Source organism: Girardinichthys multiradiatus, chromosome 9 (assembly GCF_021462225.1).
Source record: "Girardinichthys multiradiatus isolate DD_20200921_A chromosome 9, DD_fGirMul_XY1, whole genome shotgun sequence".
NCBI lineage: Eukaryota > Metazoa > Chordata > Actinopteri > Cyprinodontiformes > Goodeidae > Girardinichthys > Girardinichthys multiradiatus.
This window is the reverse complement of record NC_061802.1, coordinates 9,366,525-9,427,561: the sequence shown is the minus strand read 5'-3', so window position 1 is coordinate 9,427,561 and position 61,037 is coordinate 9,366,525. Positions and strand designations below refer to the sequence as shown.

The 61,037-nt window shown below is 40.0% G+C and overlaps 3 protein-coding genes and 3 long non-coding RNA genes across 7 annotated transcripts; 3 read left to right on the top strand and 3 right to left on the bottom strand.

Moving 5' to 3' along the window:
* Positions 1 to 4,899: 4,899 nt before the first annotated feature.
* On the bottom strand, positions 4,900 to 10,963 carry LOC124873221 (placenta-specific gene 8 protein-like). Its single transcript, XM_047373709.1, has 4 exons — positions 10,915 to 10,963; positions 5,585 to 5,688; positions 5,332 to 5,498; positions 4,900 to 5,254 (listed from the first exon to the last, which is right to left on the bottom strand). Exons 2-4 carry the CDS (start codon positions 5,649 to 5,651, stop codon positions 5,042 to 5,044), a joined length of 447 nt encoding a protein of 148 aa, XP_047229665.1. The 5' UTR covers positions 5,652 to 5,688; positions 10,915 to 10,963; the 3' UTR covers positions 4,900 to 5,041.
* A 16,009-nt stretch (positions 10,964 to 26,972) lies between these two features.
* On the top strand, positions 26,973 to 30,895 carry LOC124873415. Its single transcript, XR_007039517.1, has 2 exons — positions 26,973 to 29,854; positions 30,822 to 30,895. It is a non-coding gene; the product is annotated as an uncharacterized LOC124873415 (long non-coding RNA).
* LOC124873412 (placenta-specific gene 8 protein-like) lies at positions 30,003 to 40,360 on the bottom strand. The gene is made up of 4 exons (XM_047374050.1): positions 40,290 to 40,360; positions 31,418 to 31,520; positions 31,170 to 31,333; positions 30,003 to 31,090 (listed from the first exon to the last, which is right to left on the bottom strand). The coding sequence occupies exons 2-4, from the start codon at positions 31,482 to 31,484 to the stop codon at positions 30,872 to 30,874; spliced, it is 450 nt and encodes a 149-aa protein (XP_047230006.1). The 5' UTR covers positions 31,485 to 31,520; positions 40,290 to 40,360; the 3' UTR covers positions 30,003 to 30,871.
* Positions 36,319 to 37,151, top strand: LOC124873413. The gene is made up of 2 exons (XR_007039515.1): positions 36,319 to 36,639; positions 36,703 to 37,151. It is a non-coding gene; the product is annotated as an uncharacterized LOC124873413 (long non-coding RNA).
* A 372-nt stretch (positions 40,361 to 40,732) lies between the features above and the next one.
* Positions 40,733 to 45,623, top strand: LOC124873414. The gene is made up of 3 exons (XR_007039516.1): positions 40,733 to 41,809; positions 43,647 to 44,474; positions 44,578 to 45,623. It is a non-coding gene; the product is annotated as an uncharacterized LOC124873414 (long non-coding RNA).
* Positions 45,624 to 47,519: 1,896 nt separating this feature from the next.
* On the bottom strand, positions 47,520 to 60,576 carry LOC124874315 (placenta-specific gene 8 protein-like). 2 transcript variants are annotated; one of them, XM_047375638.1, is made up of 4 exons: positions 60,526 to 60,576; positions 48,513 to 48,625; positions 48,263 to 48,426; positions 47,520 to 48,187 (listed from the first exon to the last, which is right to left on the bottom strand). In XM_047375638.1, exons 2-4 carry the CDS (start codon positions 48,577 to 48,579, stop codon positions 47,972 to 47,974), a joined length of 447 nt encoding a protein of 148 aa, XP_047231594.1. In that variant the 5' UTR covers positions 48,580 to 48,625; positions 60,526 to 60,576; the 3' UTR covers positions 47,520 to 47,971. The 2 variants fall into 2 exon arrangements, with proteins under 2 accessions (XP_047231594.1, XP_047231595.1); XM_047375639.1 differs by lacking the exon at positions 60,526 to 60,576 and having other exon boundaries at positions 48,513 to 50,231.
* Positions 60,577 to 61,037: the final 461 nt, after the last annotated feature.

Below are 61,037 nucleotides of genomic sequence, written 5' to 3'. Positions count from 1 at the left end.
GCACCAGCATCTCTTTGTAAGTGGAAAAAGACACTGACACTGAGGTTTGCAGCCAAACTTTAGTGAAACACAACATGGGCACTTGAAAATCATTACAGTACCTTTTGTATGCTATTAAAGGATTCCCTTTATTTAAAGAGCGTAGATTTGTGAGGATAATCAGTGGCAGAGCGGGTCGATCATACCTCCTCTGCAGCCAATTTAGAATACCTTCTCTCTATTCCCCTTTTTTCTTTTGCCATTCCTTGTGATACCTGCGCAGGCCGGAAAGTTCCTTTCAGCACCAAAGCCATTTATTTATTTATTTTTTTTTACATTTTAAGTTAAAGTGTTTATTATTACAACATAACTTTATGTTTTCTGTATGCGGCCTATTTCTGTAGGAACCATCTCCAAAGCTGACTGTAGGAAATCTGCAACAATGAGGTATATGCTTGTTTGGGAATCACCTTCTATTATAAATATAAAGGAGGAGTTTGTTTTAGCCTATGGGAGTTTTTGGAACTGTGTGTTTTGTACAGATAAGCCTGAGACTGAACTTTTCAGCAACATACTCTGCAGGTGTCTCTGGCATGAAACATCGGATGAATATGTGGAAAAGCACCTCATGTCCATTGTTAAGTATGGTAGGGGATGTTTCCTTGTTTGAGTGCATGATATTATTAATATGGTGACATCTACCAGTAAACGGAAAATGGGTTGCCACCGGGTCACAGTTGAATAATTTAAAGGATATGATAACTTACGGTGCTCAGCAAGTCAACTACATCTCAGCGCACATGTATTTTCTGTTATGTCCTCAACACATTTTTCTGTCGTAGGCTTGCTTGTAAGACGAAAATAAAGATGACAAGTGTCCTGCAGTATTTAGCACAATTTCTGTGGGTTATGGTACTCTGAAATTCATGTTTGTGCACACAACCAGTAACTTACCCCAGTAAATGTAGCATCAGTAGTTTTGTTTAAAAATCTATTTGTAAACATGGGAACATTTTCAGTTACTCTATTGCAATAAAAAATGTGAACATTTTAAATCTTTTTACCCATCTTTTCTTGGGGTGCCTGTATGTGTATAAGACCCTGGGAGTGCACAATACAAAAGCGAACTAATGTTGGCCTTGACAAGTGTGAAAATAGGATCATGGTTTAGCAGCAAATGAGTCCACCTTGCTAAAAGCTTATTTTAGAATACCCCTCTGAAAGAGCCAGTCTGTGAAAAACTTAGAAATATCAAATATTCATCTGTTTTTCACCCTCTGGTAAAGTTAATATGTTTATTTGAAATCTGGACAGTAGATTCGTTTGACATAACCTTGCATGGATGTTTTCCTTTTCTATCAAGAACTTTATAATTTTAGATCTTATCTTAGTAAGTCCCCATATACTGCCTATTTATACTATTCCTGCTTTTATAGGGACATGTTTGGATATTATGAACATGCAACTTTCCACATTCCCAATATTTATCTGGGTGGAGTGTTATTGTTTCTTGTTGATCAGATTTTATATATATTTTTTAACATGCAAAACTGTTTATTTCTTTTAAACAGGTAACCTCCCTGAATGAATCGATGCATTTTTAAATGGAGGAAGTGGAAATCTGTGCAGTAAAGTTAATTTCAATTAAAACTTATTTATAAGATAATATTACTAAAGCTTTTAAAACTCTGAGTCAATCATATTTATAAGAACATTTCTTACTATACAAATTATACAAATCCTTCAGTAAACCATACTGCAAGACCTTGATTTATCCTAACTTTCCTGACCCCTGGAATGACTTACCTGATTAGCTGAGAAGACCTGAGATTGTAGGAAATAAGCTTCAAAACATCTTTTTAATTTAGCATTTAAATGGCTTTTTATTTGTCTAACAATCTTAATTCTTCACTCAGCTTCGATTGGCCTTTGCATCTCTAGTTTAATTTAATTTTTAAATTCCTGAGTAAATTTTTCACCTGAGTAACAAAATGCTATCCTTTACTTTTTTAAATTTATTTAGCTACTTAGTTTAAAAGATCAGACAAAGAGCCTATAGATTTATTTTCTTATATATTTTGCTCTCAACATTTGGTGTTTTTTAATCTGTGTAAAGGAAATCTGTTTGTCAAATGCCCCTTTCCCATCTGTTTCACATGTACATTTTTCATAGCCTTGAAAAATGATACCCCTTTAAAAATTTTCACATTTTATCACATAACATAATGCCTGCAGTACATTTTATTTTGATTGTTTGAGATAGACCCGTGTCTCCTTCAGCTTTGAGCACCAAGATAAATATTTGCTCATTGTTTCTATAGCTGCACGGTGGTGCAGTTGGTAGCACTGTTGCCTTGCAGCAAGAAGGTCCTGGGTTCGATTCCCAACCGGGGGTCTTTCTGCATGGAGTTTGCATGTTCTCCCCGTGCATGCGTGGGTTCTCACCGGGTACTCTGGCTTCCTCCCACAGTCCAAATACATGCCTATTAGGTTAATTGGTAGCTCTAAATTGCCCTTAGGTGTATGAATGAATGAGTGTGTGCATGATTGTTTGTGTGTTGCCCTGCGATGGACTGGTGACCTGTCCAGGGTGTACCCTGCCTCTCGCCCATAGACTGCTGGAGATAGGCACCAGCTACCCTGTGACCCACTATGGAATAAGTGGTAGAAAATGACTGACTGACTGTTTCTATAGCTCAAATATAGACATAGGGGATGAAGAACATCAATTTCCAAATGTAGCTAAAAATTCCCAGTTATATTTTTAAGTCTAGGTCATCCTAATTACTGTTGAGGTAAAATAATGCCATCACTGATATCCCTGCGGCCTCAACGTCACGCCAAAACAAATTCCTTGTATGTCCAAAAACGTATTTGGCAATAAAGCTTTTCTGATTCTGATTCAGTCCGGATGTCGTGAGAAAGAACAAAGAAGAGCAGGAAATTAAGATTAACACAGGATTAATTGGGTAGATAATAAGTCCAATGATGTCCAATGCAAAAAAGAATACAAACAGAATTAAGCAAAGAAAGAAAATTACCTAAGGCCTTAGGGAGAGAGCTCGGGTTTCAGCAAAGCATGGCTGTCTTTACCGAGACTTCTGCCTCATCACAGATGCCAGAACATCTCATACCATCTACTTCAAAGCTTACTGACTGAGCCTCCCCATTATGCAGTCTGGCACTGTAAATCAGCCAAGCCCCACTGGTGGGTAGTTTATCATCTATACCATGCCCAAAAGTCGACATGTATTGCTTTATTGCCTATACAGCCAGCATTTGCTGCTTACAGCTGCTGAGAACCTCCTAACCTCTGTTTCACCCTTGTTCCAACCTGACTCCTGCTGTGACCCTGTGACTTCTCTCCTCAAGGCTCACACATGTTAAATCTTAGTTTTATGTTCCCACATGCAAACTAAACACATATATGAAACTAAATGATTTTAATTCTCAACATTACGCTTTGATCTAACTATAATATTGTAGCTCTGACTATAGGCTTAAGGTTGTTGTCTTGCTGGAGGGTGAACATCAACCCCAGTCTCAGTCTCCAATGATTGCCCTCTGCTTTAAACGTCTTCGTAACTTTATTCCTGTTCTATCTGCGGTGTTTTCTTGGTCTTTATCCTGCTGGTTGTTCACTTTTCATTTTTCCTTACAAATTTCTGAGGCCTTCACAGAAAGGGAATATTTATACTAAGATTAAATTGGAAACATATGCTTCTACAACTTTAGGAGGCAATTGGTTTAATCTGATTTTATTGAAGACTAAAAGAAAAAAAGGGACCGAATTCATATGCACATCCACTTTTTGGATTTTCATTTGTTGGAAAGTATGATACCATGCATAATTTTCCTTTCCCTTCACATCTTCACATTTCACTTCACACCTATGGCTGAGTGGCTGGGTTTACCCTGGACAGGTTGCATGTCCATCCAATGGGAAACACAAAGACGCACAGGACAAACAACCAGACACGCACACACTCTTACCTAAGGGAAATTTAGAGTAACCACTTAAACTAACAATCATGTTTTTTGGACTGTGGGAGGAAGCTGGAGTACCCAGAAAGAACCTATGGATGTGTAGGAAGAACATGTAAACTCCATGTAGAAAGACCCAGAAAGGCCAGACCCAGAATATCAAGAAATCATTTGTTTGAGTGAGTAAGTTTATATAGCTTTTGAGGTAGGAAAATTTTACTGGCCGTCAGTTAACTCTTACATTACTCCTCATCTCTCCCCGACTCTTTTATTTGGCACCCAAAGGACAATCCTCAGTCAGAGATCAGTTGTACGCTTCCACAAGTTTATAAAAAACCAATCTGAATTCAGAGAGGGGACACACACTCACACTGGTACCTGGAAACGTCTGTGTGTTGTCCGTTTTGGAGGGGCCACAAATACCTTTATATACCCCTCGCTGCTATGCAGTACACATACACAATCATTCTATCTGTGGATATCTCCCCAGCAACCATATAACCTCATATCCAAATAAGGAGTACTTCTGGTTCTTCTCTTATAACAAACTTATCGTGTCTGGCCCAATTTATGACCTTGCCCTCTCTGTGCGCTGTTCTCCCCTGTCTTCTTCTCCCCCATCAGTGATTCCTTGTCCTTCACTAATTTATGACTTTGGACTCTCTACTTCCCTCCCCAAGGACCTTGCACTTTCTATGCTTCACTCCCTAAGCTTGACCCCCCCTATGCTCTTTGTACACATGCCAGTTACACACAGAGATAGTTAATATTACACACATAAATAGTTTATATTCTACAAGCTACACGTGTCAAATGTTAATTTAAATTCTGTCATCTCAAATTTACATTTGGCTATAACAAATCATAATTTTGTCATTATTGCCTTAAATGAAATAATACAATAAACCAGACGTTTAAGACGTTTATTCATTCACACTAATTTAAATGTTTTTATCTCTTTCTTTCTCTACAAAACTGTAAACAGTTTATCACAAATTGACATTTTGGAATCATGATTTAAAAAGATCACTGTCTTGTGTTACATAGGTTAGATCAGATTAAAAAGCAAGCCCTTATATTAGTGTGAAGCCTGGATGACTACTGGGTGGCTTGCATAACCGCCTAGAGAAGGCATCATCATCACTGGAGCAGGCTGCATGTTGATGACAGTTGGAGACTGTGCACTGATGACGACGGGGTTTTTCTTGCGATGTTTCAACTCACGATACATCTGACACCAGGACAAGGTTGTACAGCACCAGGAAATAAAAATGTCTTTACAGAGGGAGCCCTAGGAATGCACACATTAAAATGGTCTTTGTTAGTGTGATTTGTATTACATTGTAAAAACATCTAATCTTGTCGTACCTTGATTCCATATTTGTGTCGCATGGCAGCTCTCAAGGACAAGGCTCCAGGAGGAATGGACCCATAATATGAAGCACATAGATCACATAAGGGGAGACAATTGTTCTCTCCAAATTGTCTGGAAACTGTGCCAGCAAGGCAAATGCTGCACCAGAAACCATAGCAGCCTAAAAAACATAAATGCACAGAAACTAAGTGATCAAGGGATGTTTACCTTTTTATTTTTAGCAGATTTACAAAGTTTGACTCTTACATGTACTGGCATCCTCAAAGCAGTCGCAGAGACCACTGTTCCAGTCTGTCAGGGGTTTCTCTTCCATCAGATGTTAAAATTCAGACACGAACTGTGACCTCACCCTGTTAAATCAATGTATTCCAAGATTCACAGTAAAGAATCAATACTCAGTGTTGAAAATCCTACTCTATATCCTTTATTTTGCAGTCAGTCATTTGCTCTACTACTTGTTTATTTTCACCTATTCAAAATCTGCACTTTCGGAAAACCCTTTTACAAGAAATGGTCAACAAACTCCATTTGTATGTACTTTTAAATGTTTACGATCTTTAATCGATGATCAATTAACTTATAAAATATTCTTAAAAGTTTAGTATATTTTAACAAGCAAACTTTTATTTGGATTTTATTACAAAAACAAGTCTTGCTTTCTAATTTATGTAAAACAGAAAATAGTGCAAACAACTTTTTAACCTGTAAATGACTACGGTGATGTGCTCTATCTGAACATTTCAGTTCGCTGTCTCCAGATGCTCGATAGTAATTACCATGGGTCACTGAGATTCATTACTACCCCTGGGATCATAAGGTTTGTTATGATGAGAGTCAGTGATATTAAGGGATGTTTTGATCTGTTTTTGCCATTGTCACAAAAAAGTCAGTGTTCCTTTGACCAACATTGACAGAAAAAAAGTCCACAGCAAAATGTGGAATGACATTGATGAGGAACAACTGGATGGTAATGTTCTCCTTGCTTGAGTGGAGATCCAACAGTGAGGCCACTGATGGTGTGTGGGATGCAACAACGGAAAAAAACAAACAAAATGATGGAATGTGATACCAATGTCCACGCTTCATAAAGACACAGCTGTCATCAGGAAGTGACAAAAAGCCCATAATCATCCTGGACTATAGCAAAAACAAGTGGACAACTTGGACAAGCTGACTGCCAACGACTGACTGCAATGCTTGCCAGCAAATGACCAGGAGATTGCCAATGGTTGTTTTACAACATCCTTGATGTGTCTGCATACAATGCAGAGAATATTTTTTAAATCTGAGCTAGGACATTTCCTTGTCAAGGTGCACACTGTGCAAAGGGCCCTGAGACCTCCTCCCCAGGGAGATACATTTGATTTTATGGTGAAAAAATATGAACCAAAATGCACTGAATGCATCAAAGAATGGGTTAGATTTAAATTGTCCTGCTGATTTAACAAAAAAGTTGAGGTCAGTAGTCAGTCTGTAGTAGTTTTCTTTAATTTTCCTTACTTTCCTTTATCATGCCACTGCAATGTATTTTTTAAATGTTGTTGTCATTATGTAAAGTACTTTGAATAACCTTGTTGCTGAAATGTACTAAACAAATTGCCTTGCCTTGCGTACAAATGTTTAATGCCTCTACTGCAACAAAGGAACACAGTACTGTCACTTTTTGCATCTAAAAGTATACAAATACACCTGCATGTTCTTGGGCACAGCTTTTATGTTTTATATCTATTTTGAAAAAAAACAAACATTGTTTTTGCCTTTTTGCTTTTCTTGACTTAAATGTATATCTATATATGGGTCAATATTGACCAGTAACTAATATATGTTACTATAGTTAATAATATTAAAATGAAAAAAAATATTTTTGATCATTTAAAATATTTATATTATTCTCTTCGGAGTCCATTTGTCAATGTATTATAATCAAAATAAGGGGTGTATTGTCTATAAAAAGGCCCAGGGGGCCACAATAAAACAAATCTTTCATGGACAGGGAAGCTAAACAATGTAACCAAGAGTTAAGAAGTAAAATGTTTTTAGGGTATGTCATAGCTGATTTTAATGGGACATATCATGCTTTTAAATCCTTTCTTTTCACACTGAAATCATACAGTTGTGGTCTATATAAAACTGAACTACAATGCTTTGGTCTGAATTCCATGTTATTGTAGCTCCACAGGCTCCTTTGTGTCTGATAGTTTTGGTGCCCTCTCTTTAAATGCTTTTGAGGCACTTGTCACCCCAACTTCCTCCAGGTCAAAGAGCCCTGCACGTTACCCTGTTCGTCCTTTTTTGTAGTTTGATAACAGAGATATTACTAGCGGCACAGAAACAAGACATAAACAGAAAAAACAATGCAAAACTGTTTATGTAATAATACTATTCAAAACACAGTGTGGTTCTTTCTTAAGGTTTGTTGTCATTAAGCGTTATTTGCAGCTTACAGCTTTGCTGTATCCGTCGTTTACACAGAGAGAAGGAACTGACTCCTTAATCAGATGAAGTCTTTGGCGGAGTTTGCTGAAGCATTTGTGCTTGAAGTGCTTAGTCCAAACAAGGAGGAATTTCCCAACTGATATGGGTACATTTCCATGAAAATTTTAACCAGGCACTTAGAAGAGATTCTGACGCTGGGGGACGGTGTAATAAATTGTGTAGGATAATACACCCAACAGCTGAATATTTAGACTTATCTACTTGCAGTGTTGGCATACTTGAGCTTGAACTTCAAAATTGCAGCGTTGGGGTCATCCGTTTTGGTCGAACGGACCAAATAGGCTGCGCAGTTCAACACGTGCAGCTCAACAGACATCGCAGCTCTGACGTCACCCAGGATTACAAAATCTGCGGAAAATAAACTTTCTTTGCCATTTCCAGCGTGTCTGACGGGACGACGCATCGGAGGCGCATATCTGGAGAGACAAAAGCTCGCAGGCGAACTTTTCTTCCACACGGCCATTCCTGGAAGAGCTTGACAGCTGGAAATCTGTCTGATACAAGAAGGTCATAAGATTCATATACTGATCGAAGACCCCGCCGACATTCGGCGCAGGTGAAAACCCACAGAGGTTTTATTGACAAGGAGAGCAGTTTCCCCTTGTGATTCAGTCAACTAAACGGTTCTTCATATTTCCCCCTTTTGGACGGATGAGAAGTTTACCGTTTTTCTTTTGAGTTGGTCATGGATGCGTGATCCCTCCCCCACTCGTTTTTCTTCTGACCTGACCCATCCTTAACCGGTGGAGAGAAGAAATCAATGTCAAAGTAATTTTGTTCTTTTTCGCTATTAAATCGGATAGATTTAGAAGTCTGGGCATGGTCAGGCAAAGTTAAGGTGATTTAGAATCACCAGTAGTTAATCCAAGGTATCAAATTATTGCATGCAATACTGATTGAAGTCTGTTATGCTGAGCCGTTTTGATTTGCTGTGCAAGTGTGATGAATCACGTAGCACGGATGTGATCAGCAAGGTGCTTGTTCATGTTTTTGTCCGGCTGATCATCATCATCCGGCTGATGAACAGCCAGGAGTTAGAAGTTGGACTTTTAAACTTTTTCCATTCAAAGCAACTGTGCTCTGGGCCTCACCTGACCACTCCTGTGTTTCAGTTTTATTACTGGAGTTTTCCACTGAGTTCCCGCCTCAGAGTTTTATGACTCTTTGTTCGAGATTTGGGGCAATCAGCTGCTAGTGGCTAAGAGCACAGCCCACCGTCTACCAGCTGATCGCCGCAATCGAGACATCAGCACACCAGGAGGGCTTCTCTTTCCATGTAAACCAAATTGCACATTTTGTCCATGAAACTGCTGGTTTGAACTTTGTAGACACTCAAAGCGCATATATTTTATTTTATTATTATTGTTAGGTAGTCATTTTTATTGTGTAGAATAGTGCTTGTTAGTTAGGTGAAGGTTTTTGGACCAGAATAATGGTATATCAGAATTATTTGGCTTCAATAAATCTTCACATATATAATTAAGAGAAGTGTTTGTGTTTATTTCGTGCAGGAGTGATTTATCTGTCAAAATAAGGTCGAAGATCCCCACCTTTGGTGAAGCGGTGGACATGGTTTTTGATTAATAATTATCAATTATTAATGAGAATTTACTAATTGAAAATATTAAGGACTTTGAGCCGATAATCACAACACCAGAGGACATATTCCATTTGTAAGAAATAATTTTTCTGAATTATGATTTTCAATTATAATTTTTGATAAATATTAACTAATCAATAATCATAATCCTCACAGCAGCGAGAAATAAAAATGGTGGAGATGCAAAATCGATTAGCTGGAAGTCCATGACCTTGTGTAGCTGGTCCACAGCAAATACTATGAAGTAATAGTTCAAAAAACGTAACAGAGAATAGAGAAAACTGAACAGACGGAAAAAGATGACCCAAGCAGAATATAAAGATATGCATGCAGCCCCTGGAGAGACTAAATTCAATTTGTCTGCTCTCCTGCAGTCTCCAAGTACACAACTAAATGTATTTAACAGCTAAAAAAGTGGATTTTGCATGATATGTTACCTTTAAGACAAAACCCACATAAGAGATAGTAACAGAAAGCTAACACAAGAAGAAGATTAAGACTCTGTTCTGGATATGCATCACTGGAAATGGTCCTTGTTTTGTTCCCAGAGAGATCTGTTGTCAGTTGTGAGATCCTCAACAATGTCTTATTTCAGGCTTGCCTTTCCTAACTTATTTTCAAGTATGCATGGGCCAGTGGTTCCAGCAAAACCTCAAAAAATCATCTGCCATATTCCTACAGTTTAAATTGCTTTAATGCAATTCCTCAGACAGTGCCAGAGGTTTTTTTTTTCAGGTGTGTTGCTCATTGAGTAGCAGAGCTTACCCTGCCAGACCTTTTGCTATGTGCTGCTGGTCAGCTGGCTGAATTTAATTGGATATATTTCAGGTCACAACAAAACACTTTGTAAGGATCCCCAATCTAACTCTTATAAATCGTATGTTTTAGTAATGTAGTTGCGATCTAAGAGTGAAATCTTGTTAAGCAGCTGACTGTGGACTGGCTACCTGAGCTGTCAGACTGACTAGTTAACCAGCTAATATTAGCTTGTTATATTTTATGTTACTTTATAATGAGCAGAAAAGCAGAATCGGAATATTCTGAAAAATAAGCACGTAAAACCACTACTAAATTCATCAGCTTTATTTTGGAGGTTGCCCTACAGGTAAGGTCTACCTACCAAAATTACAATAACTAAATTTATTATGTCACAGTATTATCACTGTTACATTATTTTAGCAGCACTATGAATAATTGTTGCTGATGTTAAGAAACATCAGTTTGGTCATATTATACAATTTGTTTTGCAAATGCCTTGAAAACTTTATTCATTACGTGATAGTTCTATACTTGACATTGTTACTGTCATTGTAATGGATGGCATTCGAAAATCTCTTTATTACTAATGAGACGAGGTAATGCTGTTTCGCATCAGTCATTTCTGTTTATGGGAATAGCATTGGGTCTTGTAAAAAAAAAAAGGTTTTTTAAATGTTTCAAAACTAAATCAAACTTTCTAATAAACAAAAAAAAATCTTACCTGACAAATCAACAAACTTTGGTCCAGATCAAGTCTTGCTATCTCTTGGTGGTGTGTTGAAAGAGCACTGGTTGTTTAGGGTGTGGTCCCTGAGTTATTCAGATCCCAGGGGAAAAGATGCAAACTAACTCTACCTTTTTTTCTTTCTTTTTTTTTTTGGTGTAGACATGCTAACTTCTGTCCCATACAATTGAAGGGCTGTGCTCCATTTGCATACATGCTCATGTAGCTGCCATTCATTTGCCTTTTCACTTCTGGGATTTGTATTCCACAGTTTCACTTTAAATTTCCAAAGCACAGATTGCACATATGCCACTTAATTTATGAAATAATACACTCTCAATATTTGCGAACTTCAGATCCAGACATGGATCTGACAGCACATGAAAATGTAACAGGCATTATACATGTTGTCATAATTATTGTTTTTTACTCCACCTGTGAGCTTGCTTGTGTATATAAGGTTTCTCCATAAGAATATTCAATGGCAGGGGTGTGGGGGCCACAGAACCTGCCCCCCTGAACCCGAGACATCTGAGCAGACACCCAAAGCATGGGAATCCCGGGGGACCACAGGCAGGGCTACCTGCTCTTTGTCTGACACGTCACCCAGAGCCTGATTGCCATAAGCCATAGCCTCTAGGATCTTTCGAGTACCGTACTCAAATCCCTCCACCACGTTAAGGTGGCCGTTTAAGGAGGGATCATTAAGCATCTGATAATTGGATATTTTTCATGCTTTTGGACTCAGCCTTTTTCCAGCACATTTGTTTTCCTGTTTTAATCATCTCTACAAGTAACAATGCATAAAATAGGGTATGTCAGTTTTGGGGGTTCTGCAGCTGCTCATTGCTGCATGAAACTGCTAAACTTTCCATGTGCCATCCAGTGGTGTGATGAGGGGCTTAAGGCAACCATGAGCAACTCAGAGAGCAACTGCACATAAGTAGTTTTTTGAGAGCATTTGTTTGTGTTGGTTTTCATGAAGTGTGCAACAAATTAAACATTGTGTTTGTTTTATTTCTGGTGTCTCAGAGAGCAGCAGAGACAGATGCCAGGAAAGCCAAGGCCAAAGATAAGAAGCTGCATGGTGAGAAAGAGGCCCTTCTGGGGGCTCTAAAGATATTATTTAAACTTTGAATAGCTTAAGCTCAAAACAGAAACATTAACTCAATTCAGTTTATTTATAGTGCCAATTCACAACAAATATCAACTCAAGGCATTTTACAAAATAGAAAAAACTATTTATTACACAAAAACAATTTGTCAGTTCATTCCAATCATACAGACAGAATTAAACTCAATTATAAACATTCCAATATGATCCTAGTTATCAAACAATGCAGTCAAGTTTGGATTGTTATTCAAATTGACAAAAAGGTCATCTACCTAAGGCCAGGAGTACCTCCAGGGAAGAAAAAAAAATCGAAGGTAATATAAACTTGATAACAGCAGTAATTGCAGTTTATGCGTGACTGGAGAGTAGTAGAAGAATGTAGCAGAGTGAGGAAAGATGGTCATTATGTCCTCCATTATCCTAAGCCTGTAGCAGCATAACAAGAGATAGCTCAGGACACCTTGAGACGACATTGTTGTAAATAAGCGCTATATAAATAAATAAACTGAAACTATCTCTGTAGTTATGCTGCTATAGGCTTAGGCTGCTGGAGGACATAATGACCACTTTCACCCTCTTCGCTACATTCTCACACTACTCTCCAATTTTGCATTATTTGCTGTTATTTCAGTTTTTAACTTTATGTTCTCTCTCTTTTCTCTTCCTAGAAGCTACACCTGGCCTGACTCTGTGTCTACCTGTGACACCTTTCTGGAGAGGGTCATCGTCCAAGCTTCTGCTGGCAACAATTTAATGCTCACCTTCTACAGATGATCCACTTGGCCCTGTCTTTCAGTGTTTAACCCTTTCTCTCTCCTAGATATAGCAACTAACTGAGCTTTTACTGTACCTAATTATATGTGCTCTCTTTCAGACTCTATCCTTGAAAACTGGCTCAAAGTTTATCTGTTCTTTCTTTCCAGATGAAACAACTAAAGGAGCTACATCCACTAACGTTTACTTTTCCTTCCCATAGAAAGGACTCCTGGATCAGTGCTTCTTTGTTCTCTTTGTCTCTCTGATCTGTTCTTTCAAACCCCCAGTCGGTCATGGCAAATGGCCGCTCACACTGAACCTGGTTCTGCTGGAAGTTTCTTCCTGTTAAAAGGGAGTTTTTCCTCTCCACTGTCGCTACATGCATGCTCAGTATGAGGGATTGCTGCAAAGTCAACGCCAGTGACTGTCCACTGTTGCTACATGCTCATCCATGTTGGGATTATGATTATTGATTAATTAATATTTATCAATAATTATAATTAAAAATCATAATTTGAGAAAATTAATTTCTTAACCAAAAATCCTCAGTTATGAATCGAAACCAGAGATGTCTTCTGGTGTTGTAATTGTGGCTCAACGCCTTTGATAATTACAACCATTAAATACTCAGTAATAATTTATAACTATTACCAGGGATGTCACTGTTTAATCAACCGTTTCTGCTGAAACATGGGGAACTTTAACCTTATTTTGACTGACAAATCACTCTTGCACAAAATAAACACAAACGCCTTCTCTTTATCTACGTGACATTTATTAAATCAACAGCCCGATACAATCCGCTATCCGATTCAGTAATCTTCACCTAATCAAACATGCAAAGTTCTACACAAAAGGATAAAATATCTAACTAAAGAAAATAAAACAAAACAGCAGTGGTTGTGTATGGAATCAACCAGCAGTTATGGCAAAAGTGATAATCTGACAAAAGAATGTGGTGTTGAACGGAGTTTTGGGAGCATAGCCCAAACTGTAACTCAGTTATACTAAGTCATAAAGCATCCCCCTACTCTGGGCGGGGGTCCGCGCACACAAAGAGTTGTAAAACCTTTGGCGCCAAGCTAGTAAAACATGAAGCTGAAGACAGAAAATGGTAGAATTTCACCATAAGGTTATTATAGCAGTTCCCTTTTACCGCGCATCTGCGCTCAGGTGTTCGCATGGTAAAGACACAACTTGTGAGACTCGGCGGCCTCAGACAGCAACGGCAAGTTTCAAAACGATGGCATGCACATACAATTCAGAACACATTAGACTCTAAATGGCGACTCTAAACCCTACTCTACCCTGCCCACGCTATTCCTAATAAAAAGTAAAATAAAGGATGGGTTTTACTTGTGATCTGACCGTCAGCAGTCGACTGGAACAAAACAAGGTGGCAATCCGTCTCCTTGAAACCTTAGTGAGGCTTTTTTCTTTTGTTACGTGTTAAACTCACGTCTTCGATCGGCAAAGTGAAATGTCTGGCCTTCTTATTCCAGAAACCTCTTTCGTGAATTTTTTGTTGGCCAACGAAGGGGAATGAATGAAATCCACTTGGGACTTTTCTCCAGAATTGATGCGCTTCAGTTGCTGGTCCGGTTTCCAGCGTGAAAATGGTGGGCCGTCTCATACTTTGTTATATGGTTGACGGTGGCCTCAGGGCTGCGACGCCCCCATCTTATCAGCCGCGGTGCCCGCTGGAATTTGTAGGAACAGGCTATCCTGCGGTACAAAATGGCCGATGACGTTGGAAAGGCACAGTGGCGTCCAGCAACGTGCAAATGGCCCAATATTCAGCAAATAAGTGGTCCAACATCCAGGAGGAGTGAATGCTACAAATCTCTGAGTCGATGCAATCTGCTGGGTTTCCTTAGATAGAAAAACGTTGCATCCAATTTGAATAAATAACTGAATCTGACTGCACTGTTCAATGGTTAGGATTAATTGGAATGTACACTGCTCAAAAAAAATAAAGGAACACTTAAACAACACAATATAACTCCAAGTAAATCAAACGTCTGTGAAATCAAATTGTCCACTTAGGAAGCAACACTGATTGACAATCAATTTCACAGCTGTTGTGCAAATGGAATAGACAACAGGGGAAAATCTTTGGTGATTAGCAAGACACACTCAATAAAGGAGTGGTTCAGCAGGTGGGGACCACAGACCACTTCTCAGTACCTATGCTTTCTGGCTGATGTTTTGGTCACTTTTGAATGTTGGTGGTGCTTTCACACTCGTGGCAGCATGAGACGGACTCTACAACCCGAACAAGTGGCTCAGGTAGTGCAGCTCATCCAGGATGGCACATCAATGCGAGCTGTGGCAAGAAGGTTTGCTGTGTCTGTCAGCGTAGTGTCCAGAACCTGGAGGCGCTACCAGGAGACAGGCCAGTACACCTGGAGATGTGGAGGAGGCCATAGGAGGGCAACAACCCAGCAGCAGGATCCCTACCTTGGCCTTTGTGGAAGGAGGAACAGGAGGAGCACTGCCAGAGCCCTGCAAGATGACCTCCAGCAGGCCACAAATGTGCATGTGTCTGCACAAACGGTTAGAAACCGACTCCATGAGGATGGTATGAGGGCCTGACATCCACAAATGGGGGTTGTGCTCACAGCCCAACACCGTGCAGGACGCTTGGGATTTGCCAGAGAACACCAGGATTGGCAAATTCGCCACTAGCGCCCTGTGCTCTTCACAGATGAAAGCAGGTTCACACTGAGCACATGTGACAGACGTGACAGAGTCTGGAGATACCGTGGAGATTGATCTGCTGCCTGCAACATCCTTCAGCACCGGTTTGGCAGTGGGTCAGTAATGGTGTGGGGTGGCATTTCTTTGGAGGGCCGCATGGCTCTCCATGTGCTTGCCAGAGGTAGCCTGAGATGAGATCCTCAGACCCCTTGTGAGACCATATGCTGGTGCGGTTGGCCCTGGGTTTCTCCTAATGCAGGACAATGCTAGACCTCATGTGGCTGGAGTGTGTCAGCAGTTCCTGCAAGATGAAGACATTGAAGCTATGGACTGGCCCGCCCGTTCCCCAGACCTGAATCCGATTGAGCACATCTGGGACATCATGTCTCGCTCCATGCACCACAGACTGTCCAGGAGTTGGTGGATGCTTTAGTCCAGGTTTGGGAGGAGATCCCTCAGGAGACCATCTGCCGTCTCATCAGGAGCAGGCCCAGGCGTTGTAGGGAGGTCATTCAGGCACGTGGAGGCCACACACAATACTGAGCCTCATTTTGACTTGTTTTAAGGACATTACATCAAAGTTGGATCAGCCTGTAGTGTGTTTTTCCACTTTGATTTTGTGTGTAACTCCAAATCCAGGCCTCCATTGGTTAATAAATTTGATTTCCATTGAGGATTTTTGTGTGATTTTGTTGTCAGCACATTCAACTTTGTACAGAACAAAGTATTCAATGAGAATATTTCATTCATTCAGATACAGGATGTGTTATTTGAGTGTTCCCTTCATTTTTTTGAGCAGTGTATGTACTTGACTTTACTGAAGTGCCTTGAGAGAAAATGTGTTTTGAATTAACGCTTTGTAAATAAACTGAATTGAATTGACTATCTGAGCCACTCCTAGGCGCTTTATCAGAAAGGAAAGTTTTAAGTCTAGTCCTAAAAGTAGACAGGGTTTCTGCCTCAGAGACATGTCATAATGCTGAACAGCTGTTTGACCCACATGCAAAACCACACCCAGGAAACACAGAGCAGTTTAACCAGTTTATTCTCTGCAGCTTAGTTCTAATACTGAGCAGAGTCCTGCATATAATATATTCTAACTTTAAATCCAGCAGTTCAATGGAGGAATCAGAGGTTTGTTAGAGAATATTGATGGACAAACAGCACCATAAAGAACACAACAGAGGTAGACTGAAATTTGCCCACATGGACAATACAAAAGCTTTCTGGAAGAAGGTTTTGTGGTAAGATGACAAAGATTGAGCTGTTTGGCATCAATGACAAAAATTGTGTTTGGAGTAATCAAGTGAGGCTGTCAAATCTAAAAACACTCTACTAATTGTCAAACATGCATCATGCTGTGGTACTGTTTTCTTGCTAGTGGTGCATTGCACAACATGAAAGGAATACTGAAGATAAACCATTTCCATATTCTTCAAATACACATTAAATCAACAGCCAGTAGGTTAGCATTACGATTATGGAATGTCCTTGATCTCAACCTTGTTAAAAAGCAGGGTCTGTGCCAGAACACCACTCAGTTTAAATGATCTCTACCATTTCTGCCATAAGTGGTAACATGTCTAGCTGGAATTAAACCAGATACTTGTTAAGGGCTACAAAAAGCATGTAGTTGACCTGCGGTTTGCTAAGGAACATTCATCCAAGTATTAGTCAGGGTATCTGTGTTGGGACCCAGCCATGGATTTCAACATTAAACTCTGGTACAAACTCTTCTGGAACTTTTCAAAAGAAAGTGCATTAACCTTCTTCCGACACAGCCAGGAAACGGGATAACTGCGGACTTCCTGTGACGCCACTACCCAAATAAAAGCACAGCTGTTGCTACCTCCGCCCTCTTTCCACACGGCCTCTAGTGGGACCGGTCAGGAGAGGCCCAGCGTGCTGATGTCTCTTTGGTGGCAAAAAGACATAAACTCTTCAAACTGGATCCAAGGAAGCCATACGATCATCGATTATATGCACAAGTTAAGTATGAGTGAAGCACTGTTTGTGTACCCGGTGATTTCATTCATAAAAAGGGGAAATTAACGTATAAGCATTGCTGACTTTCTCTCCCACCACTGCAGAAACAAACGGTGTTCGAGAGAAGCCCCTGCAAAGACGCGGTCTCCCAGTCTGGGAGCAGCACTAGCGCTAAGATGACGGACCAAGAAACTACGGTACAAAGCTAGGTAATGTCTTAATGTCGTTAATATATGCTCTTGGTCCGTTCTTTTGGCGCTAGTGCTGCTGCTTCTTCTTCTTCTCTTCTTCTGCTGGCGGTTCGCAACAAATTCAGAGGTGCATACCGCCACCTACTGTACATCATTGTATAACTCCACCCACTATATTCTGAGCCTGAGGTCACGTGACACCAAGTCACTGATGTAAATTCGTATTCTCAAAGAAAAGAAATCATATTCACAAACTGCTATAGAATATTGTATTCATAAAGAATAAACCACAACTGTAAACTTGAACTTTGTGTTTGGAATTTCTTGAAACTGTAACATTTTATTTTGTATTCTTACAGAGAAAATATACAATACCTCTTTTGGATTTTACTTATGCACAACTATTGACTAATATGCACACATTTCCGTCTTTACATACACATTGTTTTTGACAGCGTTCTTACCCCATAGGAAGACACCAGAGACCGCATCACCGTGTTAACCCGTGTGGTCAGCGGACAGGACGGACCGCCCAGCTACAGCTCCGGAGCTAACCCTTTTGTTCACAGAGCGAACGCATCTTCAACCTCCCGCGAAGCTACCGAGCTAACCGCTTGTTGACTGTGGACGTTTCTTCAAACTTCACCCCTTGAACAACATTTCCTCACCATGGACAGAGGTTAGGTTTGGGCAGATTAGTAGTTAGGATAAAATGATCTGAACGTTTCATTCTATGAAGTTTGGTTTTGTTTGTGTGAAACTCTGCTATCTTAGTGCTAGCAGGCTATCTGCAGCACACGTGCCATGCTTGTGTTCTGTGTTTGTGTGTTTTTAATTTAAGTCAAACTTTACTTAAAGGGTTATTTTAAACACAGAAGATTACTCATAACGCACCGTCTGCGCTTGTGCATTTTAACACTTAACGGTATATTTAAAGGTGTGTGTTCTGGTGCTAAATAATACTTACCCAGAAAGGTTTAGTCTTCAATCCAGTAAATAATAGTCCCTAAACATCATTTACTAGATTTGATAACTAAGTAAACACCATTAAGCCCCATTTCTCCAGAAAGATTTGGCTCGTTTCCAAAATACTCTCTTAATAATATTTCTTTAAATATTATTTTAATAAACAAAGGCAGCTAATGAGACACCATTGAGAATTAGTCATCCAGAAGGTTGGTTTTATTCAGCAGATCATTCTTTAAAACATTATTTTAATAAAATAAAATTTTAGCTGATCTTGCGTTGTGAATGGTTGACTAAATGTTGCTGATTATTGCCTAAGTTAGTTCTAAGACTAACTTAACTTTACTTCCAGATTCTTCAAAATAATCCTTGGTTCTCAAACATAAACATTGCATGGTAATGTTGCATCACTCTTTTGGTCATGGTTTTCAATCATCCTTAATCATGTTTATATTGTACATAACTCATTAGTCTTCCTTATTCTTTAATTCTGCTTGGCAGTTTAGTTGGATTGTTTTAGCATAGTAAAGAGTTTGTTGATTGAAATATGTTTGACTTTGAGTTGACTTATTTTTGTTAATAAATTCTTGTATTTTAAGAAATTGTGTGAATTCATTCCATGTGTGCAGAGTTTATGCTGTTCAATAATGTCAGAGCTCGTCTCACACCTTTCTATTTTGTCCTAATACCATCACCTTACTGGGCTGGTATTCACAGGACAACCCTTAACAGACCGAAATATTATTTGATAAAATATTAATATTAAATAATATTCTCAAATTAATAATCACAACATCTGTATATGTGAGATCCAGAGCCAGTCCGCCAGACAGATACTTGTAACCAGATGTTAGCTGTTGATTTGTTGGTCCTTGGGGATTTTGTCTGGAGCTGGTCCCGGGTCCGCCCACACCTCACAGAATCTGAAGCAGAAGGCACAATGTGAATACTTCGAAGTACAGAGCAAAGCCAAAGCACACGACGGTTTGATGTTACCACAGTGGCAAAACACTCAGCCAAAGAGATTGGCAGCTTGGCTCCTATATACTCCTTCCCGGTGAGCCCTAACGAGCTCTGGATGAGGAACACCTGTCACTGCCCAACTCCTCATGCTCACCGACGGCCTCTGGTGGTCACAGGAGGAAACAGCAACACTAGAGCTGGGAGCTGGTTCTGCAGGAGAGACTGATAAGTAAAAGATCTGCCTCCCACTCTTCTTTTAGAAACCCTAGAAACACATGGGAAAAAAACCAAAATAAAATAGACACTCAGTTTACTGTTGACCACATCACTTCTGTAGTTTCGTCTTATTTAAATTGAAATCCTAACTATTTCTGAAAGTATTAGATCAATTTATTTGCTTTCTGTGCAGGAACAAGGCATCAAGGTTTTCCAGCCCATACGTTTGCTCCCTGAGGGTTCAGGGTAACGGTAATGAACACCCGTCAGCAGCAACAGCACAGCTGAACCTAAACAGCCTGAGCTCTCTGGAAATCACCGGGACCCTGGTGTTCCTGGATGAGCAAGACACTTTGCACTGGCCGGTTCTGTTTCTCTACACCGATCATCAACAGACTGATTTCATCTCAGCCTTTTGTGAGAGCAACAAGTACACCACTACTTTCTCTGCTCAAGCTCTTGTTGGGAAAACACTTCCCTGATATATATATTTTTGAGTAGAGAAACAACAGACACTGAAACTCTCAGAAAAACACAACCAAACTTTACTTGCAAGGAGATCAAAAAATACAACCTATACAGTGCCTCAGTTTACCCCAAGGTGAACTACCTAACACAGGGAATGTGTCTCCATTGATCTACAGCTCCCTGCCTCCACGTACTTCAGTTTACACACACTATCCTCTTTGCATGGTTAGCAATCACAGGGCTCTCCCTGTTTCTCGAGACTCGGGTGAGACATCTAGCAGATACTATTTAGTGGAGTTTCGGCTTCAGTCTTTGAAGGTCAATGTATGCTATGGAATTACATGGTATAAAGGATCTTAACCTTACAAACAATAAAAAAATTTCTAATACCTTTTTAAAATAGGGAATGGCTGATCTGTGAGGTGTTCAAAACTTAGGATTTAGTTATATAACCTAACCCTGCTTTATACAGCTCCATAACTTTCTCCCTGACCTGTTTGTTGTGATGCTTGATCTTCATGATCTTGTTCGTTCACAGATGTTCTTAAACAAAACTCTGAGGCCTTCACAGAACAGCTGTGTTCATCCTAAGAATAAATTACACACAGGCAGGCGATATTTAATAATTAGGACTTCTTAACACAATTGGTTGCAATAGATTTTGTTTTAAGGTATCAAAATAAAGACTTTCAGACTTTTGTTCCAAAAATGTTTTGAAAATCATGGATCATTTTCTTTTTACTTCACAATTATACACCATTTTATGTTGGTCTATCCTATGCAGTCAGAGTAAAATACTTGGAAAATATGAACACTGCAACAAGAAACAATGTACAAGGGGTTGTGAAAACTTTTGCAAGGTAGTCTACATCTAAAAATAAATGGGAAGGGAAATTATTAATTCTAACATTTTTGGGCCGATGTTTTAGTCATTTCTTGTAAAAACACTGAGAGCTCTTCAATTTTCTGTGTTTTAGAAGTTAACATATGAGATGCTAGCAGAAGTTGAATGGACTAATAACACTTTTGACACTTTCAACCACCACATGGGGTGGTTGAAACGTTTGCGAACGTTTCCATTAACCATCTTAATGCAAATATATTTATTTTTTGTGACAACCATTACCAAATAGTTTTTTATTTTGGGCCAGTTTAACACATTAGAATCCTGTCTTGCAGATAATTTTGTAAGCTTTTTTTTTGTATTTTCTGGATTGGTTTTAGAGATCACCTGTTTGTCATGTTTGGGGAGGAACTTCCATCTTGGAACACAGACAGAAAATATCACCCACAAAATCTGCAGGTTTGTACTTCTGTGCTGTTCAAGTAAAGCAAAGATTTAGGTTAAATCAGACCACTGTAGCAATGATCGTTGTGTTATCTGGAAGGTTAGAAGTGGGACATTTTATTTCCTCATACAGATCTGTTTGAGTACACTGTGAACTATGTTAGCACAGTAATGTCTAAAATATCTTATTTTTAAGGGCTTTAATTTTGAAATTTCACATCAGATGTGGGTGAAATTTGATGAGAGACATCTGGTTGTGTTCTGTCAATGTGAAGTGAGACTGGTCACTGGAAACAATGTTGTTTTAATAAGCGTGGAAGCTTAGGGAATATAAATGGACATTCACAACAAATGAACACACAAATTATCACATAAAACAGTGATAAAAGCTAAAATGTTATATCTACATATTTGCAGGTGGACTTTTAAATATCTATTATAAATAACAACGAGATCAATCACCACGAGTCAGTTCATTCAAAAAATATTGCTTTTACTAAGATCTCAGCATGCACTGCTGCCGTATTTCATGATGTTTTCGCATACAACAAAACTGCGTGAGGGTTGACTGTCATTTTCGAAGTGGAGGCAGCTGGCTTGACCGCAGTAAAACAGAGGGAGCCGCCATGGCAGCATCCTGGAGGCTTTTACAGCTGGTCTGGCAGCCTCTGGCATCCTTGTGACAACCTGTGGCACCCTTGTGGCCAGGGACTATATAGCCAGCAAGTTTTTAAATAATTCATTTTATATTTTGTGAGGCCAATTCACAGTTATATAGCAATATAATACAATTCACAGTTATATTATAGATTCATGATCTATAATAAACCGACTGTTTGTAGAATGTCTCTTCGTCATCCTTTCAGCATGTTATTTATGACAGTTTCCAGCTCAAGTAAATACAGTCACCTTATATTATGGGTCTAACACTGTTTATTAAATAATAAATAATAATGACATCATCATTTGAAAGTAATTACTGAATAACAGTCAATAGCTAATAAATATAATGACAACCCATGGTTGAGTGGCAGCGTCTTAGAGGCTATTACTGCTGGTCTGGCACCTTGTAGCACCCTCTGGTGGCAGAAGGTCCATTTCTAGTTGCTACTGCCACGAATTGAGCTGCTGTCTCTCAGACTCTAAGGAACGACCACACGCACACAAAAAACAAAACCGAGTTAATCTACTCATATGTGTGCCACAAAACGGGCAAAATGACATTTTCATTGCTGTCCATCTTGGGTCACCATGAGCGCTTCCGTTCTCACTTCCCGATCAGCGTAGGAGTTGGTACATTCCCTTTTTCCCTTTTCGTAAGATTTTGAAGTGTTTTGTGTTTTTGTTTCTGAAATGTAAATTGTTTTCTGAAAAGTAAATTTGTTTCCTAAAAATGTAAAAAATGTTTTCTCAAATGTAAATTTGTCTCAGGCTTTGTAAAAGTGTTTCAGATTTTGTAATGTTGGTTTGCACCTCCTGGCCACCGTAGTTTAGTAAGTTGTGTTGTTTCAATTTCTCCCAACATGGCTCTTTGCATCATGGCCAAAACGTCTCTACTTTGATCTCATGTGTACAAAGAGCATCATTTCTGAAATCGTGGTTCATTTAGATGCAAATTTGCGTATAATGAGTGCTGCTTCTAAATAATTCTAGAACAAAATACTGCCTGTCATTCCAGAAAGGTCATCAAGCTGGTGAATTGTTATGGATCCATTGTTGGATCTGATGTCTCTCACTTTCTGCTTGGTTAATACGCCATAGATTTTCTATAAGGTTTAGGTTAGGCCAGTTTGCTGGCCACTCAAACACAGTGATACCATGATCATCATGGTGATATGGACAGGGAACAAGATGTGCTGAAAAATAAAAAAATAAATAAAATCAGCATTTTCTTATAGTTGTAAGCAAAGGGAGGCATGAGGTGCTTCCTGGTAGAATTCACTGCAATGAATTTGGTTCTTCATAAAAACATAAAACGACCAAAACCAGCAGATGATAAAGAGCCCGCGATCATCACTGTCTGTAGATGAAGCAGCTTGAGTTCAGTGCCTCTCTAATCTTCCTAATTTCCAAATTGAATACAAAATTTACTTTTGTCTGATAAGATGACTTTGGACTTTGGACTAGGGAGCAGCGCTCCAGTTCTTTTTCTCCTTAGCCCAGGTAAGATTATTCTGACATTCTCTGTTTCAGGAGTGACTTAACACAAGTAGTTTTGCTTAATACTCTTCTGAAAGCTGTGGGTATTCTTGTTGCTTGTGCACATTTGTTTTACCATAGGTTTTCCTTCCACTCAACTTTCTGAATTGAATTACGTTAATAGAATGGCCGTTTGACAGTATTATAATAAATGAGATGTACCTATACTTTCTTAAATGGCATTTGGCATAAGTGATAAAAAAATGGATTAGTCTGGTAAATTTTAGTGAGGTGTTCAAGAAAGCATTACAGAGTCAGATAGAGACAACCAAACAACGTCCAGTAAGTTATTTATTTTCTTGTTATATTTTTAAATAATAAATCCTACTTTTAATATTTTTTTTATCTTAATCTGTTTGATTTAAAATTAATGAGGTAATCATACAATGATTATAGTAAACTAAATATATCTGTGAAGTCAAATTCAAAACTGTCTGTACAGTTTTAACCCTTAAAACCTATAGGAGCTGGAGCAGAGTTTTGATTGACCATCATGACGGGATTAGCCTGCACATTGACCACAGTTGTGGGCTGATTGATGATTAACAGTGGTATCTGTTTGTTTCTTTAGCTGACGATGCGTCTGACACCAGGTGCACCAGACAGCGAGATAAAATGTCTTTTCAAAAGGAAAGACAAACATTAAAACTGTTTTTTTTTGGCAATTTTACATGAGATTCCAGTAGGCTGAGTGTAAAATACGCCATACCTTTATTCCATATCTGTTCCGAATAGAAGCCCTCAAAGACAATGCTGCAGGGGGAACACACAGAGGAATCCCACAGGCTACTAATACAGCAGGACTCAGAATGTCACATAAAGGCAGACAGTAGTGCTCTTTAAACCTTCCTGAAACAGTGCAGGCAAGGCAAGGGCAGCACCACAATCCATAGCAGCCTGAGGAACAGAAGACATGTAGATAAAGAGTGGTAAAGTGGTCTAAGGTGATTGTAAGGCTTAATTATTTATTTTATAGAAGAAGAAACCACTTGACTCTTACAAGTATTGACATCATCAAAGCAGTCACAGAGATGACTGTCCCAGTCTTTCAGCTGAGTGTTTGCCATCTGATCCTGAAGTTCAGCCACATACGATGAATTTTTATCCTGTGTGATAAGAAAAACTCAATCAGCCTTTTCTGCAAAACAACTCATTGTAACACAATATGTAAAAGTATGCAGTTTCTTTTCTGAAACAGGTGACAGTTTGTTGCAGGAATTCAAGTTGACTTATGGGAACATGATACCAGTTCCCTGTCATGTCCCAACTCAAGTTTCTGTCATGCTGCTATGGAAAAATGTCTTGTCTATAACTGTGGTGCACCGTGTGACCTGTCTGGTTTCAGCTGATTATTCTTTCACTGTCTGACAAACTGCAGGTGAAGACGTTATGATCAAATTTGTGCCTCTCCTAAACCATAGATCAATCTAAATGGTAGGCCATCTAGACTGATCTATGGTTGGAATAAACTGCTGCAATTTGGCTAGACTTCTCTGTTGAACCTCTTGTAAATACATCTCTTTATGTGTTCTTCAGGTATAACTCACCGGTCTAGACTTTGTAAACTTTGTTTTACTTTCTAAAGATTTTCATGGAATATTTACAACAGTCTAGCTCAGCTGGTTTGCTGAACATACAGCAATTGTGAAGCTCATCAACAGCCAGGAATGAAAAAAAGTACAGAGCAATGTTTAAACAGATGAGCTGACCCCTCAATGTGTGCAAACCTAAATAGCTGATTGCAGATTTTAGAAAACTCAGATGTTGCTATATGGACTTCTCACACAACTCCTATGGGCTATTTAAGATACCACTGCATCAACTCAAAAGCATCTAGTTTGCATAATTGAAATTTATAATTGTAATGCTTTATTTGCACTGTACTTTTCTGTCTCTCTCCTGCTGTTTTGTCAGTATGTTGCATGTAATATGGTGTGCCTGGTCACCTTGCAGTGTCAGGGTATATTTGCTTTTCAAATCGGGGAACAGCAACAATCACAACCTCAAAATAAAAGTTTTGTTTTGGTTTTAATCTTTCAGTGTCCAGACTCACAACATTCTACCTTTCATCCCAAAGGTGCTCCATTGGATTGAAATCTGGTACCTGTGGAGTCCACTGGAACTTATTGTCATTTTCAAGAAACCGGTTTTAAACGATTTGAACTTTGTGACATGGAACAATATCCTGTTCGAATTAGCAACCAGAAGATGAGTACACATTGGTCATGAAGGCTTGGGCCGGTTCGACCTCAATACTTAGACATGCTGTGGTGTTAAATTGATTCTCAGTTGGCACGTAGGGGCAAGAAGTGTGCCGTGAAAACATACCCACTCCAGTACACCATCACCAACCTCATCAATTGATAGAAGGGAGGATGGATCCATGCTTCTTGTTATTTACACCAAATTCTGGCACTACCACGTGAATGTCACAGCTAAAATTCAGCAATCATCAGACAGGGTAGGTATGAACCTACATAAAAATTTAAGTTGATATTAATGTTGCTGTAATGGACAATAACAGACATTTATCAATATTATAGATATATTTCCCTACCCTTCTGTTTCTGTGTAAAAATGACCACACCGCTGACATTACTTCTCTGCTTCAAACATGCCACAATCCTGCACTGCATCATTATCATTGTCACATGTCCAAAAGAATACCTCTTGGCAAAGCCCCTCCCCCTCCCGAAACACATACACAAACAGCAACAGGATGTAACTAAACAGCAGTTGTTAAAGCTGCAGTAGTGAGTTCTGAGAAAACCGTGGACCTAGCGTGAAAATTTGAAGAAACACACCTTTACAGGTCCCTCCCCCTTGCTCTCTGCTGTGACACAGCCCTTTCTCCACAGCAGAGCCTGTTGTGAGTGCTCCAATGTTTACCTTCGGTTTATTTCGGGCTCAAATTCTTTCAGCTGCAGCACACTGGCACTCTTGAGTTTGAACAGTATTCACTGTGCAGGGGAGGGGTGTGAGCAGCGAGTACATGAACATGATTGACCCTGTCAAGACATTCATCCTGGCTGTGATTGACTGATTCTGACCAGGAGCGGTGTATTTCTGCAAATGCAGTAGGCCCACTGGGAGAAATTATTGCAAGACAGATGAGCAGGAAGTTGAGCAGCAACTATTTTTCCAAGAATTTTGGAGATGAATGGAAGATTTGAAATAGGGCGAAAATCACTGGTTATTGGGATCTAAACCAGGTTTCTTGAGTATTGGGGATACAGCAGCAGGAGAGGAACAACACCAGTGGTGAGGGAAGAATGTATAATGTCTGTGATGAGAGGGGACGGAGAAGGAAGAGTAGCTTTAACAAAAACAGTTGGAAGAGGATCTAATTGGCAGGTTGAAGATTTTGATTTTTGAATTAATTTGGAGACGTCATTGACTCAGGGTGAAGGCTGAAAGTAAATTTGTTGGGGCAACCAGATCTGGAACCGATGATATTAAAGCAGCAGTGGGTAGAAGTTGCTTGTGGAAAATGTGGAGGTGGCAGATCCTCCCCCGAGTCCGACTCCAAATGCTGCTGTGTGTCCACATGCAGGTGCCTCCGTTTTGTGCGTTGCTTCTGTGGAAGCGGGATGGCAGGAGTGGTCAGATCCCCAGGAGGAGGGTTAGGGTAATTTGATTTGCTTTCTTTATGTTGACTCATTTACATTATTACTGACCTTTGACCTCTTGACTCTAGTGCGCGGGGGATCTAACGAGGGACAGAGTAGGGCCCATGCACTGGTTTCCACCCCTACGGTGGAGATCATTATTTTGTTATTTGTCTCTGACTATGGCTCGTGCCTGCTTCTGTTGATCACCCGGTTCCCTGGGTTCTGGGGTCTCGAGGGCTCAGCGGATTTTCTCCTGGGATGGGTTACTCTGGTAGGGGTTTTGGGTTTATGCCCTTTCCGGTGACTTTCCCCTAAACCTAAAACTTTGGGTTTTATTGCCTAAACCTAAATTGGGGTTTATATTCTTCTGCCTACCTGCATCCTGTTTAGTTTACTCACCTGGGTCTGGATTTTAACTTGTATACTTCCCTGCTTTATGGGGAATTACTTCTATTTACCTGTCTGGTTTCCTCACCTGGGTCATGAGTTTAACCTGTACTTACCTGTATCCTGGGGAATGACTACTGTTTACCTTTTGGTTTACTCACCTGGGCCCTGAGTTAAACCTGTATACTTATCTGCATCCTAGGGACGTAACTACTGTTTACCTGTACTCACCTGGGTCCTGAGTTTAACCTATATATTTACCTGCATCCTGGGACATACCTACTGTTTATTTATTTGGTTTACTCACCTGGGTCATGAGTTTAACCTGTATACTTACCTGCATCCTGGGAAATAACTACTGTTTCCCTGTATGATTTACTCACCTGGGTCCTGAGTTTAACCTATATATTTACCTGCATCCTGGGAAATAACTACTGTTTACCTGTATGATTTACTCACCTGGGTCCTGAGTTTAACCTATATATTTACCTGCATCCTGGGACATACCTACTGTTTATTTATTTGGTTTACTCACCTGGGTCCTGAGTTTAACCTGTATACTTACCTGCATCCTGGGAAATAACTACTGTTTCCCTGTATGATTTACTCACCTGGGTCCTGAGTTTAACCTATATATTTACCTGCATACTGGGACATACCTACTGTTTATTTATTTGGTTTACTCACCTGGGTCCTGAGTTTAACCTGTATACTTACCTGCATCCTGGAAAATAACTACTGTTTCCCTGTGTGGTTTACTCACCAGGGCTCTGAGTTTAACCTGTATACTTACCTGCATCCTGGGAAATAACTACTGTTTCCCTGTATGATTTACTCACCTGGGTCCTGAGTTTAACCTATATATTTACCTGCATCCTGGGAAATAACTACTGTTTACCTGTGTGGTTTACTCACCGGGGCTCTGAGTTTAATCTGCCGTAATTAACTGCTTCCTGGTATAATTACTGTTTCCTTTTGGCTGACTCACCTGGGCCCTGAGTTTGACCTATTGCTCTGAATTATTTACCTGCACTCTGTACGGTATAAATACATTACCTGTTTTGATTTTTTCATATGGGTTCTGAGTCTTAACCTGTATTACTTACCTGTATCTTGTAAAACATGTTTACATTGTTTACCTGTATTATGGTTCTTATCTGTGAATTTACCATTTATGCTGTACCTGTACATCTGTCTGTACCTGTGTTTTAATCATTGCCTGTATTGGAATACTGGCCTGTAATTACTGCGACAGCTGATTGGTTCGGGAGAGATGCTGTGGAAATCTCGCGGCAGTTGGACGAGATCTGGGAGGAGGGGAACGGTATCTGATGGACCTCTAATCTCCATCAGATACCGTTCCCCCTGTGTTAAAAAGGGGGAACGGTATCTGATGGACCTCTAATCTCCATCAGATACCGTTCCCCCTGTGTTAAAAAGGGGGAACGCTATCTGATGGATCTCCACACCCTGTCAGATACCGTTCCCCCTTTTTAACACAGGGGGAACGGTATCTGATGGAGTTTATAGGACCGTCAGATACCGTTTCCCCTGTTTTATGCATGGGGAATCTGACGGGGTTTATAGTACATTTATAGGACCATATAGGATCACAACAGTATAGATATCTGTAGTCTCTCTCTCTCTCTATACGTCTGTGTGTATATATAAATATGTGTCGTTATATTTACATCTATCTATAAAGTGATGATATATTAGTTTATCTAATAACAATACACTAGCTGAACAAATGTAGATCGACTTCTCCGAAACACGACATTTGAGCTTTCAGGGTTACCGTAGTTCCCCTGTGGTGCGAGCACAGCGCGACGGTTCCGAGCCTGCAACAAGCACGCGCCTTTTTTGCCGTGTGAGCGGCAAAGAGACGCTGGGGAAACCGTATCTGATGGGGAAACGCGAATCGACGTAACACTGGCTCACTTTGACCCCTGTGTATGACTCACAAGGCTTCGAACGTCACCACATATGTCATCAACACAAGCCTCGATTCGCACTTCTCAAAACTTCCTGGATTACTCAACAGGCTGTGTCGAGTGAGACGAAGTCTGTTTAACAGCTCCTCCCACTTGAGGTGTGGATTGGTGCAACTCCTCCAAAGTTATCTTGGGCTTCTTGGTTACTTGTCAGGCTTGTCAGTTTAGATAGATGGCCCTGCTTTGAACCTCTCCACAACTTTATCTCTGACCTATCTGTTGTGTTCCTTGGTCATTGTCCTGCTGTTTGTTAACATTATCCAACCAATTTCTGAGGCCTTCACAGAACATTGTATTTATACAGATTCAATTGGACACAGATGCTTCTACAAAGTGGCTTTAGGATGCAGTTGGTGGCACTTGATTTTATTGAAGAGTAAAAGAGAGAAAGGAGCAGAATGCATATGAACATATCACACATTTCTGATTTTCATCTGCTTAAATATGTGATCCCATGCAATGTTTTCCTTTCCCTTTACAGGTTGTGTTGTGTGTCTTTATTTTTGCAAGGCACCGTATTGTTCTGTTAAAAGTGTTCTTTTTTGTGAGAGTCATTTAGGTAAGTGGTCTGTTTTAATTCTGTAAAGTGTTTTGTGTTGCTTCATAGTATGAAAGTACTGCAAAATGAAACCGATTGATTGGAAAAGAAAATACTAAAATAAAACATGAGTCCCACTGTCTTTAATGTATTGTTGTTTGTTGACTGACCTTAATCTGTTTAATTTTCTGAACAATTTATCAAAAATCTATCTTCACTAAAGGTTTTCACGACTAAAGACCTGTAAAGAAATCCTCACTTTTGTTTCAGTGAGTTGGTTTAAACAGCATAGCCGAATGTTAATTTAAATTACATCATCTTAAATTTGCATTTACATATTAAGAAAATCTTCAAATCATCATATTGTAATTATTGCCATAAATTAAATAATACAATAAACCAGAGGTTTAAGAGTATATGAAAGACTTAATTAATTTACACCTATTTAATTGTTTTTATCTGTTTCTTTCCCTACAAAACTAAATGGTTTACCACACATTGACATTTTGGAATCATGATTCAAAAAGATCAAGTTGTTGTGCTTCATAGGTTGGATTATATTAAAGCAACCCTTATATTAGCCTGAATCCTGGACGACTACTGGCTGGCAGATATAATTGACAGGAGGAGGCATCATCATCATCATCACTGGAGCTGGCTGCATGTTGACGGTAGTTGGAGACTGTGCACTGATGACCACGGGGTCCTTCTTGCGATGTTTTAACTCACGATGCATCTGACACCAGGACAAGCTCGTACAGCACCAGGAAATAAAAATGTCTTTACAGAGGGAGCCCTAGGAATGGACATGTTAAAATTGTATTACTGTTAGTTTGGTTTGTATTACATTGTATAAACATCTAATCTTGTTATACCTTGATTCCATATTTGTATCGCATGGCAACCCTCATGGACAAGGCTCCAGGACAAGAACACCCAAAATAACCACTATTATCAAAACAGAAGAGAAAAGGGTTCTCTCCAAATCGTCTGGAAACTCTGCTGGCGAGGCACGGGCTGCACCAGTAACCAAAGCAGCCTAAAAAACATAAACACAGAAATTGAGTGATCAAGGGATGTTCACCATTTTATTTATAGCAGATTTAAAAAGTTTGATTCTTACATGAACTTGCGTCATCACAGCAGTCGCAGAGACCACTGTTCCAGTCTGCCAGGGGTTTCTCTTCCATCAGATGTTAAAATTCAGACAAAACTGTGACCTCACCCTGTAAAATCAATGTATTCCAAGATTCAGATTAAATAATCAGTACTCAGTGTTGAAAATCCTACTCTATATCCTTTATTTTGAGGTCAGTAATCTAATCTACTAGTGGTATGTTTTTACAACTTCAAGGTCTGCAGGATCAGGACTTTAACAAGAAGTGGTAATCAAACTGAGTTTGTATCTACTTTTAAATATCTAGGATTTTCAATTGATGGTCACTTGACTTCAGTTTAATTTATCAAAACTGAAACTTTAGTTGGGATATTACTACATAAACGAGTCTTGCTTTTGTAAGGAAGATGAATATTCAAAGGTTTTAGATACACTTTCTCACTCAGGCAACAAAACTACAGGGGTTGAACAATGAAACTGAAACACCTGTCATTTTAGTGTGGGAGGTTTCATGGCTAAATTGGACCAGCCTGGTAGCCAGTCTTCATTGATTGCACATTGCACCAGTAAGAGCAGAGTGTGAAGGTTCAATTTGCAGGGTAAGAGCACAATTTTGCTAAAGGCAGAGATAACATAATCTGAAAATGTTACTCGTGGCCAGACAAACTGAAGTTTAGAGAGATAAGCTTTGATTGTTGTACCCTGTTCATAGTGCTTTCTAGTTTATGTTCTGTAAGATTTTTCCCTCAGTGTGTGTCCTGTGTCTTAGAATTTCTTGAATTCTAAGATTTTTCTTAGAATTTTTCCTCGGTAAGATAAAAGTTATTAACAAAGCACCTTAAGCCTTAAAAGAGCTCCTAAGGTGAACAAATGTTAACAGTAGAAAGAAGATCTTTTAGTGAGCCTTAGAGTGTCTAAAGCAGAGAAGATGACGGAAAGACAGATGAGAGATATTCTACATACAATAAAGAACAGTGAATTATTTAGACGCTACTGGCTAAACGACTAAACGGTTGAATAAAAAAGCAAAAACTTCTGTAACAATCATACAATTATTAATAGCTGTAGTGCAAAAATATTCCTAAACCTGTTACAAAGAAACAGTTGATGTCTTTTCTGGGCATGACTTCATATTGCAGGAATTTTATTCCTAACCACTCCTGTATGGAAGCCCCCATTACAAGCTTGGCTTCAATCTCATGACAACATTGTTTGGACACCTGAAGCTGAAGCAGCCTTCATACAACTAAAACTGGCTTTGCGGAAAGACATAACTTTAGGAATACCAAATACTAGCAAACCTTTTGTTCAGGCTGTTGACGAAAAGCATGGGTGCATAACATCAGTTTTCCTCCAGAATAATGGAGGTAAACAGCAACAAATTGCTTATTTTTCAGCTAAATTAGATCCTGTTGCTGTAGGACGTCCTGGCTATCTACATGCTGTGGCTGCTGCAGAAAAAGCTCTGTTAGCTTCTCAAGACATTGTCGGGTACACAAACCTCACAGTTTTGGTTCCACACTCTGTTGCTCTTATTCTCCTTGAACAAAAGACACCACACCTTTTGACTGCTCGCTGGCTAAGATACACATCCATTCTGGACATGCCAAGTATAACAGTTAAAAGATATACTGTCCTCAATCCTTCTCCCCCCTACAGACAATGGGCAGCCTCATAATTATGTATCAGTGCTAGACCAAACTTGACCTTTCTGAAGTGCCTGTGGAGAATCCAGAAATGCTTTTATTTGTTGATGGTTCAGCTGTTTGAAAACATGACATTGTTAGAAATTAGCTGGGTTTTGCAGTGTGTTCTTTGCATGAAACTCCTGTTTCTGACTCACCACCCAAACACTTCTCTGCCCAAACTCCTAAACCTGTGGCCCTGACTGAAGCTTGTAAGTTAGGTGAGGGTAAAACTGTTAATTTGTTCACTGACTCAAAATATGCTTTCGGCATAGTTTATGACGGTGGAGCGTTGTGGAAACACAGACAGTTTCTTAAATGTGATGGTAAGCCCATTTTGAACTCTATTCAGGTTTCTAGCCAGCTTGAAGTGATTCCTCTACTGAAAGCTGTCTGTGTGTGCACAGTTTCAAAATGCACAGCCCATACATCTTCAACAGACATTGCTTCGCCAGGAAACAACAAAGCTGATTTGGCTGCAAAATTAGCAGCTTTCTCTGCTCCTCTCGTCACTGCTTCACACACACACACGAGGACACCCCCCTCCCCTGCTGCATGATTTGAAAGCCCTGCAGAGCTTTGCCTCTGCGGGGGAGAGGCGTGTGTGAGCTTCTCCAGAAGCAAATTTCACTTATGGTGTTCGGATCTGCCCTACCAATAAACCGTGTCTTCACAGACACTTCTTTTCACATTTTGCAAAGCTCACACATGATCATTGTTCAAAGGGTGGAATGATAGCTGTGTTAACATCTGAGTGATTCACAAAGGGGTTCAGTTCCTATGTTCATAAGTGTTGCCAATCCTGCATGATCTGTGCAACACACAATGCAGGCAAAACACCACAGAAGACTTGAGCTGCAAATGCACAACCTGACAGACCTTTTCAACATCTCATGATAAAGTTTATTGCACTAACTCCATCTGAAGGGAAAAGGTAAGTGATGGTTTTTGTCGATATGTTTAGTCAATGGATTAAAACTTTCTCCACCGAAACTGCTAACAGTCATACCAACACAAAAGCCCTTTTAACAGAAATAATTCCCTAATGGGGTATTCCTTTATAGCTTTCCAGCAATAATGGTACAATTAGCAGTGTTATAAAGAAACTGGTTACCTTAGACAAAGGTCCTGCCTATTGTTCTCACTAATATTAGAATGAGACAAAGAGCCTGAGTAAACCTCAGTCCTTTTGAGGTGTTGTTTGGCAGGCCTCTTAATTTGGGTATGGGAATATTGCTAAGACCATTGCCCTCCACATCTTTGTGTGAACATAGGATGTTGTTTTACTGTCAAAATCTCTCCTGTGTGCTTTCTCAAGTTTCACAGATAATGAAGGCTGCATTACCTGATACAGCCATATTCTCCGTCCACTGCTTCGTTATGTCTCATTTGCAAGGTTAAACATAATAATAATACTAACTTCGCAGGGTGTACTGTGAGGAGTGTGGACTCTGCGCGCACTGTCCGCAGACGTTTGAGGAATCATAGTTGATCGTACCAATTTAAACGTACCTACAGCGTATATTTCTGCTGACAAATTCATGCATTTAGCAAAGCTAATTTGCCATGTAGCTTTGGATAAACAAAAATAAAAGAAAGCGGTGTTAAAGACAATTAAACCACAGAAGAGACGAAGGGGAATACATCTGCCAGTGCGATGCAGAGAAAGGCAGTGATGCAGCGCTACTTGCAACCAGCTGCTCGAGGCAGGCTGTCACATATTAAACAGTTCAATGTGGAGACCTTTTCCCGCCGAGCAGTTTATTGTAATTTTTATGCAATTATACAAATTAAGCTTTGTGCATACATGTCCGGCAAATGTCCACTTTGAGTCCCTGCGCACATCCGCGGAGTCAAGCACATATGACTATGTTTTGCTCTTTAGGTTATCCTGATCTATCTCTGTAGTTACGCTGCTTTAGACTTAGGCTTCTGGAGTACATATTGTCCACCTTTCCCTCTTTCTGCTACAGTCCTACTACTCTCCAATTCCAAATTTGTTGCTGGTATTTCAACTTTAAACTTTTTGGTATAATGGTGGAGCATTTAAAGTAGGAGGGAACCTCACCCAGCTCCAGACACTTGTTAAATATATATGAGTGAAGATGGGCGTTAGTTGGTCAGCACAGGTTTTCACAGAAAGGGGAGACACCATCAGGATTCATTTTTTACTATTCAGACACTGGAAGACTCTATTAATATATTCCTCTTTGATCTTTAGTGCAAGTAGATCCTTTATGTGGGAGTGAAGTGTTAAAGGCTGGTAATCAAACCTATGGAAAAAACGATTCAGATCCTCAGCCAGACGGGGTTTCATCACAGCGTGGGGGTAAGGCTCCTATAGTTGCTACTAGTTTTCAAGCTTCTCCACACTGAAGAAGTGTTGTTAGCTGAGAAGCTGTCTGAGTTCTGTGCGCAGAGAAGGAGCAGGTGGCTGTTTTGTTTACCAGGGTGCGGACGTTTGCCAGCTGATTGGGTGGGAGAGGTCCCCCCTGCCAGAGCTTGACAAGCTTTCCTGCCCCTTTACCTCGGCTGCGTTTTCAGTAGATTCTAGAGAACTGCTGCACTTCCAACCAGGATCTCAAAAAAACTCTGATTCAATGAAGACCTGAAGGAAACGTCTCATAGAGGAGCCTGACATGAGTAGCAAAATCTTAGAACACTAGTGTCATTGTCCACAGTGAGGTTAACTTTACACCTCATGGATTGAGAGGATGCAAAACAGGAGAGAAGCTCTGGCTCCAAATTCAACACCTTCAGCTCCTCTTAAATGTTCAGCTGCCCATCTGGAAAGGAAAAATGCCTTCTGGGGAAAGGTTTTACTATTAGATGAGGAAAAGATTGAACTATTTGGCCACGATGACAAGTCAATATGAGGCTTTCTACTAAAGAAGACTCTACCAACTGTCAAGCATGGTGGTGACAGCATCATGCTGTGGCTGTGTTGCTAATAGTAGTATTCATGCAATATACAAAGAAGATAAAAAAAAATGAAGGGAAGGAACTATCTCTACATTCTTAAACTTTACCATAAATTAACAGCTAGATGTGTTGTGACTTGGGAGTATTGCTTTGTTTCGTCACTAGAGGTCATCCTGGAGCCAGTGCTGGTTCTCACCACAGGTGTTCCAGATCTACGGCTGATGCTGTGTTCCAGCTGAGGAGTATTTAGGAGCCTGCCACCAGTCCTTCGTCGCTGAGTGTTTTGCCCATGTGATAATCTCTAGCCTGAGTAATCTTGCATGTGTCATTTGTGTTCTTTGCTCATTTCTTGTGTTTGTTTTGCTTCCTGACAGTATCTGTGAGGTGTGGGTGGATTCTAACACTTGGAACCTGGACAAAAACAATTTTTTTCAACTTGACCGTAAGAGCTTTTGGATCTCACTTCTATTGACTGTGGCTGGGCTCCTGGATTTCCCAGCATTTGTTTTGTTGAAGACTGTGACCAACTGTAAACCGCTTCTAGTTGGATTACTTCCTTGGACTATTGACTCCCTTTCTCACTGGTAAACCCCTCCGGTGCATTTACAACTCACAACTTGGGTAAGCAAATTGTTTGGATCTACTGGGACATTATTCTATAATAAACTGAGCCTTTCTCTCCAGAGAACCTGTGAAACGTGTTCCTCATCCACTGGATCTTCAATGCAAAATTTTTCCAACGTGTCAAATTAACCCTTTAACTTCATCTGGTTTCCTGAGTGTGTTTGCATGTGGGTCAAGCACATTACTGTAAATCTAAAACACTAAATTGGAGAACTATAATATTTAAATACCCAGCAAGTATTTTATCTTCATTGTCTAGTAAAGATGGCAACCTTGCTGCTAACTATGCATATTGTTAAATTTTTGCTGTTTTGTGGGAGACCTTCCTGGCACCTCTGTAGATGTCAGTGATTAAGTGGTGTAAAGCTTTGTTTTGTTCCACACAGAATGCTGCAAAACTTGTAACCCATCAATCATGGCATCCATATTTGGATAGAAGCCAACAGCAGCTGTTTCCTCACTTCCAGTCTGATCTAATGTTACAAAATAAACACTGTGAAGTACTTTCATTTTTGAAATTTAATCTGACAATGAAATTACAATTTCAATGTAACAGAAACCACTTGGAAAGGGAAAACTGAAATTTTACTCACTTTTAGACCTTGTTGTGTCAGTGAAGATATAGTGTAGGGGTTGGCCTTATACCACTAATTAATTTTATTTATTTAGAGTAACATCTCTTAACTTGTTAATTGTTGGGAAAGGAAAGCCACAAAAATGGACAAGTTTTTTTTTATTTTATTTTATTTTTTTTTTATTGATCTACACTCCACACAACTATAAATACTGAAACCATTCAAATTAAGATATACTGGTCCTTCTCAAAATATTAGCAGTGATAAAGTTCATTATTTTCCATAATGTCATGATGAATATTTAACATTCATATATTTTAGATTCATTGCACACTAACTGAAATATTTCAGGTCTTTTATTGTCTTAATACAGATGATTTTGGCATACAGCTCATGAAAACCCAAAATTCCTATCTCACAAAATTAGCATATATTAAAAGGGTCTCTAAACGAGCTATGAACCTAATCATCTGAATCAACGAGTTAACTCTAAACACCTGCAAAAGATTCCTGGGGCCTTTAAAACTCCCAGCCTGGTTCATTACTCAAAACCCCAATCATGGGTAAGACTGCCGACCTGACTGCTGTCCAGAAGGCCACTATTGACACCCTCAAGCAAGAGGGTAAGACACAGAAAGACATTTCTGAATGAATAGGCTGTTCCCAGAGTGCTGTATCAAGTACCCTCTGTGGGAAGTCTGTGGAAGAAAAGTGTGGCAGAAAACGCTGCACAACGAGAAGAGGTGACCGGACCCTGAGGAAGATTGTGGAGAAGGGCCGATTCCAGACCTTGGGGGACCTGCGGAAGCAGTGGACTGAGTGTGGAGTAGAAACATCCAGAGCCACCGTGCACAGGCGTGTGCAGGAAATGGGCTACAGGTGCCGCATTCCCCAGACCTGGGCTACAGAGAAGCAGCACTGGAATGTTGCTCAGTGGTCCAAAGTACTTTTTTCGGATGAAAGCAAATTCTGCATGTCATTCGGAAATCAAGGTGCCAGAGTCTGGAGGAAGACTGGGGAGAAGGAAATGCCAAAATGCCAGAAGTCCAGTGTCAAGTACCCACAGTCAGTGATGGTCTGGGGTGCCGTGTCAGCTGCTGGTGTTGGTCCACTGTGTTTTATCAAGGGCAGGGTCAATGCAGCTAGCTATCAGGAGATTTTGGAGCACTTCATGCTTCCATCTGCTGAAAAGCTTTATGGAGATGAAGATTTCATTTTTCAGCACGACCTGGCCCCTGCTCACAGTGCCAAAACCACTGGTAAATGGTTTACTGACCATGGTATCACTGTGCTCAATTGACCTGCCAACTCTCCTGACCTGAACCCTATAGAGAATCTGTGGGATATTGTGAAGAGAACGTTGAGAGACTCAAGACCCAACACTCTGGATGAGCTAAAGGCCGCTATTGAAGCATCCTGGGCCTCCATAAGACCTCAGCAGTGCCACAGGCTGATTGCCTCCATGCCACGCCGCATTGAAGCAGTCATTTCTGCCAAAGGATTCCCGACCAAGTATTGAGTGCATAACTGTACATGATTATTTGAAGGTTGATGTTTTTTGTATTAAAAACACTTTTCTTTTAGCTCGTTTAGAGACCCTTTTAATGATATGCTAATTTTGAGAGATAGGAATTTTGGGTTTTCATGAGCTGTCTGCCAAAATCATCCGTATTAAGACAATAAAAGACCTGAAATATTTCAGTTAGTGTGCAATGAATCTAAAATATATGAATGTTAAATTTTCATCATGACATTATGGAAAATAATGAACTTTATCACAATATGCTAATATTTTGAGAAGGACCTGTACACATTTATTCACAGATTTGAAACCACAGTTGTAACTCTTCCTTCTTTCTTCTCCTGATCTGCTTCAGCCAGGAGTAAATCATGGGGGCTGTTGGCCTTTAGCCACCCTTTCTTTGATGACTCCTTGCTCCAACCAAGCTGGGTTTTCTTTATTACCACCTAATGTGTAAACACACAGACTGATTTAGAGGAAGAGGTTAACCTAGAAACTGCATGCATTGTTCTCCTGTCCCAATTTGGTGAGCCAGTGCAGTTGTAGCCTCTATGTCCTGCTCTTAGCTTACAGGAGTGGTACCTGGCATCTGCTGTAGCCCATCTGCTTCAAGCTTTGACATGTTATGCATTAAGTAGTGAGAGTTATAGGCCACATGGGCAGGTAATTTTACCAACATGTTTCTCCTGACTTGCAAAAAATGTTAAGTAATAATGATTATAATTTTTTATATTTCTGGGTTGGGAGAGCAAAAGATTAGGGTGATGGCAAGAACGCTTTCTAACCTCAAAAGCGTGGAGCTCATCACCAAGCATAACTTGTCAACATTAAAAATATGCAAAAAGCTGGTCAGCAATTATAAGACCTCCGATTGCTGCTAATTAATATTTTCCTATTGATTTTTGAGAAGGGAAGAAATAACTTGGTCATTTGTAATTTATAAAAATCCAATCTTTAATGTCTCATTTCCTATCAGAGACAAACCTCTTGGTTGAATGATCTAAATCTAAAATCTAATGAATTTAAAATCTGTGTGTAAAGCAAGGTAATTAAACAAAGCTACAGAAAGTGAAAGTTAAAGCAGGCCAACATGATGGATTGGAAATATCACTCTAGAAACCAGGAAAATGAAAACTCTTAAACATTTCAACCACAATCTCATTAGATTCTAGAGCTGCTGTGCTGCAGGGCATTGTCCGTCTAATTTTGCTGTTTTTTTGTTTTCTTTTAAAACGTAAATATCTCTCACTTTTTCCTGAAGAAGTCAAAGTGATGTTACAAATTAAAAGGGCTCCAGCAACCTAAGCAGAAGATGTTTAATCAGGCTAAAGAAATTTCCTCTAAGTTACTGTGAAATGCACTATTAACAATCTGAGATTCAAAGTTGCAATATAAATCTATAACATTCAAAAAAACTATAACAAATAATTAAACACCCAGCATACTTTATCTTCATTGTCTAGTAAAGGTAACAATATTTTACATGTATACATTTAGAAGTATATGCAAGAAAGTTTTGCTAACTATGCAAATTGTTTAAAAATTTTTACCGTCTTTCGGGAGACCTTCCTGGCACCTCTGTAAATGTTAGCGATTGAACAGTTTAAAGTAAAGCTTTCCTTTCTGGTTGCACATAAAATGCTGCAAAACCTGTAACTCATCAATCATGGCATCTACATTTGGATACAAGCCAAGCAGATGTTTCCTCCCTTTTTTCAGGCTCAGTTTGATGCTGCTGATATCTGTGGTTGGTGTTGCTCTTTGCTGTCTGTGTCTCTCGAAACGTAACTTTATTTATATAGAACCTTTCAGGATAAATATCACAAAGTGCTTCAACAAAGAAGAAATACACAAGATACAATTAAAGAAAAGTTTTTAGCTGGCCTTTAAAGGAAACCACTGAGTCTGCTGATCTCAGAGTCAGAGAAAAGGAGTTCTGTACAAACTGCAACCGGTCTATGGATGTCTTTGTAAGACATGCATTGAGTGAATTGCAATAATCCAAACAAGATGAAAGGAAAGCATGAATTAAGATTTCCATCTAAGGACGAGAAATAATAAGGCTAAGTTTGGCAATATTTTGCAAATGGTAGAAACAGGATCGAACCAGAGATTTGACATGATTTTCATGTGTAAAGCCTGAGTCAAAGGTTATCCCAAGGTTTTTAACAGAAGATTTAGCCAAAATCCAAGAGGCTCAAGTATCTACTTTATCTTTCCAGTGTATTTATCTGGTGCAATAATGATTGTTTTGGTTTTTTCTTTATTTAATTTCCCCATCCAGCGCTTAATTGACTCCAGTCATTTTAATAAAATGTGCAGTTTCGACACTTGTTTTGGAAGAAAAGAAATATATAACTGGATATCATCTGCATTGCAGCGATAGGAAATATCCTTAAAAAATGACAGAATAGGACCAAGACTAAGCAGATAAAGCAAAAATAACAATGGCCCCAAAACAGAGCCCTGTGGAGCACCGAATTGAACAGGACAGTAATGGGACCTGTAATTAGATGCAGCCAAAAAAGTTGATCTATCAGTGAAGTACAAAAACAACCATCTTAAAGCAGAACATGAAATACCATCTTAACACCTCAACCTATTTAACAGGGTTGGGTGGTCAAGAGTATCAAAAGCTGAAGTCACGTCTAACATAACCAGCACAGAACATTTACATGTATCACTCTGCATGAAAATATCATTTGAGACTCTAAGAAGAGCCGATTCAGTTGAGTGGGATTTACAAAAACCTGACTGAAAATGGTCCATAAAGCTATATTGGACAAGTAGTTAGCTGCCTGACCACAACCATCTCTAAAATCCAGGAAAGGGAGCTTTGTGATGGGTCTGCAACTGCTAAAGAGAGAAGGATCCAAATTTACCTTTTTTAAAAGTGGGTGGATGACAATACTCTTCAGACAAACAGGTACCTGACCAGAAGCCTAAGAAGTATTTACTATAAGTACAGTAGGACCAATGCACTAAAAAACACTCTTAACCAAGATGGCTGGCAGAATGTCAGGAGAGCAGGAAGATGCCTTCATGGTGCTAACAAGCTTAACCAACCCAGGTAAGGTTACTAGCTGAAAATGTTCTGAAATAGCAAATCATTCTACCTTTTTGATTGTTTTCTGAGACCTTGGACACACTGCAAGTGGAGCCCTGCCTCTTTGTTAGCTAAAACATGTGGTAATCAGCAGTCTGAAACAAGCTGTTTATCTATAGCCTCCATTGTCCAATCTCCCAAAACTCTTAAGATTAGAACACAATAAAATATTGACTTTTGAGAGGTTTCACAAAATCAGAGGATATCAAGCTACTATTTGAAATGGCATAGCAAAACATTTTCATTATGTTTTGATGTTATTAATACGGTTTTGACATGAAGCTGAGAATAAAAGTAACTGGCTCAGTTCAGAAATGACTTGGAAGGGAAAGCTGACTTTTAAACCTAGTTGTATGTATCATTAAAGAAACTTACAACTAAATTTTCAACTTAAATTTTCTCTCTATGAACTAGTTATGTTTGTCTCAGTTTATTTTCAGTATTTTTCTATTTGTTTTTTAAAAGTGACTTTCCTTCTATTTGTCACTAGTTTTATGTCTTTATGTGTGATTAGTGATGCTGAGCTGAAGCTTTCCATTCAATTGGCCCACTCATGAACCGAAACTTTATGATGCCTCATTTGCTCTACTGTTCTATCAAATGGACAATAAATGTAAAAACCAGCTTATCTACAGTGTTACAGGGCAAAGTGGAAGTAGCAGAGTAAATTTGGTTAAAGGTTGCAGCAGTACCTTTCTTAAAGATGTGTTTTCTTATAATGTCTGTGGTTAACTGAATGATTTGATTATGCTTTCAAAAATAACAGAAAAGTGGTCAGATAGGGCAACATCAGTTACAGTCACCTTGGAAATATTTAGACCCTTAGTGATGATCATGTCCGAAATAGATCCCTGTTGGCTGTTAACCAAAATTTGTAAGAGTGTCACATAGGTCTATTACACTTTTGTCTTCGGGATTGTGAATGTTGAAGTCTCCCACAATAATTAAACAGTCAATAATTAAACAGTCAATAATCAATACATATCACAGCTGAAAGCTCATTAAAATCACTGAAAAAGTTTGTTTTGGACTTAGAAGGCCTGTAAATATTCAAGAACATGGTTTGGACCGGGCTGTTTACCTTGAGAGCTATGTATTCAAAAGAGTCAAATTTGCCCAGAAATACCTTTTTACATTTTAGTGAATCTTTCAACAAAGTGGCCACCCCTTCACCTTTTATTTGCTGTCTGCTCTCACAAAGAAAATTGTACTTCAGAGGTCTTGACTCTATCAGAATGGGAGCTTCATTAAATTCATGTAACCATGTTTCTGTTACAAATATGAGATCAAGATTATGGTCAGTAATGAAGTCATTGATTAAAAATGATTTTGACAGACATCTAATGTTCAATAAAGCCAGTTTATATAACTTAGTGGCTGATATTAACTCTGTGTCTGGTTGTACCTGAAAGTTTATGGTTTTTAAGTTTGTTTATTATTGTCTTTTATCCTTGTAGCTTTGTTCTTTCTGTCACGTATAAGCACACAATTTTACAACTATCTCCCATCAGGGGCCCAAGTTTTTCCTGGAAATGATAACTTTACCACTGGGGCCCAGACTGTATCACAGAGAATTTATTTGAAGGTCCTGATTTGAAGGAGATAGATTAGGAGGTGGTGGGGCTTTGCAGCTTTTGGAAGATGTTGGTTTAGTAGCAGGGCCTAGTAAGGTAATATTAGGAATGATAAATAAATTATAATGAATAACCATGAATACAAAGTAAACAAAATTACATAAAATATAGTAGCGAATTATTTAAATATATACTAACTGCAAAATGCTTTCAAATAAAAATCTCAGGTTTGCAAGCCCAATGGATAGACAGAGTGCGGTGGTCAGGGGACAGAAACTGGGTCAGAGCCGGGTAAGCAGAGACAGACAACAGGATCTGAGGAGGAGGCTTGAATCGTTGGTCAGGGCACAGAAACAAGGTCATGAACGAGGATTCAGACAAGCGGATCCGAGGGTTTGGCAGAGAGCAGTAGTCAGGAGGCAGAAGCAAGGTCGATGTCCAGAATTCAGAAGCCAGTGAGATATCCCATGTGGGCAAGGCAGAGCAGAGGAGAGAAATTCAAGCGGCAAAAACAAGATTGGGATCAGGCAGGCAGACAAGGAAGGAACGCTGGACATTTACTCACACGATGGCTTTCCATAATCTGGCACTGTTTGTCTGTCAGTGTGCTGCTTATAAAGCCAGGTGCAGGTGTAATGTGACGTAGGGCTTGACCTGGAAAACATGGAACGTAGGGTGGATTTCCATGGAGTGGGGTAGTTGGAGGCAGACTGCCATCAGGTTTACTACTTTGGAAAGGTCCCACAAAACAAGGCGCCAACTTCTTGCACTCCACACGCAGGGGAAGATCTTTGGTGGAGAGCCAAACCTTCTGACCAACTCGATAGGCTGGGGCAGGAGTGCGCCTGTTATGGTGTGGTGTGATTGACTGGTTCTGTGTGTGTGTTTGTGTTTGTGTGCATGCTTGTGTACATTTGTGAGTCTTCCTGCTGTTCAGCAGAACCTCGGTGATGGGTGTGGCACCAGCTGAACAGCGCACCTGTGGACAATCTCTACTGCTGTGCTTAAAAGGAGCGGCTGGACAAACATTCCCTGCCTGTTGGTCCACGCTGTTGGTAACCTCAAGCCACTCTGTTCTCAGTTAAACTCCAGAAACTCGGTCTGACCAAGCTTCTAGCAGTTTCCTGTTCTAAACCCGTTTTGTTGCCTCACTCCTAGGTTTGGCCGACGACCTCCTTTCCGGGTTCTCGGCGTTCATGTGGAGGATAGCTCTTCCTTTGAAAGATCCGTCCTCCAGAGGTTAGCTAACTAACCGATCCGCTCTGAGCACCTGCCTGCCCACTCACTCACCGAACCAGCCGACCCTCCGAACCGAAAACAAAGCACATGGATCACCTCAAGAAAACGCCCCACCATAAGCCTGCCTCAAAGATACTCCAGAAACTTAAGCCTTCCTCGTTTTCTGTCAATATCCAACTCACTCCCTTCGGAATAGTTCTAACCCATCTCTCCTCCACAGAATGATCCAGATCCTGTTTACAGATTCTCCCTTCTAGATACTCAGCAAAATAAACTTGTTGAAAAAATGTCTTGTCCCTGTGTCTGAGTGTTTCCACATGTGGGTCAGGAAAATACCCAGCCATATGACAGCGCCGGTGATTAGCAGCCCTGGACTGCACTTCAAACATTGCGGTCATGGTTCTTCTAGTTTTTTTCCATATACGTTGGCACCTCAAGGCAGCAGCATGAGCAGACAGAACCTTGGCCTCCCTTTCTTGGAGGGTGAACACCGGTGGCTGGAATCCATGGACGATGTAGAAAGGGGATAGACCAGTGGTGCTTGATGGGAGAGAATTGATGGCGTGCTCCACATACGGTAAGTTGTGCGACCACTTAATAGGACCGGCGTCACAGAGGATGTGGATCTTGGTCTCCACCTCTTAGTTTGCCCTTTCACATTGTCTATCAGATTGAGGATGAAAACCAGAAGACAAACTGATGGAGACTCCCAACATTGAGCAGAACTTTTTCCAGAAACATGAGATGCATTGAGGACCTCTGTCTGAAACGATGTTTGTGGGGAGACCATGGAGACAGAAAAACCTCACGGGCCAGAAACTCCCCCATCCCTCATCTGAAGGGAACTTTTGAAGAGAAACTAGGTGTACCATCTTGGAGAACCTGTCAACGACAGTGAGGATGACAGTGTGACCATTAGATGAGGGCAAACCTGTGACAAAGCCCATCGCCAGGTGAGGCCAAGGGTGTGACAGAATGGAAAGTTGTTCGCAGCAACCCCGAGGGTGGGCGTCTTGAAGACTTGGCTTGATTGCACTGATGACAGGCTGCAATGAATTCTTTGACGTCTTTGGTCAAGGTAGGCCACCAAAACTGGGACTGGACCACCTGTCACTTTTTTTTTATTTCAGGGTGACAAACAACCAGACTTATGGCAAAACATAATTACCTTTTGGATCAGGTGGTCCGGTACAAACTGGCAATCTCCTGGGCATAAATCCGGGGAAGGATGGCTCTGGGTGGCGTCTTTGACCGCTTTCTCCAGATCCAGCATAGTGATAGAGAGCCTTATACAACCTGGGAGAATAAAACCTTCCACACCACAGGTCACATAATCAGATTTTTCATGAATTCTGGAATGCGCATCAGGTTTAACATTCTTGGTTCTGGGTCTGTAAGACAGAGAGAAGTTAAAAAGTCCAAAAAATGAGGCCCACCCGGCTTGCCTGGGGTTGAGTCTCTTGGCCGACTTAAGGTACTCCACATTTTTGTGATCTGTCCAAACAATGAATGGTTATTTTGCTCCTTACCGCCAGTACCTCTAACTCCTCCAGGGCGAGCTTGACAGCAAGCAGTTCTCGGTCCCCCAGATCATAATTACACTCTGCCATGGATAGTGTCCTTGAAAAGAATGCAGATGGGTGAACACAACCATCAGTGGATCTTAGGCCGAGAATAGCACCTACTCCTATTACAAGCATCGACCTTCACAATAAATTATCTCTCAGGGTCAGAGGTGAGCAAAACTGTGCTGTGGTAAACCGAGACTTTGATCTGGTGAATGCTTTCTCAGCCTGATTGTGAAGACCGGCATGGTCAAAACAATGAAGAGTATGTAAACAAGCTATGTTTAAACATTCTGATGCTGTGTGACAATTTATTTAATCATGCTATGTTTACTCATCTCTGAATCCAAACTAAATTCTATCACCGGTTTATTTCTCTCTATTGAGTACTAGGAGCATTTGCTTTTTCATTTTTTTGGTGTTTTGCAGCTCTAAGAAGACAGCGTCACACCTAGCAACAGGGTCACCCACACCTCCTTACTAAGATAGGATTTCTGTTGTCTCCTTCTGTTTGGATCTGGTTCAAAAAAGTTCTGCTTTGGTCTCATCTGACCAGATCACCTTCTTTCACATGTTTGCTGCGTCCCCTGAATGGCTTGTGGCAAACTGGAGAGAAAAGTTCTTTAGATTTTCTTTCATAATTCAGCAATCTTGCAACTTTTCCTTAAAGGCCAGATTTGTGGCGTTGCAAAACTGTCAGCTTAACAGATCCTCCCACGTATCCAAAGTTATCATGGGTTTCTTGGCTACTTCTAGGGGTAAACCAGTACTTGTCTGGCTTGTCAGTTTAAAAAGATAGCCCTGCTTTGAACCTCTCTACAACTTTATCTCTGACCTATCTGTTGTCTTCCTTGGCGTTTGTCCTGCTGTTTAACTAATGTTCTCCAACACATGTCTGAGGCCTTCACAGAATATTTGTATTTATCCTGAGATTAAATTGGACACAGATGCTTCTACAAGATGGCTTTCGGAGGAAACTGGTGGCTCTTGATTTTATTAATGATAAAAAGCGAAAAATGGCTGAATGCATATGAATATATCACACATTTCTGATTTTCATTTATTTAAAAATTTGATGTCATGCAATGTTTTCCTTTCCCTTCACAATATTTTATAGTGTGTCTTTATTTTTGCAAGGCACTGTATTGTTCTTTTTTGTGTTAGTCATTCGGGTGACGTTTTAATTCTATAAAGTGTATTGTGTTGTTTTGTTGTATGAAAAGTGCTGCAAATGAAACTTTGATTGATTGGAAAAGAAAACACTGAAAAAGATGGATTCAAAAATGAGTCCCACAGTAATATATGTATTGTTGTTTATTGACTTAAATATTTGTTTAATTTTCTGAACAAATTTATCAACAATCAATCTCTTACCACAGAACGTTTTCATGGTTAAGGGACCGTAAAGAAATCTTCACTTCTGTTTCAGTGAGCAGGTTATCCAAAAGTATAGCCAAATGTTATTTTAAATTACATCATCTTAAATTTACATTTACTTATTAAGAAAACTTTCTATAACAAATCATCATATTGTAATTATTACCATAACCTAAATAATACAATAAACCAGAAGTTTAAGGGTATTTCAAAGAGTTATTAATTGACACTTATTTAAATGTTTTTATCTGTTTCTTTTCCTACACAACTGTAAATTGTTTAAAACACATTGACATTTTGGAATCATGATTCAAAAAGATCAAGGCCTTGTGTTTCATAGGTTGGATTAGATTAAAGAGCAAGCCCTTATATTAGCCTGAATCCTGGATGACTACTGGCTGGCAGATATTATTGACAGGAGGAGGCATCATCATCATCACTGGAGCAGGCTGCATGTTGACGGCAGTTGGAGACTGTGCACTGATGACCACGGGGTTCTTCTTGCGATGTTTTAACTCACGATACATCTGACACCAGGACAAGCTCGTACAGCACCAGGAAATAAAAATGTCTTTACAGAGGGAGCCCTAGGAATGCACAAGTTAAAATGGTCTTACTGTTAGTATGATTTTACATTGTATAAACATCTAATCTTGCCTTACCTGGATTCCATATTTGTATCGCATGGCAACCCTCAAGGACAAGGCAGCAGGAGGTACACACCCAAAATAACCACATTTATCCAAACAGTGGAGACAGCGGTGCTCTCCAAAGTTTGTGGAAATCTTCTTGGCGAGGCAAGAGCTGCACCAGTAACCACAGCAGACTAAAAAACATAAATACACTAAAACTGAGTGATCAATGGATGCCCACCTTTTTATTTATAGCAGATTTACAAAGTTTGACTCTTACGTGTACTGGCATCATCAAAGCAGTCGAGGAGACCACTGTTCCAGTCTGTCAGGGGTTTCTCTTCCATCTGATGTTAGAATTCAGACACAAACTCTGAACTCACCCAGTAAAATCTGTGTATTCCAAGATTCAGAGTAAGGAATCAATACTCAGTGTTGAAAATCCTACCCTATATCCTTTATTTTGTAGTTAGTAATCTCGTCTACTACTTGTATGTTTTCACCTCTTCAAGATCTGCAGGATCACCACAACGTTTAACAAAAAATGGTCAACAAATTGATTTTGTATGTACTATTTGATGGTCAGTTGACCTTTAAAGAATATATTCAGTATATTTTAACAAACCTGAACATTTAGTTGGGATATTACTACAGAAACAAGTCTTGCTTTTTAATTTCTCTAAAACAGAATATGCAGGAAACAACTTTTTAACCTGAAAATGACTATGGTGATGTGCTCTATTTGAACGCTTCTGTTCGCTGTCTCCAGATGTTCGATAGTAATTACCATGGATCTCTGAGATTCATTACTAACTCTGACACATCACAAACACATCTGAACATTCTGATGAGGAGGTCATCGGTGCTGAAGCTACTCCCTCTCCTGCTGAGACATTAATATCCATAAGTGGCAACATCTATTGGAGCTAAGTATCTCCTGACGTACATGGCAGGGCAGCTGCTGCAATAGCATCAAAATGACCCCTGGTATCAAATGCCAGGGCCTCAATGAAAAAAAAAAAAATTATGCAACTTCACACCAATGTCCACTCTTCACAAAGATGCAGCTGTGTCATCCTGGAATATAACAAAGTGAACAAACTAGACAAGCTGACTGCCTCCTCTGCTTGCCAGCAAATGACCAAGAGATTGCCACTGGTTGTCTTTTACAACATCCTCGATGTGGCTGCATAAAATGCATTTGTGTTGTGGACCCACATTCACCAAGGGTGGAACTCCACCAAAAAAATAAGTGTAGAATGTTTCTCCAGCTAGGAGCTAGAAGGTTCCCTTGTCAAGGTGCACATTGAGCAGTAGGAATAGGTGCCCCTAGACCCAGCCGCTGCATCTACAGAGCTTACCAGGCATCAGTTCATGCCCACAGCCCTGCCTCAACATCAACCAGAAGACCCACAACCCCAGTAAGACCACATCATTCTGAAAGTAAGAGATGTCATGTCTGCCCTTGCAATAGGGACAGAAAGAAACAAAATGTGCCTCACTTGCAAAAAAAGCTCTGCAAAGAATACTAAAAACGTCACTTTTTGCCACAAGCGAGACTTTTTATGGACCTAGTACAAACATGTTGTGTTTCTACTGCAAAACATAGCTCTGCAAAGAACACACTGTCACTTTTTGCATCTGAAAACACAAATACACCTGTATGTTCTTAGACACAAATTTTCATGTTCACGGTGAACAGTGTAACCAAGTGTAAAAAAAAAATTGGATAGTAAATAATTGTTTTTAGGGTATTTTATGGCTGATTTAAGACAAAATCGATACATTAACATAAGAGATATTTACAGAAAGCTAACACAATAAGGTTGAGATGCTGTTTTGGATATGTGCCACTGGAAATTGTCCAGTTGTTTTTCTCAGAGAGATCTATCGTCAGCTCTAAGATCCTCTAATAATGGGGCATTGGTGTTATTTCATTGCCACACCCACTTCTCCCCCATCCTGTCAAATACAAGATAAAAGGGAACAACTCGGTAAGAATTACAACAGATCTCACCTCTGCCTCTCCCGAGGAGTCCAGGCTAAATGGGGGATTTACCACGATAAGGGAGGCTTTTCCAATTGGCTGGTCAGATAACAACAGAATAAAGCTGATTGAGTGATGATTATTGATCTCTTTCTTTGTTAAATACAGTTTTTTATTACAACAATTTGGCATTGCTGCCAGGATTTCTTGACAGAATTCTACTGAGCAATTGTTCACCGTGCATGCATGGGTTCTCCAGCTTCCTCCCACAGTCCAAAAACATGACTGTTAGGTTAATTAGCCTCTCTAAATTGCCCTTAGGTGTGAATGAGTGTGTGCATGGTTGTTTGTCTCTGTGTTGCCCTGCGATAGATTAGCGACCTGTCCAGGGTGTACCCTGCCTCTCGCCCATAGACTGCTGGAGATAGGCACCAGCTCCCCCGTGACCCACTATGGAATAATTCAATTCAATTCAGTTTCATTTATATAGCGCCAATTCACAACACATGTTGTCTCAAGGCACTTCACAACAGTCAGGTACATACATTCCAATTAATCCTAACCATTGAACAGTGCAGTCAGGTTCAGTTATTTATTCAAATTGGATAAAAAGTTTTTCTGTCTAAGGAAACCCAGCAGATTGCATCCAGTCAGTGACTTGCAGCATTCACTTCTCCCGGATGAGCATGTAGAGACAGTGGACAGTCACTGGCGTTGACTTTGCAGCAATCCCTCATACTGAGCATGCATGTAGCGACAGCGGAGAGGAAAAACTCCCTTTTAACAGGAAGAAACTTCCAGCAGAACCAGGCTCAGTGTGAGCGGCCATCTGCCACAACCGACTCGGGGTTTGAGAGAACAGAGCAGAGACACAAAGAGAACAAAAAAGCACTGATCCAGGAGTACTTTCTATGGGAAGGAAAAGTAAATGTTAATGGATGTAGCTCCTTTAGTCGTTTCACCTAGAAAGAAAGAACAGATGAACTCTGAGCCAGTTTTCAAGGTAAGAGTTTGAAAAGAGAGCACATAGTTAGTTACAGTTAAGCTCATTCAGTAGCTATGTCTAGGAGAGAGAAAGGGTTAAACACTAAAAGACAGGGCTATGTGGATCATCGGTAGAGGGTGAGTATTAAGTTGTTGCCAGCTGAAGCTTGGACGATGCCCCTCTCCAGAAAGGTGTCACAGGTAGACACAGAGCCAGGCCAGGTGTAGCTTCTAGGAAGAGAAAAGAGAGAACAAGGTTAAAAGTTGAAATAACAGCAAATAATGCAAAATTGGAGAGTAGTGTGAGAATGTACCGTAGAGGGTGAAAGTGGTCATTATGTCCGCCAGCAGCCTAAGCCTATAGCAGCATAACTACACAGATAGTTTCAGTTCAGATTATTTAGTTAAACGGCGCTTATTTACAACAATGTCGTCTTAAGGCACCCCACAAAGGGTCCCACTGATGGTCATTGTTATACTAAAAACCACAAGGATTGGGATACCTCCCTCTGTCAGACTGATTATAACCATTGGAAAAGAGAAGGGGTCATACAGGTAGCAGAAATGGAGGATGTGTTTGCACCTCAAACATAACTGAGCCGGTTAAGGCTAAACCTGACTCCCCCTTACTCCAACCAACAGGGAGGGAGGAAGGCTCCCTCCCTGATAAACTAAGCCACTCTAACTATAAGCTTTATCAAAAAGGAAAGTTTAAGCCTAGCCTTAAAAGTAGACAGGGTGTCTGCCTCACGGACCAAAACAGGGAGCTGGTTCCACAGGAGAGGAGCCTGATAACTAAAGGATCTGCCTCCCATTCTACTTCTAGAGACTCTAGGAACCACCAGTAAACCTGCAGTCTGAGAACGAAGTGCCCTGTTAGGAACATATGGAACAATCAGATCTCTGATGTATGATGGAGCTAGATCATTAAGGGCTTTATATGTGAGGAGGAGAATTTTAAATTCTATTCTGGATTTAACAGGGAGCCAATGAAGGGAAGTTAAAATAGGAGAAATATGATCTCTCTTTTTAATTTTCATCAGAACTCTTGCTGCAGCATTTTGAATCAGCTGAAGGCTTTTAACTGCATTTTGTGGACATCCTGATAGTAAAGAATTACAATAGTCCAGCCTTGAAGTAACAAATGCATGGACTAGTTTTTCAGCATCACTCCTGGATAGGATATTTCTAATTTTGGCAATGTTCCGGAGGTGAAAGATTGAAATCCTAGAAACCTGTTTAATATGGGATTTAAATGACATGTCCTGGTCAAAAGTAACACCAAGATTTTTTACTTTATTACCGGAGGTCAATTTAATGCCATCTAGGTTAAGTGATTGACTAAGCAGTTTCTTTTTTAAAGACTCCGGGCCAAAGACGACAACTTCTGTCTTGTCTGAATTTAGAAGCAAAACATTTTCAGTCATCCAACTTTTTATATCTTCAAGACATGCTTGTAGTCTATCTAACTGGTTGGACTCATCAGGATTTATGGATAAGTAAAGCTGAGTATCATCAGCGTAACAGTGAAAATGTATCCTATGCTGCCTAATAATTTGACCTATTGGAAGCATATATATAGTAAAGAGAATTGGCCCAAGTACTGAACCCTGTGGTACTCCACAATTAACCCTGGCGTTTGAAGATGATTTACCATTTACATGAACAAACAGGAATCTGTCAGACAGATAAGATTTAAACCAGCCTAGCGCTGTTCCCCTGATCCCTACAGCATATTCCAGCCTTTTCAAGAGAATATTATGGTCGACTCTATCAAATGCAGCACTCAGATCTAACAGAACCGGTACAGACACAAGTCCATTATCTGAGGCCATAAGAATATCATTAGTGACTTTCAGCAGAGCTTTTTCAGTGCCATGATGAGCTCTGAAGCCTGACTGAAACTCTTCAAACAGGTCATTGCTGTGTAAATGCTCACACATTTGATTAGCAACTATTTTCTCAAGAATTTTAGATAAGAATGGAAGATTGGATATAGGTCTGTAATTTTTCTAGTCATCTCAATCAAGCGAAGGTTTCTTAAGTAAAGGTTTAATTACAGCTAACTTAAAAGCCTGTGGTACATATCTATTTACTAAAGATAGATTAATCATATCTAAAATGGGGCTGGTAATCAGAGGGAACATTTCCTTAAATAATTTGGTTGGGACTGGGTCTAACATACAAGTTGAAGGTTTAGATGAAGCTAATATTTCTGATAACTCAGGACGCTTCACAGGATCAAAACAGTCCAAACACAAATCAGGTTCTGCAGTTATTTCCAATGTTGTCTCACTTGCTGAGGATGAAGTAATCATCTTCGGGATTATGTCAAAGATTTTCTTTTTAATAGAATCAATTTTATTTAAGAAGAATCCCATAAAGTCATGGCTGCTAAGAGCTAAGGGAATGGATGGCTCAACAGAGCTATGACTGTGTAAGTTTAGCAACTGTACTAAACAGAAACCTAGGATTATTCTTGTTCTCTTCTATTAATGATGAGAAATAAGCTGTTCTAACTTGGCGAAGTGTCTTTTTATACAACAGTAGGCTATTTTTCCAGATTAAGTAGGAATCCTCTAGGTGTGTAGAGCGCCATTTTCTCTCCAATTTTCTAACATTGTACTTTCAAGTATGCAGCTCTGAATTAAACCAAGGAGCTAGCCTCCTATGAATGATTACCTTCTTTTTCAAGAGGGCTGCATTATCTAATGCATCACGCAATGATGAAGAAACACTATGAACAAAAGAATCAATTTATGAAGGGGCAGAAACAGAATTATTGCCCACCTCTGTGTTTTTCAGTGATAATGAGGAAATTAAAAGTGGTACAGATTCTTTAAAGGTTGTTACAGGATCGCCTGATAATGATCTACTCTAATGAAATTTTCTTTCAGGTGTGGAGTACTCAGTTAAAATAACTCAAAGGTTATTAAGAAATGGTCAGACAGGACAGGGTTATGAGAAAATATTGTTATGTCTTTACACTCAATGCCATATGTCAGCACAAGGTTCAGAGAATGAAGACAAAGGCGGGTAGGTTTGTTAATGTTTTGTGCAAAGCCAATTGAGTCTAAGATAGCATTAAAGGCTATATTTAAGCTATCACTTTCAGTGTCAACATGAATGTTAAAATCCCCCACTATAATAACCTTATCTGTATTCAACACTAAATCAGATAAAAGGTGTGAAAACTGATCTAAAAATTGAGAGTAAGGGCCTGGTGGACAGTACAAAACAACAAACAGAAGAGGTTTTAGTGCTTTGCAATTTGGAGGAGGAAAACTAAGGATTAAATATTCAAAAGAGTTGTAGCTATTGATTGGTCTGGGACTAATAAATAAATCAGACTGAAAGATGGTTGCTCCTCCTCCTCGCCCAGTATTTCGAGGAATGTGAAAATTTAAATAATTAGTAGGAGTTGACTCGTTTATAGTAACATAATCCTCTTGCTGCAGCCAGGTTTTTGTGAGGCAAAATAAATCAATCTGATTGTCACAAATCAGGTCACTAACTAGCAATGTCTTTGAAGAGAGAGATCTTATGTTCAGTAGGCCACATTTAATTGTTTTATTTTTCTTTTCGGTCTGAGTTGTGTTTATTTTTATGAGATTTTCCTGATTTCCTCCTTTTAGATTATTTTTTAACCTATTCAATTTTGGCCGTGGGCCAGACACTGTCTTAATAGGGTAATGGGTGGGTAGCAGTACAGAAGCTGCAGAGAGGAGTATTAAACTATGACCCTGCTTCCTGGTCTGAACCCTGGGTTGTCAGAGTTTTGGAGAACTAATAAATTCGGCCAGATTCCTAGAAAGAAGAGCTGCTCCATCCAAAGTGGGATGGATGCCGTCTCTCCGGATCAGACCAGGTTTTCCCCAAAATGTTCGCCAAATGTCAATGTAGCCCACATCGTTTTCTGGACACCACCTAGACAGCCAGTGGTTGAATGACAGCATGCGGCTAAACATGTCGTCAGATCGGGGAGGGGACCAGAGAAAATTACAGAGTCCGACATTGTTTTGGCAAACTTACAAACCGAAGCAACAATAACTTTGGTGACCTCCAATTGACGTAACCGGGTGTCATTACCGCCAGCGTGAATAACAATCTTAGTGAATTTACGCTTATCCTTGGCCAGCAGTTTCAGGTATGATTTGATGTCGCCCGTTCTGGCCACTGGCAGACATTTGACTATGGTCGCTAGTGTCTCTAATGCCACGTTTCTGACTATGGAGTTGCCAATTACCAGAGTTGGCTTCTCAGTGGGTGTGTCGCTGAGCAGGCAAGATCTGTTAGAAACGCAGACGGGTTGGTGGTGACCTGTGGGCTGGGATCTAGGACTATGCTTTCTATGTACCGTCACCCAGCCGGCCTGAGGTTCCGGCTGCTGGCTACGGGGCCTCGGTTATCTGCTGGTTTTTCAACAGCGCGGAGCCGGGCCTCCAAAGCTACAAAAATGCTACATTTATTACACGTACCATTATCACTAAAGGAGGTAGAGGAGTAAATGAACATCTGACACAGAGAGCAGGAGACAGGAGGAGACTCAGAGAGAGAAACTGCAGAACGGGTAGCCATGGTGGAGCTAAAGCTAACGCTAAGCTAGCGACCCCTTACCACTACTAGAAAAACCGTGTAAGACACAGAGAGTCCCCAAACATTAAAAGCAGCAACAGAAAGTAAGTGTTTTAACGTGCTTATGTATTATAACAAGTAAGAGATATCACAGTAGAGAGAAATCAGGTCAAACGAGAGAGCCTTCACACACCAAACAATTCACCAAGTGCTCGTACTCGTCGTCTTCCGCTTATCCGGGACCGGGTCGCGGGAGCAGCAGACTCCCATACGTCCCTCTCCCCAGACACCTCTTCCAGCTCCTCCGGGGGGAGCCCAAGGCGTTCCCAGGCCAGCCGAGAGACATAGTCCCTCCAGCGTGTCCTGGGCCGTCCCCTGGGCCTCCTCCCAGTGGGACGTGCCTGGAACACCTCCCGAGGAAGGCGTCCAGGAGGCATCCGGTATAGATGCCCGACCCACCTCAACTGGCTCCTCTTGATGTGGAGGAGCAGCGGCTCTACTCCGAGCCCCTCCCGGATGGCTGAGCTCCTCACCCTATCTCTAATCAGATTTTTAGATGAATCTCAATTCACCAAGTGCAACAGCGAGAAACAGGAAGTGACGTTACCCAGAGCTCCAGCAGGGAATAAGCAGTATAGAAGATGAATGAATGTCTAGTAAAGGTAGTAATCTTTTGCATGTATACATTTAGAAGTATGTGCACAAACGTTTTGCTAACTATGCCTATTGTTATTAAATTTTACTGTTTTGCGGGAGATCTTCCTGACACCTATAGACCTCAGCGATTGAGCAATTTAAGTAAAGCTTTGTTTTGTTTCACATAAAATTTAGCAAAACTTGTAACTCATCAATCATGGCCTCCATATTTGGATACAAGCCAACAGCAGCTGTTTCTTCACTTTCAGCCTTATTTAATGTTACAAAATCCACACGGTGAAGGATTCATTTAGATCCTGCTGATGTTTGTGGTTGGTGTTCTTCTTTGCTGTTGATGCGTTTCTTAAAAAAGATGGAGTTCGTTAGATGCACAAATATCCTTTTTGTAATTTGATCTTTAAACAACCATCCTACCTTTATGACTGTGTTACGAGACCTTGGACACACTGCCAGTGGACACCTGCCTTTTTGTTAGATAAAGTAGGTGGTAATTAGCAGTTTAAAACAAACAATTTTTTTACAGCCTTCATGGTCCAAGCCAATCTGTCCCAAAACTCTTAAAATGAGAACACAATAAATTATCGACTTTTGAGTGGTTTCACAAAATTACAGGATATCATGCTACTATTTGAAACGGCATAGCAAAACATTTTAATCATATTTTCATGTAACTAATCAGATTTTTAGATGAATCTGACTAGGAAAATAGTTTCAATATAATTGTATTAGTTCAGAAACCACTTGGAAAGGGAAACTGAAATTCGGCTCACTTTTAGACCTTATTGTATCAGTGAAGATATAGAGTGTAGGGGTTGGCCTTATACCACTAATTATTCTATTTATTTAGAGCAACATCTGTCTTTTATTTACTTATTTGTGTATTGTTGGAAAAGAAAAGGAAAACCAAAAAAATTATCTGTCTCAAATTAGGTTGTGAGTTCTTTACCTTTTAATTGATCTATGTTCCACACAATTATGAATACTGAAATCATTCAAATTAAGATTAAATATTTATTTACAACCACTTCACACTCGGCTGCGAACCGCCCCAGCGCATCCTGTAGGTCTTGGCTACAGGGGGCAAGCAGGACCACGTTATCTGTGAAAAGAAGAGACGAAATCCACTGGTCCCCAAACCAGACCCCCGTCGGCCCTTGGCTCCGCCTAGAAACCCTGTCCAAAAAAGTTATGAACAGGACAGGTGACAAAGGGCATCCCTGCCGGAGTCCAATATGCACTGGGAACAGGTCCGACTTAGTGCCGGCAATGCGGACCAAACTCCTGCGCCACTTGTACACACACTGGATGGCCCCTAATAAAGGGCCCCCTATTCCATACTCCTGGAGCACCGCCCACAGGGCATCATGAGGGACACAGTCGAATGCTTTCACCAGGTCCACAAAACACATGCGGACCGGTTTGGCAAACACCCATCAACCCTGGAGTACCCTGTAAAGGGTAAAGAGCTGGTCCAGTGTTCCACGGCCGGGACAAAAACCACACTGCTCCTCCTGAAACCGAGGTTTGACTATCGGCCGGACTCTTCTCTCCAATACCCTGGCATAGGGCTTACCAGGGAGACTGGGATGAAGATCAGCTTCTCCAAGTCCGAGGTCATGGTTCTCGACCAGAAAAGGGTGGCTCTTCAAGTGTGAGGGGAGTTCCTGCCTCAAGTGGAGGAGCTCAAGTATCTCGGGGTCTTGTTCACGAGTGAGGGAAGAATGGACGGGGAGATCGACAGACGGATCGGTGCGGCTGCCGCAGTAATGGGGGCACTGTGCCGGTCCGTTGTGGTGAAGAGAGAGCTGAGCCGAAAAGCGAAGCTCTCTATTTACCGGTCGGTCTACGTTCCTACCCTCACCTATGGCCTTTGAACTTTGGGTCATGACCGAAAGAACGAGATCCCGGATACAAGCGGCTGATATGAGCTTCCTCCGTAGGGTGGCCGGGCACTCCCTTAGAGATAGGGTGAGGAGCTCGGCCATCCGGGAAAGGCTCGGAGTAGAGCCGCTGCTTTTTGTTCCACGTGAAATGCTGCAAAACTTGTAACCCATCAATCATGGCATCCATGTTTGGATACAAGCCAGCAGCAGCTATCTCCTCACTTCCAGTCTGATTTAATGTTACAAAATCAACACTGTGAAGGATTTTCATTTTTGAAATTAATCTGACAATGAAATTGTAATTTCAATGTAACAGAAACCACTTGGAAAGGGGAAACTGAAATTCTACTCACTTTTAGACCTTGTTGTGTCAGTGAAGATATAGAGAGTAGGGGTTGGCCTTATACCACTAATTATTTTATTTATTTAGAGCAACATCTGTCTTTTATTAACTTATTAATTGTTGGGAAAGGAAAGCCACAAAAATGATCAGTCTCAAGTTTTTTTTTATTGATCTACACTCCACACAATTATAAATACTGAAACCATTCAAATTAAGATATACATATTTATTCACAGATTTGAAACCACAGTTGTAACTCTTCCTTCTTTCTTCTCCTGATCTGCTTCAGCCAGGAGTAAATCATGGGGGCTGTTGGCCTTTAGCCACCCTTTCTTTGATGACTCCTTGCTCCAACCAAGCTGGGTTTTCTTTATTACCACCTAATGTGTAAACACACAGACTGATTTAGAGGAAGAGGTTAACCTAGAAACGGCATGCATTGTTCTCCTGTCCCAATTTGGTGAGCCAGTGCAGTTGTAGCCTCTATGTCCTGCTCTTAGCTTACAGGAGTGGTACCTGGCATCTGCTGTAGCCCATCTGCTTCAAGCTTTGACATGTTATGCATTAAGTAGTGAGAGTTATAGGCCACATGGGCAGGTAATTTTACCAACATGTTTCTCCTGACTTGCAAAAAATGTTAAGTAATAATGATTATAATTTTTTATATTTCTGGGTTGGGAGAGCAAAAGATTAGGGTGATGGCAAGAACGCTTTCTAACCTCAAAAGCGTGGAGCTCATCACCAAGCATAACTTGTCAACATTAAAAATATGCAAAAAGCTGGTCAGCAATTATAAGACCTCCGATTGCTGCTAATTAATATTTTCCTATTGATTTTTGAGAAGGGAAGAAATAACTTGGTCATTTGTAATTTATAAAAATCCAATCTTTAATGTCTCATTTCCTATCAGAGACAAACCTCTTGGTTGAATAATCTAAATCTAAAATCTAATGAATTTAAAATCTGTGTGTAAAGCAAGGTAATTAAACAAAGCTACAGAAAGTGAAAGTTAAAGCAGGCCAACATGATGGATTGAAAATATCACTCTAGAAACCAGGAAAATGAAAACTCTTAAACATTTCAACCACAATCTCATTAGATTTTAGAGCTGCTGTGCTGCAGGGCATTGTCCGTCTAATTTTGCTTGTTTTTTGTTGTTTTCTTTTAAAACGTAAATATCTCTCACTTTTTCCTGAAGAAGTCAAAGTGATGTTACAAATTAAAAGGGCTCCCGCAACCTAAGCAGAAGATGTTTAATCAGGCTAAAGACATTTCCTCTTTAAGTTACTGTATTGGTCACATTAACAAATTGATGAATTCCAGTGTTACGATCATTTCCATGGTGGCATGTGAATGAAGTTTGGTGTGGAGAAACTTGACTGGCCTGCACAGAGTCCTGACCTCACAGACAAATACTTTTGGCAATTTATTGTATGTTCTCCTTTCATGTCATCACTTTCACTTCTTTTTGATTTAAAGTAATTAAAAAATAGATGAAAATTAAAAGACAGAATGTTTTTGACAATTTTTTTAAACTACACAGACATCTTTATATAGAATATAAAATTAAAAGTTAACATCACCTTATCTCTGATCCTTTCTATTTCTGACTCGTCTTATTGACCTTAAACCGTCTGACAGAAATAGAGCTAAGGAAGATAACTAAATCTTTTAACAATCTGAGATTCAAAGTTGCAATATAAATCTATAACAATAGCATTCAAAAAAACTATAACAAATAATTAAACACCCAGCATACTTTATCTTCATTGTCTAGTAAAGGTAACAATATTTTGCATGTATACATTTAGAAGTATATGCAAGAAAGTTTTGCTAACTATGCAAATTGTTTTCAAATTCTTACCGTCTTTCGGGAGACCTTCCTGTAAATGTTAGCGATTGAACGGTTTAAAGTAAAGCTTTCCTTTCTGGTTGCACATAAAATGCTGCAAAACCTGTAACTCATCAATCATGGCATCTACATTTGGATACAAGCCAAGCAGATGTTTCCTCCCTTTTTTCAGGCTCAGTTTGATGCTGCTGATATCTGTGGTTGGTGTTGCTCTTTGCTGTCTGTGTCTCTCGAAACGTAACTTTATTTATATAGAACCTTTCAGGATAAATATCACAAAGTGCTTCAACAAAGAAGAAATACACAAGATACAATTAAAGAAAAGTTTTTAGCTGGTCTTTAAAGGAAACCACTGAGTCTGCTGATCTCAGAGTCAGAGAAAAGGAGTTCAAAAGTTCTGTAGCCACAAAAGAAAATGCTCTGTCTCCTTTAATTTCAATTTTGTGTGGGGGACAATCAGCAGATCACAGGACCTCAAGGCCCTGATAGGGGTATAGTGATGAATTAGATCAGACATATACACT

What these genes read in the sequence shown, in the direction of transcription:
- LOC124873221 (XM_047373709.1), bottom strand. Translation starts at nt 5,651, where the DNA reads ATGGAAGAGAAACCCCTGACAGACTGGAACAGTGGTCTCTGCGACTGC. An exon ending in CTTTGAGGATGCCAGTACAT is followed by an intron (nt 5,499 to 5,584) that starts GTAAGAGTCAAA and finishes TATGTTTTTTAG; the next exon opens with GCTGCTATGGTTTCTGGTGC. An exon ending in GACACAAATATGGAATCAAG is followed by an intron (nt 5,255 to 5,331) that starts GTACGACAAGAT and finishes GTGCATTCCTAG; the next exon opens with GGCTCCCTCTGTAAAGACAT.
- LOC124873412 (XM_047374050.1), bottom strand. Translation starts at nt 31,484, where the DNA reads ATGGAAGAGAAACCCCTGGCAGACTGGAACAGTGGTCTCTGCGACTGC. An exon ending in CTGTGATGACGCAAGTTCAT is followed by an intron (nt 31,334 to 31,417) that starts GTAAGAATCAAA and finishes TATGTTTTTTAG; the next exon opens with GCTGCTTTGGTTACTGGTGC. An exon ending in GATACAAATATGGAATCAAG is followed by an intron (nt 31,091 to 31,169) that starts GTATAACAAGAT and finishes GTCCATTCCTAG; the next exon opens with GGCTCCCTCTGTAAAGACAT.
- LOC124874315 (XM_047375638.1), bottom strand. Translation starts at nt 48,579, where the DNA reads ATGGAAGAGAAACCCCTGACAGACTGGAACAGTGGTCTCCTCGACTGC. An exon ending in CTTTGATGATGCCAGTACAC is followed by an intron (nt 48,427 to 48,512) that starts GTAAGAGTCAAA and finishes TATGTTTTTTAG; the next exon opens with TCTGCTGTGGTTACTGGTGC. An exon ending in GATACAAATATGGAATCCAG is followed by an intron (nt 48,188 to 48,262) that starts GTAAGGCAAGAT and finishes GTGCATTCCTAG; the next exon opens with GGCTCCCTCTGTAAAGACAT.